Source organism: Aquarana catesbeiana, linkage group LG04, assembly GCF_042186555.1.
Source record: "Aquarana catesbeiana isolate 2022-GZ linkage group LG04, ASM4218655v1, whole genome shotgun sequence".
NCBI lineage: Eukaryota > Metazoa > Chordata > Amphibia > Anura > Ranidae > Aquarana > Aquarana catesbeiana.
Window position 1 is genome coordinate 266,218,415 of NC_133327.1, and position 72,089 is coordinate 266,290,503.

A 72,089-nucleotide genomic window follows, 5' to 3' on the forward strand; every position below is an offset into this window, starting at 1 on the left:
TTCATTTCATGTTTTGATTGTGCAAAGAGGGTGATTTCAGTAAAACTGATTTTGATTGGTCACCTACCCCTACTTATGTACACAACCAGACCATGTTACAACACTAGCTATGAATAAGCACCAACATATGGTGTGAAACGCGTTAGTTATCCAGCTCTGCCTCTGTACCATATGGACTGAATTTTGGATTTTAAATTATCAATAGAAGTGTTGTATCAGTGTGCGGCCGTCCAGGACTCCTCTTTGCTTCTTGTTCCATTGCAGAGCCTGCACCTGGGAGCCTTGATAGGGCGTGTGCTTCAGGGAGCTCTCATCTGGAGCGCCAACATTTATTCTTGTCTTGTTGTTTATTTCCTTAACTTTTCTCTTTCAGGTTGGTTTGGTTTTTGTTGTGGTCAAGGTGGTGCCGTATGGGGTCTGAAATCCCATGTGGTTTGTCCAAGGGACAAGGGCATTTCAACACTACCAGAAAGCACCAAAGCTTTGCTTGTCTGAATGGTCTAGCATTTGGGTGTAACACGGGGGCTGCTGCAGGTATGTCTGACAGCAGATTTTTTTTTTCATGACAGGTTTGCTTTAACAACCATTTAATTGGATCATCGCTACTTTTTCTAATCAATACATGTTTCAAGCAACAAATTAAGTTGTTTTCCAGAATATTATTCATTCGGAAACTTTGCATTTAATGTACAGATAGGCAGTTCAGAAATACAAGAATTATTTGTGGAAAGTGCACATTCCTGTTCTTCTGTATCAAAAAGATGTTACTGAATTAGAGAAGCCAAACCATGCTTGTGTAGAGAATAAGGTAGGGAGAGCTGCAGATATCTTCCATTGTCACATTTTAATCATAGTGCATAAAATACAAATACTATAGCATTCATAGTGCAATGGATTTCAAGTGTACAAATCATGCTTGGTCCTTGAAGTGCAGTTATAAATACTAAGCATACTGTTTCAATGTCCATTTAACTTTTCTCTTTCAATTTGGTTCACCACAGAAACAGGTAATGGGGTAGCATATGATTTAGAATCTTGACAATTAAAAAAGCTTAACTCTTGCCATTTAAAATTTGGTTAGAATTAAAAATTAAATAAAATATTTCTTTGTTTTGTTAGAGTTCAAAGGTCCAGCATCTTCATTGTCTAATTTGCCCTTAGAGACAACTGACAAACATATTATTCACTTGCACTAATCACAGTGTACAAGTGTACCGTGGTGATGTGTAGCCACAGCCTTCCCTTTGAGCTCCTTAAATGAACAAGCAAAATAGATTTACTACCCTTTGTCCAAATTAGATCTTTGTTTTCTTTTTCATGTTATTTGATGTAACATTGAGCTTCTTAAGTCTTTAAGGTGTCCATTGAGAGAGCAATGAGTCCTGGCATTGTACGGTAAAAAGAACTATTTTCCAGACCAACAAGACTGATAAATGATATGGACTTCCCAGCCACACAAACTCGAACCCGAGCTCTATACAAGCCTTTCCCATTTTTTGACCCAAGGTCCACCAGGATCTGAAAGAATGAAGATATAAAGAACCGTTATTTCTGTCAATGTGACCAATATTATATTTGTTTATTTAATGCTTATATTACAAAAGATTGGCAGGACGAAGAAAATATTTTATGTTAAAATAGTATTTGTCTCAGTGTACCTAAACCACATAACCTTCATGTTGTTTTGTACTCTGGAATGAACTATCTTGGAAAAAAACTAAACCAGGTTATCAGGTAACCTCAGAAGGTTTATGACCATGCTTAATACAAACCTAAAGGGGTATAAACAGTTTATTCTTCCACGTGCAATCAATAACAGGCACCTGCAGGTATTTACAGTACATGTGAGTCAGTTTTTCTTCTAGAGCACCTAAACATATGTCTTTTTAAGAGGCGAATACCAGCTTGAACTACGAACTTGGCCCGATGACCTTTCATGCCTCCATAATGCTCCACCAACATGATGTGTGGCTTCACTTAACTAAGGCACCATAGTAGGGACAAGGTTACCGATTTCCTAGCATAATATTTGCACACTAGAGTGTCCTGTTGGAAGGACAACAGCATGTAATATAAAGTACTGCAAACTATATACTGTATGCATTATACTTATCTATGCAACAGGTAGTGCTGTAGTATTATAGTAGTATAGTATGTATTCTATGATATAACAGGATGTATTGTCTATCTATGTTCAATGTACTTGTTTGTTGTTCTCTTCCTGTCTCCATGATGTAAAGATATGTACTGCAATCCTCCATGAAAGAAAAGCATATTGCTGTATACAAGAAGCTTCCAGAGCATAATTTAATACCCTGCTAACAGGTTATGCGTCCCAGGCACCCAGCAGCACCCAGGCACTGGAAAGAGAACTCTGCAACTCAGTGAGTACAGTGAATACTGTATACAAGCTACTGAAAGATGACAAGTGGTTCAGATGTGAAGTTTGCAATAGCAAGCTGAACAATGCGAATTACCAGCTGTGGAAGTTCAAGCTAGAAATGCTTTTTAGCATTGATGACTTGTGGCAAGTGCTGAATACAGACAGATCCACAAACTGAGAGACGGCAGACTGGGACAGGAAGGATAGACAGGCAGAGGCAACCATAAGCTTATTAGTGGAAGATGCTTATTCACATAAGAACAGAGAGAAGAAGATTGAAGTTATCGTCTCAACCAATCTCAGAAAATCTCAGAAATCTTGGAACAATTCAATATGCAAGATGCAAAGGAAGTGAAAACTCCTATGGAACCAGGCTATCAAAAGAGCAATGAACCAGAAAACATGCTACCCAACAATGACATGCTATATGTTGACACTGTAACAAGACCAGACATAGCCGCAACAGTGGGCATACTATGCAGGAAAGTCTCAGCTCCCTGTCAGTGTGACTGGAACACAGTAAAAAGAGTGATACAATACCTTAAAGGAACCATTCAGATGAAATTACGGTTACCAGCAACATCCAATCCAAAACTGGTCGGATATGTGGATGCTGATTGGGCCATTGACTGCACAGACCGCAAATCCACAAGTGGATTTATCTTACAGTATGGAGAAGGAACCATAAGTTGGTTTAGTCAAAAGCAAGTAGCTGCCGCTCTATCTTCAACTGAAGCAGAGTACATTGCAGCAGCATAAGCATGTCAAGAAGCGATATGGATTTGTCAACTTTTTGTGGACATTGGGATAGACATGTCAAAACCAATTCCCATTTTTGAAGACAACCAGGGATGTATAAAGCTTACACAATCAGAAAGGGTCAATCCTAGGACCAAACACATCAACGTCAAGTATCACCTACTGAGGAACAATCAAGAGCAAGGTGTTATTGACATTCAATACTGTCCATCAGAGGAGATGACTGCTGATGCACTCAGCTAGCCTTTGTTGAAGGAACATCATAGTTATTTCCGGAAGAAGCTGAATATAATTTGACAAACCACATGCTGTTGAGAAGGGTGTTGGAAGGACAACAGCATGTAATGTAAAGTACTGTGAACTATATACTGTATGCATTATACTTATCTATGCAGCAGGTGGCGCTGCTGTAATATAGTGTTATAGTATGTATTCTATGATATAATAGGATGTATTATCTGTGTTCAATGCACTTGTTTGTTGTTCTCTTCCTGTCTCCATGATGTAAAGATATGTACTGCAATCCTCCATGAAAGTAAAGTGTATTGCTGTCTACAAGAAGCTTCCAACGCATAATTCAATACCCTGTTAACATGTCCCAGTTTGGGGATTCAGAACACTTTAAAAGAAAATGTATACTATATTCAGACAGAGAGAGGTGCCTGCTATGGCTTCCTTTTAACATATTACAAAATTTAAACCTTAACATGTAAACCATAACACATCTATGAACTGGAGCATCTCACTAAGTGTTAAGAAAAAAGCAGGAGCTGTTTGATGACTTGGGTGATGATGTAATGTCTATGGTGCACTTGTAGACATCACCAATGCAGACTCATTAATAATCAGGCAGGTTAGAAAACCTTGTTCAATTCCTGTTTTCCTTGATAAGCTGGTGTTGGAGGTTTAAGTAATACTCTTTAATCTTTCTCCCTAGCCCTCCATGTTAACAGGTAAGCAAGGATACTTGAGGTGAGTGTGTCCAACTGCAATCTCGTGTATTTGGCTAACCAGAAAGTTGGTTGCTGACCTTGAATGTTGCCAGCACATAGTTGGCACTAGCCTGGAGAAATTGTTGTGGTTGATATGATCTCTCTGAGAGGTATTACTTTATATACCATGCAAGCACCTAAAGTGAAAGAAAAGCCTAACACTAGCTATTCGTAAAAAAAGTTCCCTCCCCCCTCCTCCTACCTATCCTGCATATTTTGTGTAAAAAAAGATCTGTGTACTTTTTTTTTTTAAATCCAGTCCGGTCACATGATCCTGCAGCTCCTGCTTCCCTGTGCAAGGGAGCACTCGATAACAGCTCTGAATTCCAGGAGCCGTGACGTCACCCATAGCCCAACTGTTGCAGGAGCTCACTCCTCTCCCCTCTCTTCTCACTGATACAGGGAAGCTGGAGTTGCAGGATCATGTGTCAGGATTAGAGTGGATTAAAAATTACAAAGTACACAGATGACTGTCACACAGGGTATGCGGGAAGGGAGAGGTAACATTTTAAAAATAGTTAGTGTTAGGCTTTTCTTCCATTTTAAAGTATATGTAAGACCAAAGCTTTTTCTATCAGGGTTTTTTTTATGCCTTTACTTTTAAAATGTCAAGCTGGCTATGAAAAAAAAAAACAGGGATACGAGAAAAAAAAAAAAAATCACATCTTTATGGCATTAAGTCCCACCACTTAAATAAGAAGAATCATAATGAATCATGCTTTATCAGCAAAATTATAATAAAACACTTTGAGGCCTTCATATGTCTAGTGAGGCAATGCCATTTTTCTGATATGACTGTGTGCTACCCATGCATAGACTGTTGCACAATTATTTGTCTTGTGAAGCAATATTTAGCCACCTTTAGTGACCAGAAAATTAATAATAAGTAGGCACTGATTTTCCATTCTCACCTCCTGGAACTTCATTGACAGCTCTCTTTCTGGTACTTGCAAGATCCACTTGTACTTCTCTTTAACAGACTCAACTTCACTAAGTGCTTCTGCCACATGTTGGCAACCTGTGCAGTATTGACATGTCAAGTTTAAGTTAGGCATCTACTAAAGAATGGAATACTGTAAGCACTCTCTAATATACACTACCCATGTGCTGGAAATTAAAAAAGTGAATCAATGAATGATTTGGAAAATTGCAGAAGAACTGCTGATTTGGAAAGGGTTCCTCAAAATACTTGTGTATGTCAAAAAGTACGAACACAGCTAGAATAATAATGCAGCCAATCAACACTAATGATAAACCAGTGTTAGTTGGACACTCACAGATACAGGTAAACTGGTGAATTCTAATCCACAAATGTGTTTACAGTTCACCCATTAACACACAAGTGGCCAATTGCACCTTTACGAAGAACCCTTACTAATTTGTAGTCCTGAGTTTGTTTCTACAAACAAAAACATCCCCTGGGGCCAGGCCCAGGATGATTAAACCCACAGCTGGCTTCAAATTTCCTATTTATTTTGTTAAAGAATAGCAATAACTATTTATTCACACAGAATTAACAATGTATTTACAAGTATGGTGCTCACGACCTGCCGTACAGTACCTTGGAATTCTTTTCTTTCTCCATTGATGCTTGTGAGGTCCCTTTTCTGTAGCTGAGAATGATCAGGAACTACATCTTCTGTTAAAAAAACATGAATCAATATATGATAATGGTTTCCAGGCAAAAGGTCAATGAGCTATTATTGTTATCTAGACAACTCTGCCACATGCTAAAAGGAGATTCACTCATTTTCCCTGCTTGATACTTATACCATAGTCCTGTGTAATCATCTGTTGCTTTATTCCAGAGAACACCTAACAGCGTAAATGTAAATGCACTTCTTGAAGCTTTTGCTATGTAACTTACTCTTTGTCCTACATCACCAATACAATTCATTTTCAGGCAGGTCTGATTCTGATTGATAGTCATCAAAAGATTCTTAGAACAGTACTGACCTTTTTTTTAACAATTTATTTTTAATTTGAGAAAACAAGGTGCCTACTGTGGGTGTGTTTGTGAATAAGTCCCCTACACCATAAGCAAGAGGATCTTAGATCACCAAAATACTGACCAAATTTGACTTGAGTGTTCCTTTTAGGTCACCAAATCTTTCTGTAACAGGTACAACTATGTTCCCAATTTTTATCCTGGGGCTGAGGAAGTACAAAGAGGGCATATATACGATTGATTCCAGTTCTCCTATAGTCCCCTGGATATAATGATCCATTATTATGGATCCCATCTGAAGCCCAATCCTTCTTTTGAATACTAATAACTTTATCTCTGCAAATGTGATGTTACAGCTGTGGAGATGTTACTGAAATTGGGGGTAGCATAAGACAAAAGAATAAGCCAGTTTCTTTTGTGGTGGTTCATTCTTCCTTTTTCATGGATAAAATACCCTTGCATCCTTACTGACTGTGCCTGTGTATGCTGCCCTTTTGCCCTCAAAGTGTAGTAACAAATAGGAACCAAAAAAATAAATATGGTTACTGTACTGTACTGTAAGATTTATTCTAATTGGCTGCTATCCTTATTGTTATACGCACATAGTCATTGCCCTGATTTATTAACTACTTGTTACTGTAGGGGGCGGGGGCGGGGGCCGCTCTGTGCCAGATCAGGTACATGTACGTGATCCAGCATTTCGGGGGTAGGGGGGCAAATGTGCGCCCACTGCCCCGTCTGTGCTGTGATTCATAGTTACATAGTTAGTCTGGTTGAAAAAAGACCAAAGTCCATCAAGTTCAACCAATTAAAGAGGGGGAAAAAAAATTTCCAAAATAAATATATACAATCCTTTACCCACAGTTAATCCAGAGGGAGGCAAAAAACCCCAGCAAAGCATGAACCGATTTGCTCCAGCAGGGGAAAAATTCCTTCCGGATCCCCGAGTGGCAATTGGATATTCCTGGATCAACTTTATCTATAAATGATTTGGTACAGCACAAGCGAGACCCGCTGACTGGCTCAGCGAATCACAGTACAAAATTCGGGGTTTACTAACAACATAAGGCTTTGAACATGGAGTAGAGATGTGACTGTTATTTTTTCCCTGCAAACAGAGGGAAAAATCAGCCACACCTACTAGTAAAAGCAGCACATACTCACACATTACACTTGTTAGTCACACAGTTAACCTTTTATCGCCCCTAGCTGTTAACCCCTTCCCGGCCAATGTAATTAGTACAGTGACAGTGTATATTCAGTTCCCACCCAGTGTCAGGTAGTGTCAGATTTCTTGCTGCACTATCACAGTCCCACTATAAGTCGCTGATCACCGGTATTACTAGTATATAAAAAAAAGAAAAAATCCAGTATAAATACCATCTTTTGTAGCAGCGATCACTTTCATGCAAACCAATTAATTTACACTTACTGGGATTTTTTTTTTTTTTACCAAAGACATGATGCATGCATACATTTTGACCTAAATTTATAAAGACATTTTTTTATTGGATATGTTTTATAACAGAAAGTAAAAAATATTGTTTTTTTTTTTCTGTGTTTTGGCAGTTATGTAAGAAAAAAGAAAAAACCCAGTAGTCATCAAATACTAACAAAAGAAAGCTCTATTTGTGTGGAAAAAAAATGTAAAAATTTAATTTGTGTACAGCGTTGCATGACCGTGCAATTGCCAGTTAAAGTAGCAAAAAAAATGCCCTGGTCATAAAGGGGGTAAAACCTTCTGAAGCTCAAGTGGTTAATTAAGCCTGATAGTTTTTCATTAGCTAAAAGGGGCAAAAAAAATACAGTACCTAGATTTGATGCTGCAGCATCCTGTGATACAGAAAGATCATCTATGAGAACACCTTCACTTCTGAGCTGTGACTTCAGGCTGTGAATGGCTCGCCATCCCTCTTCTTTCAGCTCTTGAACTTCATCATCATTTGTCTGAAATGTCAAGAAAGCACAATTCTACTTGATACTTTTTTAATGTAGTTGTTTCATGACAGAAGCATTGGGCTTGTTAAATGACCTGTGGGCAACACATTGGAAGAATAAAAACTTTTAAAGTGCTGAGTGCTGGTTTTCATCAGCATTTACTTTAGCAACTATATACTTTGAGGCCAACAAAGATAATCCATAGGAAATTCTGTACAGCTTTCTAATACCTGGTGTGAGTATATCATAATATAAACTGTCAGAAAATTACAGAATTTTCAGGTGCTTTCTGATTGTTGTTTCCACAATCTGCATGAATACAGCGGAACCTTGGATTGCGAGTAACGCGGTTAACGAGCATTTCGCAATACGAGCACTATATTTTTAAAGATCGTAACTTGGTTTGCGAGTGTTGTCTCGCAAAACGAGCATGATTCAGGCCAAAGCGGTGTGCAGTACCGCTTTTGGCCTGAGTGGGGGGGGGGGGGGGGGGGGCCGGAGTGGAGCAGAGCCGAAAGGCCCGAGGACACTTTGGCTGACCTCGGCAAATCTCGGGTAGGAAGTCTTTCCGAGGTTTGCCGAAGTCCACCGAAGTGTCCTCTGGCCTTTTTGGACGTTTCCAAGGATCTCCGGGGCCCCCCCCGCCTCTGGCCGCATGCAGTATTGCATCCCATTGAAGTCAATGCAGAACAAATTATTTTCGTTTCCATTGACTTCAATGGGAAAACTTGCTTTGATATGTGAGTACTTTGGATTAAGAGCATACTCCTGGAACAGATTATGCTCCTAATCAGAGGTTCCATGTATTTCCACTTTTACAGCACAATTTGAGAAACCCCCACTATATATTTGTTATGTCTTCCCATTCATATAGCCTACCTAAAATAATTTAAAATATGCATGTCTTATTTACAACTGACAATGAAGCTCTGCCAGCACATTACATACAAAGTTAATTATGGTAAACATACCTACACCCCAGCCCCCTCTTTAAATAGAAGGGAAAAGCTAAATACACTTATTAGCAGCAATGTTTTAATATTATTTCAAAGTTACGCTATATAAATAGGAGCATTTAACAAACATAAAGGAGGAGTTATCCTAATTTGACTGCAAAGTATCTATAGCCAAAGCTTTTTTTTGTTTTGGATAGAGTAAAGAAGGGTTAAAACCCCTGTCAGGTTATTTTTTTTAGTACCTGTAACATGTAACATGTCCTTTAGGACATGTAACAGAAAGTTAGAGGAAATGTCCCAAAGAGGAGGGAATTCTTCTCTTAGACAGTTGTCTCCAGGATAGGTCTCCCTATTGGGAGATTTCCCTTTGTTTTGGGGACAATTCTAAAATTTTGGACTTCCTACCACTTTCTGTTTAGGTAACAATAGACATCAGGACAAACAATAGACATCAGGACAAACAGAGTGGTGAATCTTTCCAGTGGGGACAGAGATGACAGTAAAGACTATCCAAAATGTAAAAAAAGGTTTTGTCTGGAGATACACTTAAAAGCTGAACTGTGGGCTATGAAATATAATGTAAATACAAGTGCCAGGCGTATTTTTAAAGCAGAGCTCCACCCAAAAGGGGAAGCTCCTCTTGTTTGCACCCTCCCCCTCCTCTCCACTGCCACATTTGGCACTTTTTGAAAGGGAACGAGTACCTGGTTTTGACAGATACCTGCTCCCACTTCCGTGTAAGATTGCCGTTAGCGATCTTCGAGTAAGTCGGGCCCCTCCGGTTCTCCGCGCTGCCTTCTGGGACACAGGCAGGTCCCAGAACACAGCGGGATAATTCAAAATGTGCAGCGTGACTCGCCCATGCTAAAGGCTTCACTGCCAGCCAGAGGCATCCTTAGGGGGTGGCTATTGGGGCTACAGCCCCGAGCCTGGAGCCAAATAGCCCCGAGTCTCTTGTCTACTCTTGGTCACTGGTTGCTCTAGCCGCTTAGCGGCTAGCAACCAGTGCCGTCACTGCCCACTGTGCCCACACTGCCCAGCATTCAAAGCAGGGGAGGATTGCACTTCCTCCTCCTCTGTGCTAGTGCCCGTGGGGCCTGGCCTGCGACTTCTGGACTGGAGCGTCCCGCCGCTGGTCCGGTGGCGGTGTGGAGTGCAAAGCAGCAGGGAGGGGGATACCTCGGCAGCCGGGAAGAGCCCAGGAGGGAGGGAGAGAGAGAGAGAGAAGACACCGCCACCCTGAGCAGCATCCCCAGCGCCTGCACTCCTCCAATCTCAGTCCTCCTCTCCCAACTCGCTGTGAGTGGAACAGGAAGAAGGCTCCAGAAGGCCGGAATTACAAAGGGGACTGCCGTGCCACATCGATCCCTGCTCTGCGCTCGGGCGGGCGGCTCTCCTCCTCTCCTCTAGCTGCCTCCCACACCAGCACCACGGCTGAGCTGCTGCTGCAGGACCTGAACACATGAAGTCTATCTCCTCCTGGTCAGGTAGGTCAGTCAGTGTGTGTATGTCAGGTACCAGGTCAGTGTATGTATGTCAGGTAGGTCAGTGTGTGTCAGGTAGATCAGTGTATGTAGGTCAGTGTGTGTCAGGTATGTCAGTGTATGTAGGTCAGTGTATGTAGGTCAGTGTATGTAGGTCAGTGTGTGTCAGGTAGGTCAGTGTATGTCAGGTAGGTCAGTGTATGTAGGTCAGTGTATGTCAGGTATGTCAGTGTATGTAGGTCAGTGTATATCAGGTAGGTCAGTGTATGTCAGGTAGGTCAGTGTATGTAGGTCAGTGTATGTCAGGAAAGGTCAGTGTATGTAGGTCAGTGTATATCAGGTAGGTCAGTGTATGTAGGTCAGTGTATGTCAGGTAGGTCAGTGTGTGTCAGGTAGGTCAGTGTATGTCAGGTAGGTCAGTGTATGTAGGTCAGTGTATATCAGGTAGGTCAGTGTATGTAGGTCAGTGTGTGTCAGGTATGTCAGTGTATGTAGGTCAGTGTATGTCAGGTAGGTCAGTGTATGTAGGTCAGTGTGTGTCAGGTAGGTCAGTGTATGTCAGGTAGGTCAGTGTATGTAGGTCAGTGTATGTCAGGTATGTCAGTGTATGTAGGTCAGTGTATATCAGGTAGGTCAGTGTATGTCAGGTAGGTCAGTGTATGTAGGTCAGTGTATGTCAGGAAAGGTCAGTGTATGTAGGTCAGTGTATATCACGTAGGTCAGTGTATGTAGGTCAGTGTATGTCAGGTAGGTCAGTGTGTGTCAGGTAGGTCAGTGTATGTCAGGTAGGTCAGTGTATGTCAGGTAGGTCAGTGTATATCAGGTAGGTCAGTGTATGTAGGTCAGTGTGTGTCAGGTATGTCAGTGTATGTAGGTCAGTGTATGTCAGGTAGGTCAGTGTATGTAGGTCAGTGTATGTAGGTCAGTGTGTGTCAGGTAGGTCAGTGTATGTCAGGTAGGTCAGTGTATGTAGGTCAGTGTATGTCAGGTATGTCAGTGTATGTAGGTCAGTGTATATCAGGTAGGTCAGTGTATGTCAGGTAGGTCAGTGTATGTAGGTCAGTGTATGTCAGGAAAGGTCAGTGTATGTAGGTCAGTGTATATCAGGTAGGTCAGTGTATGTAGGTCAGTGTATGTCAGGTAGGTCAGTGTGTGTCAGGTAGGTCAGTGTATGTCAGGTAGGTCAGTGTATGTAGGTCAGTGTATATCAGGTAGGTCAGTGTATGTAGGTCAGTGTGTGTCAGGTATTTCAGTGTATGTAGGTCAGTGTATGTCAGTGTGTGTCAGGTAGGTCAGTGTATGTCAGGTAGGTCAGTGTATGTAGGTCAGTGTATATCAGGTAAGTCAGTGTATGTAGGTCAGTGTATGTCAGGTAGGTCAGTGTATGTAGGTCAGTGTATGTCAGGTAGGTCAGTGTATGTAGGTCAGTGTATATCAGGTAGGTCAGTGTATGTAGGTCAGTGTATGTTGGGTAGGTCAGTGTGTGTCGGGTAGGTCAGTGTATGTAGGTCAGTGTGTGTCAGGTAGGTCAGTGTATGTAGGTCAGTGTGTGTCAGGTATGTCAGTGTATGTAGGTCAGTGTGTGTCAGGTATGTCAGTGTATGTAGGTCAGTGTATGTCAGGTAGGTCAGTGTATGTCAGGTAGGTCAGTGTATGTAGGTCAGTGTGTGTCAGGTAGGTCAGTGTATGTCAGGTAGCTCAGTATATGTAGGTCAGTGTGTGTCAGGTAGGTCAGTGTGTGTAGGTCAGTGTATATCAGGTAGGTCAGTGTATGTCAGGTAGGTCAGTGTGTGTAGGTCAGTGTATATCAGGTAGGTCAGTGTATGTATGTCGGGTAGGTCAGTGTGTGTCAGGTAGGTCAGTGTATGTAGGTCAGGTAGGTAGGTCAGTTTAGTGGTCAGCATTGATGGGCACTTGTAAGCCAAGCAGCAACCAGCGTGTGAGCTTACCCCCTGCACACAACCACACAAACCCATCGTCCAGCCAAAAAACCCAGCGCCACTAGAGCCCCCCCCCCCGTGCTGGCCTTGGACTTCGGGCTGAAGCCCCTGGTCTTTTTGCTACCTAGCAACCCCTGCTGCCAGCTTCCCTTAGTGAAGATGTCAGTGCCTGTACCTGAAGCTAATTGAAGAATTGGCTTGGGTGTGGACATCGGTGGATCCCTGGACAGGTAAGTGTCTTTATATTAAAAGCTAGCAGCTACAGTATTTGTAGCTGCTGACATTGTTTTTGCCCAGACTGGAGCTCCTCTTTAAGGTCGGTATACACGGGCCGAATATCGGCTAGTTCAACAGAAACCGGTCAACATTCGGCCCGTGTGTACAGCAGCCTGTCCGACAAAAGTCTGTCCAAGGATCAGTTTTTATTGAACAGGCATGCTGAAAAACCAGCATCTGATCAGCGCTTGCAGCCAATGACTGCAAGTGCTGATCAATGTGTTCTGGTGAAAGGGGCAGCCCCCCTGTCAGATCACAATAGCTGAGCGGGGGAGATCTTTGCACTAACATCACTTCAGTTAGTACAGAGATCTGTCAATTTCTTTTTGTTCACCCCGCTGGGCTGAACAAAAAAAAGAGCCCAGTGTGTACTTGACATTACTTCAACCCTGGCATTTATACATTTCTTCCAAATCTGTGCATTAATCCAGCATGAAGCAACTCCTTTATTTTCCCTGTCCAGGAACTTCCAGTAATAAAGACTGTTCTCTCTCCTTGTATCCTCCCTCTGTATTCTTCTGCAGGTAGCCATTAGGAAATGGAGCCTGCTGAGTCCCTCCCACAGCTCTGCTTTCTGCACAGGATATGTACAGCACAGTGATGATATCACCACTTACCACAATACTACAAGGTAATATCTGCGTAATGCGTTTGGTTACACAAAGTGGACTTCTATCCCTTGTGGCTGTTGGGAATGAGGAATATATTCAAAAGAAAGTTTTCTGCATCTGACAATGCAGCGCTCAGGACCTAAGTGATCTATCACCAGGTTCAAGCATGTGTCACTTGGGAGATATACCTAGTCATATCCAAATAATCGGTTTCAGAAAAAGGGCATAAATTGTGAAGGTATGATGCAACATCAGAGGTAGCCTGCCATGTAAGTTGTGGGTTACTTTCCTCTAGTCTAGACCTGCAAAAGCTAAAACACTAATTTCACCCAAGCATTAGAAACGTGATCTTTTCTTTAAATTATAGTGCCTGTCTTCTTACATCCAGTAGCAGTTGTTCCTCCAGTCCTAGAATGTCTTTGCCCACCAGGTTCTCCTCTAGTGAATTCAAAGGAGCCATACTGTGAAGAACAGAAACCCAATCTTCCAACTCAGGACTCAGATCTGGAAACAGGGATTCAAACACTATGTTCTGTGGTTTTCTGGAAGTATGATGAAGAAAAACAAGATTTATTAGTTAAGTTTGTATTTTAGTCATTGAGACAAATTATAAACCACTTTGAGTAAATAGTTACTATTTCACGATTTCAAGTAATAGTATATAGTTTTAATAAAATGAATGCAGAACAGTTTTAATCTCTGGAGCTATTTTTGTCCTGTCAAGCAGTCTTTGCTTCCAATTACCCATAATACCATTTTACCAATAACATAAAATAACTAATCTAATTACTATAAAACAGCACTTCCATAAGTTCCACCTTGTGACAGACCATCTATTTATGCCCCTATTCTATCATTCTTTTCATTTGACCAGATTCTTACTGTGAACAGCTATTTACACTGTGTTCCATTTTAAAAACCTTTAAAGCATTTGTTTCATTTTTTTTCTTTTTTAAATCAGCACAAGGGATGGTACTTACTTTCGATGGGAAGCATCCATTGTGCATATGGTTGCTGCCTTAGTTGAAATCCAAAGTTTTCTGCCCCCCCCCCCCCCCCCCCCCCCATAACCCCTGCTGGACCTGTCATAGGCACCCATCAAGGGAGCTAATTATCTGATTATGCCCACCCTTTCTGCCCCCCCCCCTTCCCCCAGTCATAGAAGCTGTACTATAGCCTTCATAAATGAAAAGTGCTCAATGAATGGAGGAGGTGAACCATTCAATCATCTGCCTGTCCTTCATTCATAGAACGCATTTTATAAAGGAAGCTATAGTAAACAGTGGCAGCTGCAGCTGGGTCAAAAAAAATTGTGGTTTCAAGGACAACATTAAAAATATATATCATGCATAATCATCATGTATAATATTCCCATCGCACACGTTCCTGGAAATGGCCAAAAATAAACAGGTGCTGTGGTAACTACCAGCTGGAAACTGGTAGCATCATATGTTACCAGTACGTATATCGCCAGCACACTGGGGACCTTTGATACAAAGTCTGAACGTTTATTTAGATGATCACATAAGTAAGGTGCAACATTTTCTGACCACACAGAACCTCTTCTTCAAGCATGTAATATCATCAGTTTATTTTAAGCCTCTTGTAGTATGCTGGCCACACAGGCAAATTTTCAGGAAATTTCAGACACTTTCAATCAGCTTTCAAATTGAAAATTCACAATGCAGATCAATGTCACCAATAGATGCTATCAAAGCTGTGAAACAATTTAAAGTGTAGAGGGTAAGTTACATTGATGCTTTGGTAATTTTTGTAAGCAAAGAGCCTGAGAATTGTCATGTTCATAGAAGCATTAGGACAGGAGCAAAGAAACCCTAGAATTTCCCCAAGTGACTGATCCAGTTAAGGAATTTAAGAACATCAAATTTACTTCATATGTACATATAACTATTACATGTTACCTGTGTGTATCATTTCCAGACTGTGTCTCTGTCCTGTTGTATTCCTGAGAACCGGATTGTACATCCTTATTCATCTCCTCCGTGGCAGAATGCTGCTCTTTTTCAAATAAAAATACAACCATAAGTTTTAATGTATATATATATATATATATATATATATATATATATATATACTGAATATATTATATTATAAATATTTAATAGGTAATATATAATATATAAGCATATGTAATAAAACTGCACACACTATTAGCTTAGTCGTGGTCATAGAGATACAGATGACAAGTGCCACCTACAGTTAGGAAGTTGTAACAAACAGCAAAGCTTTTTCTATCATGTCAGAGATCATTTAATGATTTTTAGAAATCCATGCAAGAGAAGATCAGATTTACCATGGTTAAGTGCAGCTACGCTGACTGTACCCAGTGATTAGGCCATGGATGATTGTGAACCATACCCATAACAAAGCCACTTTTGTAAACTAAAAGTCAATATAATTTGATTCTTGTAATAAGTGCTAGTTCCAGAATAGGTGTGCCACTAATTAGAGATTGCATAGATGCCCTGGAACTAGTACTGGTCCTTGCAGCCCTATGGTAGCCTTCAGCGTAGCACTGAAACCACATGTAAGATTCAATCTGATGGGTTCTAATGATGGCATCCACACTACTATGGTAGGTTGCCCAGTGCAGCAAAGATCTGAATATTGACAACAATAATAGGATAGCATATTGGTTTCCAATAATTAAAGTACAAGTTTTCAAAGAGAACAATGGAGACTGACATTGTTGACTTCCACTCTGAAAGTAATTGTTGCCTGGCTAACTCTTTGGCTTTAAATCCCAACTCTATTTTTTATAGATGGTCCCCTCCAGCCAGTATTGACTACAATACTCACCTGCAATCCTATGCTGTCCCTGCACAAAACCTCTTCTCCACCACAAAATATCTTCAGCCTTCCAAGTTGAATGACTTCCAATATAACGCAGGCCAGAATAATGAGTACAGTGTGAGTGCAGGTGTCATGGACCTGTCCTTCAAAGGGGGCATCACCACAACTTTCATTTGCGGTTTTCTGATGCAGATAGTGGCTCTGACATCATCAAATCAGCGCTGCTCTCTGCATCAGTGAGGATGGCTCAGCCCAGGACCCTGTGGTGTAAAAATGATTGTTCTGTATGTATCTGGAAAATGTAGGTATCAATGAACAAATAGCAAAAAATATACACTAGTGGCTAGGGATGTACTGATACCAGTTTCAAGTACTGACTGATACCAATTACCAATACCTATTTTTAGTGTCATGTGACAGTTTTTTAGGGCTCCTTCACACAATACATGCATGAAAACTAATGGGAAAACCATACAGATTGTACTTGCAGAGACATCAGTTTCATATCAGTTTCACATCAGTTTTCATGTGCGTTTTAGTGAGTTTTTATAGCCTGTTCACATATGTGCAGGCCAGCCGCAGTGCGATTTGATAAAGAGTCCTGTGCGATTTTTAGTCTGGTTCAGGTGTGATTTCAAATCTCATACACTACAATTATCACTGAAATTGCACCTGAACTGATGAACAAAATCGCACCAGACCAGGCTTGAAAACTGCAAACTGGCCGGCACACATATGTGAACCAATTCTGAAGGTATCAGTTTTAGTATCTGAGCATTTGCACGAGTACAAGTACTTGTGCAAATCCTTAGTATCGTATTATACTGGTATTGGTGCAGTGCTACTAGTGGCCATAAGAGAGCAGGGGGTTGGGCTTTAATACTTTCTGAGTTACTAACCCAGAGTGAGTATGCCCATCAGGAACATCAATAAAGTTAAAGGTCATTTTAAGCGAACTTGTTCTGGGTTAGCAACTGAAAGTACTGAAACCAGAAAGTTAACATGACAAACAGGCAACTAGCATTTGACTAGAATGACAAGTCAGCAATAGCAGTGTCCATGTTTCTCATAGAAAAGGTCTCCTTTTAGAAGGACCAGGAGTTGTGAAAGTGGCAGCTGTCTAGTGAGCCACACTCCTTCAATTTACTGTATGTGTTTGCATACTTTGAGCTAGCAGTCAGAGTATTGTCTCCTGTCTACTGCATCAAAGCCAAATGTATTTTAAATTAGAATGTAAACCCCACAACTGAAACTGAATATATTGCAGTATACCAAACTTTAGATGTAATAGCTGTAACAAAGCTCCTAACTGTCCCTGATTTCGAGGGACTGTCCCTGATGTGGGACAGAGTCCCTCTTTCCTCCTTATTTGATTCACATTTTGGTCTGATCTATATAGTTGTATATAAAATATTATTTTTTTGTTATTATATTATTATTAAATAATACTTTTTATCTTTTAAAAAGTGTTTTCCAGTGCTAAACCTTTCATCCAATTTCTAAGTAGCGGCCATTTGTAAATTTCAAAAGCCAGTATAAAGGAATAGTAGTGGTAAAAAACAGCACTTTTGGGTTTAAAGTGGATGTAAACCCAATGTCATCCTTTCTAAACTACTGCCATAGGGGTTATCTATAAGGATATACATGCCTCCTGCATGTATCTTTACCTGTCAAATGTCTCCCCTCTGTCTGTTATGAGACCCGAAAAACTGCATATTCTGTGGGTGGGTCTGTTGTCTGGAGCTCGGTGGGTGGAGTCATGATGTCAGTAGACTCCCCGCCCACCTCTACACTCCCCTTGTCAATATGCATTTTCTCCTGTGTATTTCTTACACTAAACTTCTGCTATGATCTCTAACATCCAGTGAAAAGACAGGAAAGTAATCACATGACTTCAGCATGCCAAATCATGCTGAGGTGTGGAACAGCCAATCCTTGCAGAGCTGCTGAAGAAAGGAGTGGGGGAGGGAATTAAAAAAAACAATGCATGTCTTAGGCTAGTGCACGAGATGTAAATCACCTGTCACTCACAGCAAGGGGGAGGATTTGACAAAGTTTTTCTCTGTTTGTCGAGTTTTATCTCACTGAACAATAAAAGAGGATTGCTCAGAGCTGGATTAACTCTGTGTGGCAAGACTTGGCTTAAATGATAGGAAATCTTATACTCTACATTATGACATAAAAAAAACAATTTCGGGTTTACATCCACTTTAACTAATCATTTTTTTTGTATAATTCTCCTTTAAGGGGGCATGGCAGGGGGTGTGTCCTATGCTTACATACTTTTGCTAATAGGTGTCCCTCATTCCCATATCAAAAAGTTGGGAGGTATGGCTGTAATTGTTTCCTTTTTTAGGTTTTGTTTTCACCTATTTTTCTTGCAAAAAGTACTCTTCCTTTCCCCTTGTGTCTACACTAATTTTTCATTATATCTTTTGAGGGAGACATGGTTTTTCACACAGCCTGGACTTCTAACATGTCTGCCTTTGTTCATCTCCATTACATATTCCATTTTTTGGGAGTTTCAAAATTGTCCATTTTATGTCATTAGATCTGACATTGTTAAAATAACTTAATTTTGTTTATCAGAATGAGGTACCTGGAAGGTCTCTGCGGACTCTAGAAGGGAATATGTCACTGTACATTTCTTTCATGAATTGTGGGATGGTTTGAGTGAAGAATAAAAAGTCCATGTTTTTTCGCAAGGAGTCTTCTGCCTTACGTAACAAATTTAGAAGGATCTGAAGATAGGATCGAAGCTCTAAAATAACGGAAGACAGATGAGTAAAAGACATCACAGTGTGCCGGTAACTTGACATCAGAAAAGGAGCTATCACATGCCTGGCCTAGTAACATTTCTCAGACACTAACTCACTCCAGTTTATTTCAGCAATGGGAACCAGCAGCTGTCCCAAGCCAGTTCTTTTTTTTTATATATATATTTATAGCCTGTCTGTATCTGCAAAGTATTTTAAAATAATAACTTTAACTGTGCCTAAATTATTGATAATGGCTGTAATTTTCAAGTACAATATCTATGCTGACTACAGGATTTCATACTCATAAATTACAGAGAGAATATAATGTAACAATTAACCTCAAAGAAGAACAATCATCGATGTAGGTCCTTACTGTGTCACTCTGCGTGCACCTTGAAAAATCACGTAGGAATTAAAACACAAGGCAAATACTGAAAATATTATATGAATTTAAAAAATCTGAGTCCGTCCTATTTTAAAAGAATTTCTGAATGTTTTACATTTCACAGCCAGTTAGATTAAACCCCTTAGTTATGCTTCTGGGTCCCATAGATGATTTTTAGGAACTACAACCATGCAAAAAATCTAATCAGCATCAAATTTCCAACTCGCTAACAGAATCACCGTCTACACTTTCATATTTTATGTTAAAGGAACAAAAAATAAAAGGTAAAAATGTAAACATATAATCAGCACTGACAATAAACTGAGGAACATTTGTGACTTGCTAGTTAGTGAGCAACAGATAGATACAAATTTTAAAGAGAGATAAAACAAATGGAAAATTGGTTTAAAATGTACTTGCAGCCAAGTCTTTTTTTTTAGATATGAATAGTTAGAACAAACCCTTTTTCTGTGACCCTTTGGGGAGATTTGTGTAAAGAAAACAATTTTTTTCTGGATGCATATAACAATTTTGGAGCTTCTTCCTGGGCCATAACCGAAGAAGTCTTGAAACATCTTACAAATGTGCAAGTTTGGTCACACACAGCACATTTGTAAGATGTTTCAAGACTTCTTAAATTATGGCCCAGGAAGAAGCTCCAAAATTGTTATATGTATCCATGATGATTTCATGATTAGCAGCTCTTGCATCTATGTAAACTTGTATACATGTACACCTTTCCTTCCACTTTTCTGCCTTGTCCTTCCTTTTAGTTCTCTTTAGTATCACCTATTGTATTGGATTAGCCACCAATTTGATCCACGTTCTATATGCAGTATGTATGGTAAATCTGCATACTATAATATACATGCTAGTGATGACTAATTCTTTATGAACCCAGCCACAAGTAACATGCACACAAACACACACATTATATATATATATATATATATATATATATATATATATATATATATATGTATATATATATATATATATATATATTATACGTATACACTGTTCAAATAAAATGCAAGGGACACTTTTTAATCAGAGTATAGCATCAAGTCACCTAAACCCCTGGGATATTGTTCTGGTCTGTTAAGTAGCATAGGGGGTTGTTAATCAGTTTCAGCTGCTTTGGCGTTAATGAAATTAACAACAGGTATTCCTTTCTTCCCTAAATTCTTCATATTGGGCCTCCCTCCTGTCATACTCCCCGGACTAGCCAAAAAGCTGGCAACGCATATACTTACAGCAGCCAGATGTCTAATATCCTTATACTGGAAACGCCGGAATCCTCCTTCATTATCTGATCTGTATACCAGAATTAAGGACGTAGAAATTATGGAATCCATGACAGCCAGACTCACAGATAAAATAGATAGACATACAGCTACATCGGAGCCATGGCACAGGAGGCTGGAACCCCCTCCATGATTCCATGGGACCTTCCCCACCTTGAGCGATGGTACACACTTGGAGCCCTGGAGAGATGAGCCCTAATGTATGGACCCCTTTCTTTTTCTGTTTACCTCTTCCATTGTCTTTCTTTTCTTCTCTCTCCTCTCTCATATTTTCTCTTTGAGAAGAATGGACCAAACAATTTTCATAAGCCAGTCTAGTTTTCTCTGGTCTGATCTCCCCTTTTTCTAGAGAAATTTGTTATGAACACTATGCTTTTATTGTTTCTTTTTTTTTTCCCAAATGTTTGCTGTCTTTGCACATGCAATGTTACTTTCAACAATTGTATTGTATACTTGGAAGCTTAATAAAAATTGTCAATTATAAAAAAAAAAAAAAAAAAAAGAAAAAAAGAAATTAACAACAGGGGCACTAGATGGGCAACAATGAGATGACCTCCAAAACAGGAATGGTTTTATAGGTGGAGGCCACTGACATTTTTCTTCCCTACTCATCTTTTCTGACTGTTTTTCACTAGTTTTGCATTTGGCTAGGGTCAGTGTCTCTACTGGTAGCATGAGGTGACACCTGGGTCCTATAGAGGTTGCACAGGCAGTCCAACTCCTCTAGGATGGCATGTCAATACTTGCCATTGCCAGAAGGTTAGCTGTGTCTCCCAGCACAGTCTCAATAGCATGGAGAGGAGATTCCAGGAGAGAGGCAGTTACTCTAGGAGAGCTGGACAGGGCCGTAGAAGGTAATTAACCCATCAGCAGGACCGGTATCTGCTGCTTTGTGGAAGGAGGAACAGGATGAGCACTGCCAGAGCCCTACAAAATGACCTCCAGAAGGCCACTGATGTGAATGTCTCTGACCAAACACTCAGAATCAGACTTCACGAGGGTGGCCCGGAGGGCCCAACGTCCTCTGTTGGGCCCTGTGCTCACTGCCTGGCACCGTTGAACTCGATTGGCATTTGCCATTGAACACCAGAATTGGCAGGTCCGCTACTGGCACCCTATGCTTTTCACACATGAGAGCAGGTTCACCCTGAGCACGTGACAGACGTGAAAAGGTCTGGAGAAGCCTTGGAGAATGTTATTCTGCCTGTAACATCGTTCAGCATGACCGGTTTGGTGGTAGGTCTGTGATGGTTTGGGGAGGCATATCCATGGAGGGATGCACAGACCTCTACAGGCTAGACAATGGCACCCTGACTGCAATCAGGTATCGGGATGAAATCCTTGGATCCATTGTCAAACCCTATGCTGGTACATTAAGTCCTGGGTTCCTCCTGCTGCACGACAATGTCTGGCCTTATGTGGCCAGAGTATGTAGCCAGTTCCTGGAGGATCAAGGAATTGATACCATTGAATGGCCCCCACGCTTGCTTGACCTAAATCCGATAGAACACCTATACTATGTAACTATGTAACCTCAGGGAAATTATTTATCGGTCTGACGCCGCCATGTCGCACCTCAGTCTGTTCAGGAGCTCAGTGATGCCCTTTTCCAGATCTGGGAGGAAATACCCCAGGATACCTTCCGTTTTCCCATTAGGAGCATGCCCCGATGTCAGGCATGCATACAAGCATGTGGGGGCCATACAAGCTACTGAGTACAATTTTGAGTTGCTGCAATTAAATTTCAGCAAAATGAACTAGCCTGCTGCATCATTTTTTCACTTTTCGCTGTGTCTTTGAATTCAGACCTCTGTAGATGGATCATTTTAATTTCCATCAAACTATGTGGTATCATTTTGTTCCTGACACATTACCCAGTCCATAAATATTCAAAATATCCATCATATTTTTCACCATTGAAATCGGATGTGTTTTCAAAGTGTTCCTTTAATTTTTTTGAGTGTATATAAATATACAGTATACAGTATATTTATAAATACGTAGGATTTTGATTGGGGACTCACCACATCTTCTCTGTTTCTGTCTGCACTTCTCCTCTGCTAGCCGGGTACAAGCCTCAGGGTTGAGAGGGCCTGGACAGGACTGCTTATAAAAAGAGCAGATGGAGTTGATTTCTGACTTTGGATTATTTTGTTGAATATCGCTCAGCGCACGCAATTCAAGACACGATGGCTCAAGAGTGGGGCTTGACTCTGTAGATGAAATAACCCTTTTTAGTAACGGCATGAATCTCTCTCACCTTTACAGTATGTGTGGAAATTTCACAGTATGTGCTGTATCTACACAGAATAGACAAAATACTGTTATATAATATATTCTGTCTTGTATTAATTCAATCAAATATACTATAAAGTGTCAAATTCTGTAGTCGACATTTACCACAAACCAAACTGCTCACTTTTCATTTGGCTTCCAATCCAGTCAATGAAGGCTGTTACTCTAGTGTATACCCCTGGTTTTCCTTTCTCTCCACAGCCATCACCCCAGGAGGTGATTCCATATAATACATATTGGTTAGATGAAGGGTCCTGGCAGGTCAAAGGTCCTCCAGAGTCTCCCTATAGAGGAAATCACCACATTAGATTATTGCTGATTAGCTCATCAAATTAATTGAAGCTCTGAAAAGAAATTGTGCTTTGGCTTTTTGATGGGCTTTCTTGACTAATTAGTTGTCAGATAGCTGTTGTATCAGAGTTTCTTTAGAAATCACTGTGTATCAATAACAAATGCAATTTGTTTGTTCTCTGTTTTTTATTTTCTTAAAATACTCATTGCTCTGGACCAGCTTTCTTATAATAACTATGCTGGACAATGCATGCACAATTTGAGTTGGCACCTGAGTTGGCATTTGAGTTGGTCATAGTCTCAACAAGGAGCATGTGTGACAAACTCTCGATGCAGGTGCACGATTGGCAGACAGTTGTCACCTCATAATAGGAAGTGTCTGAACAAGAACCTTCTTGGCACCACCCACCCAAGTGTTATGTTAATGAAAGCTGTCTTTTTAAAAAGACTGAAAACAACTTTTGAAGTTATATTAACGTGTTAAAACTTATATATAATTTTAGTGACTGGGTTTAGATCTACTTTAAAGTATTACCAGAAATATTTACTACCGAAGATGACCAAACGGGGGCATAGGGTCCTCACAGAGGGATTTAATATCAATGTACAGAAAACTATTCATTTTGGAATATAATTCTGGCCATGTGGCTCGGGCAGCTTCAATAGTAAATATTTCTGATCCCAGTATATCTCATGTGGTCACACATGGTCCATCTTGGTTTGACACTACTGAGAACATCTCGTGATTAGTTCAGATCAGATATTCACACTATATATGTGTAATCGTGGGAGTATCATGACCCTTAGCAGATAAAACAACACCTGAAGAAGCCTAGTGGGCTTCTTGGGTCATGATTGTATATAGTTTTATGATTATAATGTTTAATTACATCTTCTAATAAAATTTGGATTTTTAAAGATACCGTTGTTAATTGACATGTTGCATCTGAAAAGTCCCATGAATTCTTCCTTCACCTTCTCTAAATACTTATGGGATGTGGTGCTGTAACCAAATGATGATTCACCCACATTAATCTTTAGCCCCAAAAAAGTAGATGCTGTCCCTGGATGATACCCTAAAGAATAATTCCAGGCATAGCAATATTATACATAGTTAGACTGGCCCAACTTAGATCAATGTAACTATGTATATACTATACCTGGCCAATGCTCCTGGAAGCTGGAAATCACTAAAGTAGATCCCACTACTCCAGTGATCTCCATTTCCTTCCGAATCCTGTCCTGAGGGGACAGCCTGATACATTCTGAACATAAGATGTCAACCCCTCAGCACATGAGAATGCTCTGCATTTTTTTAATGATTGAAAGCTGTTCTCTTATTGGATAAGGTGGAGAGTGTGATGTCACAACCCACCTCTCTGCCTCGTCCAATCAGAGAACACTTTGCATTCATTCAGCTTCCTGTGTTCAGAAAGTATAGGTACAGCCCCTCGGTGCAGGACTCCAAAGATAGTGGATATTAGTGAAGAAGCGTTGCTTTCCAGAGGCATCAGTCAGATGTGGTATATACATAGTATATATGTATATATCCAAGCTGGACCAAAGTTACTATGTATAATTTAGCCAAACCTCAAATTACTCTCTACTAAAAGGTAATGTGTGCTTTTAAAACATAGAGTATAAATTACTGTGTATTTGATGCAATGAAATAAGAGAATATTTATTACATAAAAGTTTATGAAGCTCTGGTATTAATGCATATGCAGTAGATGAACTTTTCTTTCACTTGTCAAAAAATGGCCACAAATAAGACTGCGAGTGCTACTTAGAACACTTAAGAAAACTGCATAGACAGATTTTATTCAAACAGCACAATGCTTTTTTTTTAATTTTGCAGTTGCTAACTAGTGCTTTCATTTGCATAATTACCCCTAACAAAATTTTCACAGGTAGACAGATCAATCTATCCATGTCACTGTAATAGTTTTGGAAGTCAATCCATTACCTGGCAAGAGTCAATGCCTCCAGTAAGGTAGCCTGCACAGAACATGGTGCTGGTAAACATCTCTTTCCCCAGGGTCCTCATGCAGGACTCCTGACTCATGACTGGTATGCTGGCTTCCATGACAACATCTGAGGGTGGACCATCTGATTGTATAAAAAAACATTAATACATTTTTTTGTATTTTTTTTTTACAAATAAATAGTAATGTTCACTTATACATTTTTACATTTTTGCATTTCTTCATGGAAAGGGAGAATGTAAGGTACATCTATTGAAGAGATGGCAACTTTCTGCATTTGACCTGGGTACCACATCCCTATAAAACAAGCTTTATCCTCTTGCAAGACAATTATATCTCTTGAAAACCTGCTTAATTATTTATATGGGTCAGTGTCACAATTGGTGTAATGTTCAGTATGTATAAATTACTGTTTTATCTAAGCACTGAAGAACTTCCTCTTATCTGCAGTTTTCTCATCATTATACAGTGGCAAAAAAGCATTTTTCCTTCCTCTTTTTCTTATCAATACACATCACCCACATATAAAATACTAGCCCTTTTACACAATTGTTACTGTTCGTGGCATGATAATGTATGGCTAGACTGACCTTCATAAAGAGATCCCCATCCAGCAATGTAGCAGTTTGTGCCAGGAGCAGGGTCCACAGGTGCCGAAGGCAGACACACAGGTATTGCTCTCTCAGACGTTCTCACTTTATTTGTCAGCTCTATCAAGGCTACATCACTGTTAAAGGTCTTCTGGTTAAACTATAATAAGGTATATACAAAATTAGATTTGTCTGGTTTGCCAAAAATGTTCTCAATAGAAAATAAAACAGTGCTTCTCAATCCAAGTATCCTAACAGGGCATGTTTTCTGGAATTTTGCACAGGTCACTAGAATAGTAATTACAATGGGGGAGATTTATTAAAGTCGGAGAGAGCAAAATCTGGTGCAGCTCTGCACAGAAACCAATCAGCTTCCATGTTTTATTGTCGAGGCTTAATTGAACAAGCTGAAGTTAGAAGCTGATGGGCTACCATGCACAGCTGCACCAGATTCTGAGTGCTCCAGTTTTAGTAAATCTGCCCCAATGTGTGTTAAAGTGTATGTATAGCCAAAGGTTTTTAATTTTTCTTCACTTCTGTCCTGGGGACACAACACGAAATGACAGGAAATCTATCCAAATGAGGGTAATCCCTGACTTACACAGTTGTCACCAAAACAATTGTCCCCATTGGACGATTTACCTTCTACCCTTACTATGGTAACAACTCTAAAATGTAGTTCCCTTTTTTCTCAGTGACATTGGTAACCAGGACATATGAACAGGGTCCCCATAAGGGGCACATAAGGCAAAAAGAAAATTGACGGGGGTGTCTAACTCATTACCTCTCCATCCAAAACTAAAAAACATACTGTACTGCCTTGACATTTTAACCCTGAACCAACGCCACACAATAAAACCTTTTGGATTTGCTTGAGGCTTGGAATTGAGAGGTACTTGTCTGAAACCTACTAATTACATTAAATACATCTGTCAATAAAGCATACAATTAACATTCAAATTTAGGCTTGGTTCAGATTGTTCCTGCCAACTGCACTAACATCAGTGCCTTTTGCCATTATCTGTTTTCAGTTTCACGATCTCTCTTGGGCTGCACTATCATTGTACAGTATATGGATAATACACAGGTTTAACTCTAGCCTGTTGAACCGCTGTCTGTGTTTTCAGCTGTCCTTGACCATCTGCTCCAGGTTAAACATAGAAACGCCAGAAATTATTTAGCACTCCATCATTCTTACTAAAGTTCATAGCTTTTCTTTGCATGCAGAAGGGGATTTTTGGGAAACATTCCGATACAAAAGTAAGAACCAAGAACGACCTTCTTAAAGGTGGCCTTCTTCAGTGCAACACATGCTTATTTGATAGAAAAGTGCTTGATCGCTGAGCACTGCACTCATAAATAAGCTATTGCGGTATTTAACGATTGCTTTACAAATAAGGAAACACCTAAGACAATCCAGGTAGCAGCTGCATAGATTGTGATTCCTGTGGTTTTGGGCAAAGTTTGTAGTAGTGTCCCATCTTGTAGGCCAGATCACATTTAAGCCAGAGGGGTAAAATCTATTTTATCATTTCATAACATAGTTCCAACTATGTTTTTATTTGAAGAGACAGTGCTTTTTTAGACAAATCTATCTCTCCATATTTCCTCCACAAGTGCCTCCTTTTATATCTGATGTAGAGATCTTTATTACGACATGTGCTGAATGTACTGCATTATAAATTGTTATATTGCTGCAAATTTTATGATCAGTCTCTAAATGCTTACATTTCAAATGTTACTATATGAAGAAAAAATTGTGCCAATAAAAGCATCAATGTGTTTGATATGAACCTGCCTATTCAGGGAAATGTATCCAGTCCCTTCTATAGCACACCCCTGCCACTACCACCACTCCTTCATCACCTGATGTTTTCTTCCTTGCCTCCAAATTCACTCACCAGAACCAAATCTGCTAGGAGTTGATGTTTCCAGAGCTTACACAGAGCTAATAGTCCTCCCCTCACCCCCACATGACAGTACTCAGGCCTGGAGATTGGCTGCTTAGACAACTAGTGCTGTTTTGTGGGAGGAAGGAAAGAGAGCCACATGCTAACCCATACCCAGAAGTACTATTTCACTTTGCTAAAGCAGGTAAATGGAGTATTAGCAGCACAGGAGGCACACTATTATGCAAACCTGTTACTTTGCCATCTACAGTACAGGTTCATTTTATTTTTGTCATTTGTACACTTTTTTGAATTGTTTGCACCTGTTGGCTCTTTTGGAGATTCCGTAATGCTTTTCTTCATGATTTCCCTTCCCTACCAAAAGTGTAACATGGCCACACCTTTTGCAAATGTGTTTTTGCACAAAAAGACATTCCCCGTTATCATCTCAGAAAGTTGCAAGCTATGCCACTGTCCTTTATTTGTTAAAGTGATTGCATAGCTTAAATTTACTTTTAATAAAAAAAAAAAACAGCATGTTATGCTTACCTGGTACTTACAATGATATTGCACAGAGCGGTCGGACTCCTCCTCTTCTTGGTGCACCATCATAGGAAGCTGCTTCCTATGGGTGCACACATGTGGGCTTGCCCCTGAGGCGTGCTGTGTGCATACACACACAGTGCAGCTTGGCCCCCGTCCTGCCCCCTGCTCCTTTCTCACAGGCTTTGATTGGTAGCAGCAGAAGCCAAAGGCTCCCACTGCTCTCACTGAGTTCTGTGAGGAGAGGAAAAGAGAGCAGTGCTGCTGCACTAGAGCACAACACTGGATCGAGATAGGACCAAGTAAGTTGATCACCCCTGATGTTATTTATACCATGTCAGAGCATTTAAGCACTGATCACTGTATTGGTGCTACCGGTCCCCAAAAAGTGTCACTTAGTGTCAGATTTGTCCGCTGCAATGTCGCAGTCCCGCTAAAGATCTATCCCATTTGTAGACACTATAACTTTTGCGCAAACCAATCAATATACGGTTTATGGGTTTTTATTATACCAAAAATATGTTGCTAAATACATATTGGCCTAAAATGATGAAGAAATTAGATTTTAAAAAAAATTTTATTGGATATGTTTTACGGCAGAAAGTAAAAAATATTGTTTTTTTTTCAAAATTGTTGGCCTTTTTTTGTTTATAGCGCAAAAAATAAAAACTGCAGAGGTGATCAAATACCATCAAAAGAAAGCTCTATTTGTTGGGAAATAAATGGACATACATTTTATTTGGGTACAGTGTCACACGACAGCGCAATTGTCAGTTAAAATAACGCAGTGCCGTATCGCAAAGAATGGCCTGGTCAGGAAGTGGGTAAAACCTTGCGGAGCTGAAGTGGTTAGGTTAAAGAATGGTAAACATTTTTGTAGCTCACATTTAACACACATGCACAGACTGTGCCTGTGTCTTATTGATTGATTTTTTTTTTTTTAATAATACTTTAATTCAGCTTGAATACCTTAGGATGAATTATAATTCTGTTCACTTGGAAGACCATTTTTCCATCTTCCTGCTTGCTGAGATCATATTCTCCAAGAACAGCTGTCCAATGCAATTCATTTACATCCCTAAATTGCACATAGAATATACACACATAAGCATATGACAATGTGATTTTTTTTAGTGTCATAAATAATTTCAGTCATCAGTGTACTTTGAGTAAACTCAACAGCAGTGCAAAGTGCCACAAATAGCAGGGTTCAGCTAATATCCTAATATTGCCTTATACTTATTTAGTATATTTTCTGTTTTGATTTTTTATTCTACTACATTGTCAAGAAATCGCATGACCAAGCCAAAATTAGCTATATTATTGCTCAATAGACTTTACAAGAGCTGCTTTAGGACCCAGCAGTATTTGAAGCTAGGAGAGCTGTCCACTTTGGATCTGATTTGCAAGGTGTGAAATGAGATGAATGCAATGAAGTAGAGTGGAGTAAGCACAAACATCCAATCATGTGCAGGGGAATAACAAAATAAAGAATTAGCTCATGATTGGATGTCTGATTACCTTACTGCGTTTAACACCACTTCTCACCTTAATTAACCAGACCTTTTGTCTTTATGGTACATATTCAAATAGTTATCATGTGGAATAAATAATTGATGCTTCTGAAAGCTTCTATTTCATTTGTCATAGTTTTCAGATGCTTTCTGTATGTGCTCAGATGTACAAATTGTGATAGTACTTAGGTGGAATGTTTTTTATAGGCAAATTGTAAAATAATTCTGCAGTCCTATTAGATAAAAAGCACAGGCATGTAGCTTAGTGATCAAGTAATTCAATTTGGATACAAAAAAAAAGGGAGAATGAATTTCATACCCATTAAAGCAATGTGCAGCTGTAAGGACCCACGCATCTCCTATCAGGACTCCTCCACACATGAGCTCACCATTGAGTCTAATGTTAACCAACCATGGCCAAGACCCTGGTGAGGTAACACTCCCTCCAACTATACGACCTTTGGGACCAGTGCTGTTAATGACAGGTGGTATAGTCCGTCCACAGGTTACTGATAAAGAGAAACAAAAATGGAAAGCTTTAATTATTATCTTATTCTAGCATAATATCAATTCACTAAAGGTTACTGCATGTGATATGAAGGTCACGTGACCCATTTTTTGGAAAAATCGCATGAGATAATAACAGGGTCAATTTATGCCTAAGCCTATTTCTGATATTTCTTGTTAAAATCCATATTTTTTGCTAGAAAATTACTGAGAACCCCCAAACATTATATATATTTTTAGCAGAGACCCTAGAGAATAAAATGGCGATCATTGCAATATTTTATGTCACACGGTATTTGCACAGCGGTCTTTCAAATGCAATTTTTTGGGGAAAAAAAGACACTTTCATGAATTAAAAAAAAAACCTAAACAGTAAAGAAAGACCAATTTTTTTGTATAATGTGAAAGATGATGTTATGGCGAGTAAATAGATACCTAACATGTCATGCTTTGAAATTGCGCACAGTCGTGGAATGGCGACAAACTACGGTACCTAAAAGTCTTCATAGGCGACGCTTTAAAAAAAATGATTGGTTACCAGTTTAGAGTTACAGAGGAGGTCTTTTGCTAGAATTATTGCTCTCACTCTGACAATCGCGACGATACCTCACATGTATGATGTGATCACTGTTTACATTTGCGGGCGCGACTTACTTATGCTTTAAAAAAAAAAAAATCTTGTTTATTTATTTATTTATTTTACATTGTCCCTTTAAAAAAGAAAAAAATTCTAATCACATGTAAACATCCCTTGTAGGTGGTGACAGGTACTCTTTATGGAGGGATCGGGGGTCTAAAAGACCCCCGATCCCTCCTTTGGACTTAAAAGTATTCAGATCGCCAAAATCGCTGTCATTTTAAAAAAATTGCCGCCATTGCCGAGTAAAGCGGAAGTGACGTTGTGATGTCACTTCCTGGATTTTACATCGGAGACCTGATCAGAGCCAAATGATGGCTCGGGTCTCCCAGTGGGACGGGAGGCCCAGGAAGAGCAGCAGAAGGTGGCGGGATAACCGGCGAGTGACTTTTAGACTTTTAGGATAACTGGCGAGCGACTTTTAGACTTTTAGGATAACCGGCGAGCGACTTTTAGACTTTTAGGATAACCGGCGAGCGACTTTTAGCCGCATCAGTTGTTATCACCTAAAAGCCAAGCACTGGCATTAAAAAACGGTACCAGAGTGATGCCTGCAGCTGCATCACCTTGGTTTAACCCCTTCAAGCCATGAATGCATATTTGCATATGGTCGGCGCGAAGGGGTTAAAGTAAAATATCTAATGTGAGGAAAATACCACACATTTGTTAAATAGTGAGATAAATACTGCAAAAAATTAGATAAATCATTATTGAAGTCAATTCACTAAAGAACACACACATTCGTTATTTATCACCTGGTGTTTGCTGGCGGTATTTTAGAAAAGTACAAAATAACAATTAGAGGGACTCTGCACTGGCCAGGAAGTGAAAAGTATACAATGTATCAGCGTGAAAATGTTCTCCTCTGAGCTGAGGAATGTAAATAAATGGCAACATCAGAGAGAGGTTGTTTTGTGAGCAAAAGCACACTAGAATGTTTTTATAGTTTCACAATATTGCTGTCTGCCTTCTAGTGCAGTGTTAGACTTCATTAAAAAAAAAAAAAAAAAATTGTGAAAAAACAATGCCAAAAATAATGCAAAATGTAAGCTCTAAATATCGCAAAACATAAATATTTAACGCATTTGAGAAATACTGCATTTTTTTGTGTGAATTGACTACTTTTGAGATACTGCATGAGTTATTTTAACTCAAAAACTCATTGCGGTATTTATCTCTTAGTAAATTGACCCCATATTGGGGTCGATTTACTAAAACTGGTGCACTCAGAATCTGGTGGAGCTGTGCATGGTAGCCAATTAGCTTCTAGCTTCAGCATGTTCAATTAAGCTTTAGGCTCGGTTCACACTTGTGCGATGCGGGAACCCTGCAAATCCACTGCCGGTTCTTGCATCGCACCCGACTCACACAGCAGTTCACACTGTCCTATGCGAACTGCCGGGAGTGTCAATACGTTGGTATTGACACCCCATTTCAGCTTGCATATCGCACTGCGAACTGACAGTTCGGTCATGAATCGGATCGCATGGGTGGTCCGATTCAGGTGCCGACCAAAAAAAGGGTCCTGTGCGAGTGCGATGCGATACATGCCATACTATCTGTATGGCGGAAATCACATTGCACTGACATCGTATGTGATTTGCACTGCAGTGAGGTGCGAATCACATGCAATCTCGCAGAACGCGCTGGTGTGCGGCAATAAAACCCTGATTGGTTATCATGCACAGCTGCACCAGATTTTGCACTCTCCAGTTTTAGTAAGTAAACCCCATTTAGTCCTTCACATAACGTCAGAATACTTGCTGTTGAAAATGCAGTCAAACATGAAAAATAACATATGTTAAACATATTTTAGCCTAAAAGGGATGAGCTTTTCCTAGGGCAACTGAGCCTCGTCACCTTTTCATTTTCCACAAAAGGGTAGAAAAGGAGATTCATTTATTAATGAAGTAGAGAATGTTCACAATGTAAAATAAATGTTAGCAAATAAGTTTAACACGTGTTCACTTTGAATACCCAATCTTGTACGAGGGAAAGAAAAAAAAAATTGCAAGCATATCATTGGGTTTTAGGAGTGAATGATGGCTTAAATTTTTTACTAAGGCTCGATTCACACCTATGCATGTTGCTTTTGAGCGTTTTTGGAGGTTTTTTTTTCATGCTTGGCACGTTTTTGAGCAGCGTTTTTGTAGCGTTTTTGCGGTGTTTTTGCCGCGATTTGCGTTTTGCGTTTTTTTTTTTTTTTTCATTTTTTTTTACAGTCTTAAAAAAAAATTACAAAAAAAAAAACGGCAAAAACGCACCAAAAACGCATCAAAAACGCTGCAAAAACGCTGCAAAAACGGTGCACTTGCGTTTTTGATGCTTGTCCATTGAAATCCATTACATGCAAAATGCTGCTTTTTGCATGAAAAAAAGTCCCCGACCCTTTCCAAAAACGCAGAGATACAAAAAAGCATTGATGTGAACATGTTCCATAGGAACCCATGTTAAAAAATTCCCATGCATTTCTGCAAAATGCAAAATGCATCAAAAAACGCGCTAGTGTGAATGGAGCCTAACACTTACTTTGCCTTTGAATAGCCTCTACATTTGTTGTATATCAGCCCCAACAATAGGGAGAAACCTTCAAAAGTCATAGGCAGTTCTCCTTTCAATAACACTTAATTATGAGGTCAATATGACATTAGCCAAAATTACAGATCTGATAATTATCAACTCTAAACTATCCTAAGCACCAGTTTTAAAGTTTAAATCTATCTAGATAGATAGATAGATAGATAGATAGATAGATAGATAGACAGATAGACAGATAGACAGATAGATAGATAGACAGATAGATAGATAGATAGATAGATAGATAGATAGATAGATAGATAGATAGATAGATAGATAGATAGATAGATAGATAGATAGATAGATAGATAGATAGATAGATAGATAGATAGATAGATAGATAGATAGATAGATAGATAGACAGTATATACTTTTTTTTCTATTATTCTTTTTATTACTTGTATACAGTTTGTATTCTACAAAAAAACAGGATGAAAAGTATTTTTTACTTCTGAATATAATGCATCCAGAAATGATATGGCAAACTCTATGCATTCCCTATATGAACATTTTAATTCAAGAACCAAATACAATTAGATTGTAGGTTCTCAGAGTCAGGAGCAAGGCCCTCCTAACCCCTTTGTATTGAATTGTATTGTAACTGTACTGTCCCCCTTTAAAGTGCAGCACAAATTGTTGATGCTATTTAAATCCTATATAATAATAATATTAAGTATTTTGTTCTGTATACCAACAGGAAACTGTACCCCCCCCCCTTTGATTTCCTTTGTCAGATTTAGATGCTCAGGAGATTAACTATACTTACATACACTTCCTTCATCTGGTGAGTCACTGAGATAATCCATGTCACTTTCCAATTCTGTATAATAAAATAACAAATAAGATAATAAATAACTTGTAATAGCACCAAAAGCAGTTTGATCAGGAGGAGTATTATCAAAATTTCCTCTTTTTTAAAACAAACATGGGTTTACTGGTGTCCTTGCCATCCCAAAGCACCTTGTCCCCATGTTGACGGGGACAAGGACCTCTTCCCCACAACCCTGGCTGGTGGTTGTGGGAGTCTGCAGGCAGGGGGCTTATCGGAATCTGTAAGCCCTCTTTTTATTTTTTAATAAATGGATTTGTCAAAAACTTGTCTCTTGTGTTTATTACTTTTTGACACTTTTTTGATGAATAGGTAGGAGTACTATGTACCCGATACCCATTCACATGGTTTGGGGTGGGATCTGGGGGTCCCTTTGTCAAGGATTATGATAAGCCCCCCACCTGCAGACCCCCACAACACCACCACTGGCCACGGTAGTGGGGATGAGGCCCTTGTCAACATGGGGACAAGGTGGTTTGGGGAGCACCCGCCCCAAAGCACCCACCTCCCAATGTTGAGGGCATGTGGCCTGTTATGGTTCAGGATGGGGGGGTTGCTCGTTCACCCCCCCCTTTCTTGACCTGCCGGGCTGCATGCCCGGATAAGGGTCTGGTATGGATTCTGAGGGGGACCCCACGCTATTTTTTTTTTTTACATTTTTGTGTGGGGTAACCCACCAAATCCATACCAGTCCTAAAGGATCTGATATGGACTGGGGGGACCCCACGCCATTTTTTCTTTATTTTCTCAATAGCCGGGTGCCGGCAATTGCAACCGTAAGTCATTTTTATTTTTTTTTTCTTTAGAAATGACATTTTTGCTGCAGCATGTTTTATACATGCTACAGATGTGCCACTTTACAGGCACATTAAGGATTAAGCGGCTCTAAAATTTAAAGGAATTTTTCATTTTTATTGTTGCACTTTAAGCATAATTAAAATCACTGCTCCTGAAAAAACTATTGTTTAAAAAAAGAAATGTTATTGATACATGTCCCCCAGGGCAGTACCCAGACCCCCATACCCCTTTTATGGCCAATTACTTGCACATAAGCCTTCAAGATGGGCACATTTTTTATTTTTCCTGTCCCTGTTTGACTCCTATTGACTTCAATAAGGTTCGCTTTTTGGGTTAGAACATTTACCCTGTTCGGGAGTTCTGCTGCGAACCGAAGAGGGGGGTGTTTGGCCCATGTCTACTTAACAACCCCCCTTGCTACTTAACTGACCAGATCAATATCCCAGCAGTTGATCCTATACTCTGATTAAAAAGTGTTCCTTTAATTTTTTTGAGCAATGTATTTAGGATGTAATAATTTGCCCCAAACTAGGCTTCATGTACACGGGACGTTTTTACAATCTCTCTTGAACGATTTAACATGACAGATAGTAACCCACGTTTAAAACGGCCGTTTTGCCGCGTTTACATGCCACGTTTAGCAGCGTTTTGCTGCGTTTGTGTTTAAAAGCGTTTTTTTTTAAATAGCCAAAAATGAAAAACTCCTGTAAACGAAATGAGGCTAAACGTGAGTTATCGGGTTTAGCTGCATTTATAAGCATTTGGCACTTGAAATGTCTGTAAACTCAGCTTCTGAACGCATTTTTTTGTGTTTCAAAAAATGCCTCTAAACTCAACTGCCTAGAAATGACTGTAAACGACCCAGTGTACATGGACAGATAAGATAACAAACTGGAGAGTTTAGGGGCAGTTGAAAAAACTCCCAACTGCTCCTAAACATTTGTTTACCAGCAGCAGTGTACATGAGGCCTAACAATAATCTACCATGCAAAGACTGAGAATGCTTACTTTAACACATTATGGAAAATATATCAAACTTCATATTGAGGTCCAAATGCACGATAGACAAACAATTTGCTTTACAAGTCATTCTTACTGCACTCTTGCAGCTTGAGATGGCAGTGTCCAGCCATAGCCTTGATGCAAGCTTGTGATGTGCTGTTCACCTCTGAGCAGAAGCGCTGATAAAAGCCACACAGTCGGCTCAATGACCAGCTCCTTTCCACTGGATCAGCTTCACTTTCTGCAGTCAGCAGATCCTCACAGGTTGGCTCCATTTCTGCTGCGGTGTCTTTTCCTGTAAGCGGCCAGAGCAAATGTTGTTCGAACATTAAATAAAGCATTTGTACCTTATATCAGCCTTTACTATAAAAAAAGTGGAGACTACCTTTGCTGATCTGACTACCATGCTAAATCTCTTGCATCAATACTTTCAGTCACTTACTCAGAACAAGACTTTCTTGACTTGCATGCTTCTTCTGAATTATGCCTCATACATACGATCGGACATTCCGACAACAAAATCCACGTTTTTTTTCCGACGGATGTTGGCTCAAACTTGTCTTGCATTTACACGGTCACACAAATCTTGTCTGAAATTCCAAACGTCAAGAACACGGTGACGTACAACATGTACGACGAGCCGAGAAAAATGAAGTTCAATAGCCAGTGCGGCTCTTCTGCTTGATTCCGAGCATGTGTGGAACTTTGTGCGTCGGAATTGTGTACACACAATCTGAATTTACGCAAACGGATTTTATTGTCGGAAAATTTGAGAACCAGATCTCAAATTTTGTGCAACAGAAATTCCGATGGAAACTGTCCAATGGAGCCTACACACGGTCGGAATTTCCGACAAAGGCTCCCATCGAACATTTTCTGTCGGAAAATCCGACCGTGTGTACAGGGCATAAGTGTCTCAGAAAGTATTAAGGTCAGAGGGCAGGAACTAGCACCTTCAAAAGGAGGTCAACAATGGTGCATTGGCGCTATATTAACATGTATACATGTGGTTAGCCTATTATCAGGTTGATGAAACCATTCAAAGCAAATGAGCAATAAACGGTGACTTGTTTTTTTGTGACCTCAAAAAAAAAAATGCTGACCAACTAGACCAGAATTTTAAACATGGAGGAACCCTTGAAGTAACTTTCAGGTCTCAGGGAACCCCTGCTATTACTTACTATATTTTCCTTACAGTATGCAAACACAAACAGTGTGCTAAGGTACAATAAAAATGGAAAGAACGAGGAAACTATGTGGTACTAAGGGCTTCTTTATACGCTACAATTATTTTCAGTAATTATGTTTGCCTGAACAGAAACACAGAACATTGTAGTGTTCACTCATATTCATAGTCAGTAAGAAATGTACCCTTACATTGGTGGAAAGAGAAGTCCCCCCCTAAACTGGTGATCAGTGGAGAGGGCCCCTATTACACTGGTGGTTAGTGGAGAAGGTTCCTATTACACTAGTAGTCAGTGGAGAAGGGCACCCCTTACACTGGTGGTCAGTGGAGAAGGGCTCCCCTTACACTGGTGGTCAGTGGAGAAGGGCTCCCATTACACTGGTGGTCAGTGGAGATGGGCCCCAATACACTGATGGTAAGTGGGGTAGGGCACCATTACAGTGGTGATCAGTGGAGAAGGGCCCTATTCCACTGATGGTCAGTGGAGAAGGGCCCTTTTACATCAGTGGTCTAGTGAAGAAATGCCCGCTTACACTGGTGGTCAGAAAAGTGCCCTCCTACACTGGTGGCCAGTGGAGAAGGCCCCCCTTACACTGATTGTTAGTTTGAGAAGGACCCCCTTAGATCTGTGGGAGACGGAACTCATCACAGTGATGGTCAGCGGGAAGAATGCCCACTCTACAGACAGCTAAAATATTTATCCGTATTAGTAGTTAATTATCTGAAAGTCATAAATTGCTCACTGTTGAGGTGACCCCTAGCAACGTCTGGAAGAACCCTAGGGTTCCATGGAACCTTGGTTAAGAAATACTAAATTAGATCATAAAATTACCTCAGAAATATGTATAAACCCAAACATCCTATATGTAGAGAGACAAGAAGCTGCTAATTAACAAATTAAAGCAAACCAAATTAAGTGTGACACTACTTTCTCAAATCAGGTTATATTTTTATATTCACCTTTTGTTTTTGAAATTAGTATTGTTTTATATACACACCCCCTAATAACAGGCATACAAAGCTTGTGTTATTAAGATTTCGCGCTGCTTTATTCAAATATCCTGATGTCAGCATACTATCGCAGTGCACACTACAGAGACAGCTTTGTATTTTATACACATATGAGAACCAAGCCAACCAAGCACTCACTAAGATATGAAGGGAGAAGTGCAATTTACTACATAAATACATACACTATCCTATATAGAACCCAGAACCAGTCCTTTACACAGTTACAGTTACATTTTTATATTTTAACATTTTTGATCATTTTGCTTGTGATCACATTTTTTTGGATCTAATAGACAGGGTTTTTAAAGACAGCCTTCAAATATTATAGGAAGAGAGATTTAAAAAATCAAACATACGTGTGTCTTGGTAGGGCTATGTTCTCATAGTGTATAAAATGACTGTGAACATTCTACCTGAGTAGATTTTGAAGGGGAACTATGAAATGACACCACTAACCTCTACATTGTACGCTGAGGCTGCTACATTCTGGGAAGAGGCAGAGAACGCATCCTCTACACTCCAGTTGACGACGATTGTGCTCATTAACTGCCCCCTCCAGAGCCTGCAGAGCTGTTTTAAGGGCCACTTCCAGAATTAAAGTTCCCTTGTTAGACAGGGCTGTCAAAAAAGAGGGACATTTAGATACTCACCAAACTTTTACTATAGACCAAACAACAGAGTTTGCTGTACATTGCTAAAATCCCACAGTGACATGCCAGTGCCAAATTGATCTGGTTTTATAGAAACATTAACATTTCTGAAAACTAGCAAAATTTTACCCAAAAGATGGAGAAAATAGATTTAAATTTTGATTTCTTCTTAGAAATGAAGCATTGCACATTGTTCTCCATCAAGGAAAAAGTTAGTGATACCGTTTGTTGGCTAAAAAATAGAATTAGTTTAACTTAAAACTTTCTAACCATTAAAATCAAGCATATTATTTCCTCAGTCTGGATGAATTTCAGTACAGTCTATAGTTATAATTACAGTAAACAGTAGATGATCTTTTGAGGAAACATCAAAGAGGAAGAGCTTGTATTCTAGCCAATAATGGTCCAACTACTGCACCTGCTCTGAAGGACTCACCTTGCAGGACACTAGCGGGTAATCTGTATTGCTCCTTACTTATTGGAGCACAGTCAATCTGTTGTAGAGCCAGGCATGACATCACGGACACAGTCCACCACAGGAGCTCCATTGTATACTCCCCAAATTGTTTCGCCGAGGATGGGAGATAAATGGTCCTGTATCTTGTTATTCTTCTGTAATACCAGGCTTCAGATTATTGTTTTTTTCTCCAAAGTACATATGACTCTGGCCCTCTCGTAATCACCACTTTGTCTTTGAATCAGTCTATTATTCTCTCTTATATATTCTCTGCCCCTGCTATTTACTCAGTCTTTCTCTCTTTACCTCTGTCTCTCTACAGGCACTGTTCTGTTTATGTGTTTTCACTCTCTCCTCTGCCTTTGTCTCACTGCACCCTCTTCTGAAGTTGACAGTTGGACAATACGCAGCATGGTTAGTTGCGCTGTATATGTCCAGGACCACAGGAGGGGGTTGTGGGGAGGAAAGGACAGTTCCCAAGCGTTCTGATAAACTGCTCGATTCATTAATGCTTTGACTCAGATGCCAGGACAGGAGGAGGCGGTGGGAGGGAGTCTGTAGACTGGATGGGGTGAGAAAAGAAGGGTTTGTGTTCATTAGCACTAGGGTTGATCTTAAGCCTTGCTACATCATCTCCCGTTATGAACAATTGTTCAGACTGTACTGTAAATGCGCTCACCCATGTAACACTTTGTCTTGAATAACCTCAGAGTACTGCTTTGATTAATGGCTTAGGCAATAACTCAGAAACTTCTTAAACACAATATACTTTTTTTTTAAATGTAAAGTGTCATTCAAACACTAGTATATTTAAAGTCCATCCCATCTATTAGCGCATATATAGGATGTTATTTAAAAAAGATATAATAAATTTGTTTCCTTAAAACTGGAGTATAGCCAAAAATTATTTTTGTACATTTGCATAGTAAAAATAAGTTACCCCTAACAAAGTGTGCCCCATGTTCGGCTACTGCAGTGTTTGTTAGAACTTTTACTTTTGGTTGGCACCAAACGTCCGGCGATGAGACTGCAGTACAGATATGAAAAGGAGATCACTTGCTCAGCATCTCTTCTATTCAGAAAAAGCCTTTCGTTCTTTTCACTGAACGCAAGGTATATGTGATTGGAGGAGAAAGACTGTGATATTCAAGTGACAGGATGACAAGGCAAAGGCGCATTGTGGAGGCTATTGTTTCCCTAAAATAGGGCATGTCTGAACAAGGCATGTTTCATGGCAAAATCACCAGGTATTATTTAACTGAAACTGGAGATTAAAAAAAAAGAAATTTTGATTTTTCAACTTTAAAGAACATGTAAAACCAAGTTTAAAGGACATCTATGGTCACAACATACACTTTCATTTTATAACATCAGCACTGTAATAGCAATACAAAGAATAGTTATTACTGACAATCCAATATAAGTTTACTTAAAAAAATTCTGCCTGCTGGCCATCCTTTTCCACTACTTTCTTTGCAGCTTCTCATTTGCTGTTCACTTTCAATTTCTAAGGACTACATATCCCAAGGTACTACAAGCTGCCATTCCTGTGCTGACTTCGCCTTTTGAAACTCTTAGCACCTCTGTAGTTCAGAAGATAGGCTCTATGAAATGTGTGACACAGCAGTGCCTATCAACAGAGCATAAAGAATACGTCACAGAATTCAGATGAGTAAATGTGTGGGAATCTTTGTCAGGTCACCTTGAGGCTAGGTGACAGATGCACTCTGTAGGAGTCAGAAGTGCACCGCTAGGTAGTGGACCCTAGGACTGACTGCTGCGGATTGAACCCTGGGAGAATCAGGAAGCAGGTCTACTGGATCACTGACACAGATCCCACTGGGAGCTAGCATAGATTCCCCAGGGCGCAGAGTCTAAGAGCCAGCGGGTGTTCACCAGAGCCTTTAGTGGTAAGGATGGACTGCGCTGCAGTCTGGCTCCAGGTTGCGGCCCCTGGGGTCTCACAGCTCACACTCACGGTAGACTACAGGAGAAGAGGAAGGAGGCAGCAGGCTGGAACAACAAGGAAAGTAAGGGACAAGCCAAGGTCGGGGCCACAAGCAGACAAGGACAACAGAGTTCACGCCAAGGTTCAGGGTCACAGGCAAACAGGCATGGTCGGGGACACGCCAAAGGTCAGGGTCACGAGCAGACAGGAATAGTTAAGAACAGGCCAAAGTCAGTAACTGGAATCAGACATAGGAAACACAGCAAGTACACACGAAAGCTAACACACAATGGTTGATCAGCACTGCTGGCTTGCAGTGCACAGGTTATTATAGGGTTCCCTGATAGGACCTGGGGTGGGGCCATGCTTAGAGGAGAGGTTATAAAACCAGTCAGGTGAGAGGCAGCTGGTCTTTAGAGATGAACACATGGAGACAGGTAAGCTGACAGAGAAACTCTATTGCATAACCATGACAATCTTCACAAAGTAGAACTTTAGTAAAAACTTAAAGATAGTGGAGCCCAATCCCCCAGCCCGAAAATTGTTACCTGATAGGGAGAAAGACAAAAATTTACCTAATCAATCATTATTTCAGAGTTTGCAATGAAGATATTTTTCGTTTACCTGTGACATTTAAAGAGCCAATGAGGAGGCAGAGACCCGGGAGAGCAGCGGCTCGCTGGATCAAGATCGAGCTCAGGTGAGTATAAAGGAAGGGGGGGGGCTGAGGGGGCAGCTGCATACTGAAGGTTTTTTGCCTTCATGCATAGAATGCAGGAAGATAAAAGACCTTTAACCTTTAAAATCACTTTAATTTCCCAGGAAGAGTTTGTTCTGTGTTCACAGAGGTCTTGTCCTGGGTGAAGGCACTGCCAACTTTATTAATAAACTCACTCTTCCACTTCCGATTCTCTAATTTACCTACAGGTTTAGCACAATATTCTGTTGGGAAGGGCTATTTGTCATAACCCCCCCCCCCCTCAAAAGAGGGCTACACACTTCTTATCCCAACAGCCAACAACAGGATCAGAACAAGTTTTCTAAGCTGTCTGACGGACTCTCTTCTTTCTACTGACTTTCTTCTGATTTGGACTGCGTATTGTCCTGCAGATATCTAAAAACTATAACAACCATGCCCACGCCAATATGATTCTTTTCTTAGCAGCTATAATTGAAATATCTAAATGGGATTTTGATTCCTATAGTTAAATTACACAGCGCTAGTGTGGTTTCCTAATATACCCAATGCTTTATTACAAATTTCATATCATATATTTCACTAAAGAACCAAAATAAATTAATTGAACCACTTGCCGACCAGCCGCCGTCATTATACTGTGGCTAGTCGTCTCGTTCCCACAAATCGCCGTAGCTGTACATCGGTTCGTTCTACAGCTATAGCAGGTGTACGTGTGCCCACTGCACGGTGCGGGAGCTGATGCGCATGGCTGGCGGCCGCGATGTCCGCCGGCCACCCGCAATCGCTCTACAGTGAGCTAGAATGGGGATCTGTCAATGTAGACAAACAGATCTCCGTTCTGACAGGGAAGTACAGAGTGATCATCTGTTCCTAGTGATCAGGAACAGCGATCTCTCTGTACGCCCAGTCAGTCCCCTCCCCCCCACTGAAATACCTCCCAGGGAACACATTTAACCCCTTAATCACCATTAGTGTTAACCCCTTCCCTCTAGTGTCATTTATATAGTAGTCAGTGCATTTTTATAGCAATGATTGCTGTATAAATGTCACCGGTCCCAAAAAAGGGGCAAATCTGTCCGCCGCAATGTCGCAGTCCCGCTAAAAATGATAATTAAAATGCAATAAATCTATCCCCTATTTTGTAGACGCTATAACTTTTGCGCAAACAACAAGTTCCTGAAGCGCTAGAAACTGTCAGTCATATGTGTGGATATATGTGGACAAAACTGATACCCAGTGCATCTGCCAACCAATGGAGAAATGGGGAACAGAAATCAAAAGACAAAAAAGCAACGCTCTATGGGTAGGAGCCAAAATTATATATATATATATATATATATATATATACACGTATATGAACCATGGACTGGATTCAAAATGAGTTTATTGTAGACAGTTACCCAGCAAATTACAAAAGGCTGTTAGTGCTTGTACAAACTGTACCAGATAATAAAAAGCATATAGCTATGTGACTGTATTAGATTAAAAATGGTATCACCATAATGTCTGGATGAGAAGGGGTTAAATACTTTCAGGAGGCTCGCCGGTCACACGTGGAGAAAGATCATTCCAAAGCGTGAGAGGAACATTATTGTCCCGATGGAAGAAAATGGGGAAATGGATAGCTTCTTACTTCCGACCTGAGGTCAGGTATTGTCAGAATCCAAAGGATTACCGTGTGAGCAGCGAGACACAGGCTGACTGCGATGATGGCTGGAAATGACCTCTATGATCCAACAGCGTGGTGCCAAGCTGTTTGGGGTGTAGTGTGTCTGCCACCACTGGAGGATGGAGCCGGGAAAGCCGAGCGTAGCCACTGGAGCCGGGCATGCGAAATGACGTCAGCGCTATTCCGGAAGCAGGAACCCTGTATGTGGTGTGGTGGACCGCAAGCTGAAAAGGTTGCTGTAGCTTACATGTTTCGCGCGCATGTGCTTTATCCTACCCATAGAGCGCTGCTTTTTTGTGTTTTGCGCAAACCAATCAATTATTGCAATTTTTTTTGCCAAAATTATGTAGAATAATACATATTGGCCTAAACTGATAAAGAAATTAGTTTTTTTAATGGTTTTTTAAAAATTATTTATTATAGCAAAAAGTAAAAAATATAGTTTTTTTTTTTCAAAATTGTCGGTCTTTTTGTTTATAGCGCAAATATCACCAAAAGAAAGCTCTTTTAGAAAAAAAAAGGATGTCAATTTTGTTTGGGTACAGCATCGCACGACCACGCAATTGTCAGCGACGCATTGCCGTATCGCAAAAAATGGCCTGGTCATTAAGGGGGAAAATTTTCCGGTCCTTAAGTTATTACCTTAAAACCCATATATAATAAATTTATAGCTAATAAATATAAATGCAAGGATCCATACAATTCATATGTAATAATTTTGCACCAACTTAATTATCATAAAATATATACAGCATATGTCTGAAAATTGCCCAAAAATTGTAAACAAACTTGCTAGGAGATCAAACCTTCCTTTTAGCTAGACAAAGCCACAGGTTTTTATTGTGCACCCTTACAACCTTCCAGCTGCTAGCCTCCTAATAACCAATGATGTAATCAGTTGAGAAGGAGGATGTTGGGATGCACGGCATCCTTGTTTGCCCCTCCTCTGCCTTTCCCTGTCAGCACTGGGATCACATTAGCTGAGTGATGGAGAAGAGAAACACTGGAATACTAGCCAGGACCAGTGTGCAAGAGTGTATTTGCTTTGGAAGAATAAATCACCTCTAACATCGAGTGTCCTACATGTGTCGATGTTGCTATTAAATACATTTATTTACACCGTGTATGGTCACAAACTCCGACCATACACGATTGAAGTTGAGCCGGTTCAGTAGAGGCCGGCAGAGATTCAATCAATTGATCATCGGTACAACCAGCCTGTCTGATTAATTTTACATTTGATTGCTGCAGGTGGCTACAGCTGTTAGCAGTAATAAATGTGTTCTGCCAGCTGGAAAGCCCCCCCCCCCCTCAGCAGAACACAATAAACTAGTCTCCCAAGTCAGGTCTACTGATGTCCAGTGGCCTTTGGTGTCCAGACAACAGCCAGATTAGTTAAAAAAACAAACATACATATAAAATGACAGTAAGCTTGACCCAACTGCTTTTACTGGATCAGATGATCACCATGTTTACATGAGATCAGTGAGATATCTGCTGGAGTGACAGTAAGTGCAGCACCATAAGTGAAGATTGAAGAGTTAAGCAGCCCATAGATAACTTGATTCTTTCCTTCCACCTCTGGATATCAGTAGACCCAACTTGGGAGACTAGTTTACTGACCTGGTTGGAAAATTGTGGGCAGATTATTCTGTGCTGTGATCTCCTACAAAGAGAAATCTAGGCTCATGAAAATCCATCAATAAAAATGTTTTGTTTGGGAGTCAAAAACACCTGAGATGATAATTGCCTGATGTCCAACTCATAGCATGTTTCTGGCCAATGTTCTCACTTTCATCATCTACAACAATTGTCTATACCTAGTATATTTCAGAATTGGGTAGATAAATCCCTTACTGGTTATCTAAGAAACTTAAAAACTTGACTTTCTATCCAGAAGGGTTAGAAATATGGGAAATACCATTGGTGACTTGTGTTCAAAGGTTCAGGATAGTGGTCTGTCATTCTGTACCTAGCTTCTCTACCTAGTGAGTTAATGACCTGGAATAAGTAGATATTATAGAAATTCAGACTTTTCAGGTTATGCATTAAGGTCAAAAAACACGAGGGTTTACAACCCCTTTAATACAAGAAAGGACTTGCTCGGTTTGGAAACTGCAGCTTGACATTGCATGTTTTTATTGAGCTTATGATCTACCAAAACCCCCAGATCCTTCTCCATAGGCACGAATGCCGGGGCCGAGTCTGGCATTCATGCCTATGGACGCAAATGCTGGACTCGGGAGCGTGCCCGCAAGGTAACCCCCTGGGAGACCGCTTCTCCTAGGGGATTATCTGATGTGAGGAGGAGCCACAAGTGGAGGTAAGTATGATATGTTTGTTATTTTAAAAAAATAAAACACAAAGCTTTACAACCACTTTAAGAGAGGTATGGACTCCAGAGAGAGAGATATCATTTTTCCCCAAATATGTTTTTGTGTATTGTAATAGGCCTTGACCAGGTTTTTTGGGCTGGAGCACCCCTCCCCCTCCTCATTACCTCTTATTTAGTGGCCCCCAGTGCATAGGATGTATCCCCTTCAGTTCTCCCATATAGAGGAGTTTAGCTCCCATGGTTGAGACAAAGGATCTTCCATTCTATTACTAGAGTAGGACCCACTAATTCGGGGTACTTTGTCGCAGTAAGTGGGCTTAGCACTATATGACCATATAGTGTGACCAAACCCCCGTATTTTTTGAATATGTTCAGGTGTTTTTAACTAGCCCTGCAGGAAATGTCATTCTTGAATGTGTGCGCTGTAAAATATTTTGTACTGTTTGTAGGTCTTATAGCACCACCATCTTGAATTTAAACGCATTGTAGGGTGTGCCCCCCAAATATGTTTTTGTATATTGTAATAGACCTTGACCAGGTTTTTTGGGCTGGAGCACCCCTCCCCCTCCTCATTACCTCTTATTTAGTGGCCACCAGTGCATAGGATGTATCCCCTTCAGTTCTCCCACATAGAGGAGTTTAGCTCCCATGGTTGAGACAAAGGATCTTCCATTCTATTACTAGAGTAGGACCCACTAATTCGGGGTACTTTGTCGCAGTAAGTGGGCTTAGCACTATATGACCATATAGTGTGACCAAACCCCCGTATTTTTTGAATATGTTCAGGTGTTTTTAACTAGCCTTGCTGGAAATGTCATTCTTGTATGTGTGCGCTGTAAAATATTTAACACTAAAGAAATGACACTTTGCTACAATGTAAAGTAGTGAGTGTACAGCTTGTATAACAGTGTAAATGTGCTGTCCCCTCAAAATAACTCAACACCCAGCCATTAATGTCTAAACCGTTGGCAACAAAAGTGAGTACACCTCTAAGTGAAAATGTCCAAATTGGGCCCAATTAGCCATTTTCCCTCCCCGGTGTCATGTGACTCGTTATGGTTACAAGGTACCAGGTGTGAATGGGGAGCAGGTCTGTTAAATTTGTTGTTATCGCTCTCACTCTCTCATACTGATCACTAGAAGTTCAACATGGCACCTCATGGCAAAGAACTCTCTGAGGAGCTGAAAAAAAGAATTGTTGCTCTACATAAAGATAGCCTAGGCTATAAGAAGATTGCCAAGACCCTGAAACTGAGCTGCAGCATTGTGGCCAAGACCATACAGCGGTTTAACAGGACAGGTTCCACTCAGCACAGACCTCGCCATGGTCGACCAAAGCAGTTGAGTGCACCTGCTCAGCGTCATATCCAGAGGTTGTCTTTGGGAAATAGACGTATGAGTGCTGCCAGCATTGCTGCAGATGTTGAAGGGGTGGGGGTCCAGCCTGTCAGTGCTCAGACCATACGCAGCACACTGCATCAAATTGGTCTGCATGGCTGTCGTCCCAGAAGGAAGCCTCTTCTAAAGATGATGCACAAGAAAGCCCGCAAACAGTTTGCTGAAGACAAGCAGACTAAGGACACGGATTACTGGAACCATGTCCTGTGGTCTGATGAGACCAAGATAAACTTTTTTGGTTCAGATGGTGTCAAGTGTATGTGGCGGCAACCAGGTGAGGAGTACAAAGACAAGTATGCCTTGCCTACAGTCAAGCATGGTGGTGGAAGTAAACAAAAAGAAGGGGGGCTTAATGAGCTACACCTCCGTACAAAGGTGTGGGTTGAAATTACTTCCAGTTAAACCAAAACTGGGACACCCGTCTACATTCAATTAAGAACTGTTGACTTCTCTAGACTATAAGCAGCATATAAAAAAGGAGGAAAAACTCCTCAAGAGACTCATCAAAAAAGAGTAAGTGAGTTTAAGAAAAAGTACAAATTGCTTTATTACATAATCATACATAAAACCACAATTACCTTTACCATATCATAGTAAAAATTGACAATGTTGTCAGTAACAGACTTACAACCACCCTGCTCAAGCCTTATAGGGCGTACACACGGTCGGACTTTGTTCGGACATTCCGACAACAAAATCCTAGGATTTTTTCAGACGGATGTTGGCTTAAACTTGTTTTGTCTACACACGGTCGCACAAAGTTGTCGGAAAATCCGATCGTTCTAAACGCGGTGACGTAAAACACGTACGTCGGGACTATAAACGGGGCAGTAGCCAATAGCTTTCATCTCTTTATTTATTCTGAGCATGCGTGGCACTTTGTCCGTCGGATTTGTGTACACACGATCGGAATTTCCGACAACGGATTTTGTTGTCGGAAAATTTTATCTCCTGCTCTCCAACTTTGTGTGTCGGAAAATCCGATGGAAAATGTCCGATGGAGCCCACACACGGTCGGAATTTCCGACAACACGCTCCGATCGGACATTTTCCATCGGAAAATCCGACCGTGTGTACGGGGCATTAATGCTCACACACACTACCACACATCAGGTATCCAATAAAGAAAAATCGCTGATAGATGAAAAATAAACAGCCAGTCCCAGGTTAAGTTTGGCACTAGGACTGTGAACCTGTCAGTATAGTGATAACACAGTCCAGGAATCGGAGATGTAGTTATTCAGCAACTTAGAGGATGTGTGTGTGAAAAAGAAGGGACATAGCTTGGTACTGAAGCAGGTAAAAGTTACTTGGTTAGATCCTCGGTCAGATTTCAATGCAGATCACATTGAAGGCAGCAAATGCAGTTCAAAATAGATGGAAAGTCAAGCTGGTACATATCAAAGCAGACAGGCAGTGGATTTCCGCAGATGGAAGTAATGTGTTACCGGGAGATGGGGTGGTGTTGGATTTAAACAGGTACAGGTAGATAGTCCAATAAATCTCATCAGTCCACGATAATACCCAAAGATCCACTGGTTAACTTCGGGATACTCACTTTTGTTGCCAGTGGTTTAGACATTAATGGCTGTGTGTTGAGTTATTTTAAAGGGGACGTCAAATGTACACTGTTATACAAGCTGTACACTCACTACTTTACATTGTAGCAAAGTGTCATTTCTTCAGTGTTGTCACATGAAAAGATAGAAGAAAATAAGTACAAAAATGTGAGGGGTGTACTCACTTTTGTGAGATACTGTATATATATATATATATATATATATATATATATATATATATATATATATATATATATCTCACAGTCCTCCAATTGGGGTTTCTGAAGCAGCTAGCAGGGACAGGAAATACCTGTCTATAACCAACGAAGAACAAAACAAAACAGCTATATATAAATACAGACAGTAAAAGGCAGCAGATCTCTAATTCCTTTAAAAACAAACCAGCAAATGCTGCATATGACTTCCTTGCTTCAAGCACTTAGGCTAGGTTCAAACAAGCCCATTCTTTGATAGTTAAGTTTTCAAGAAGTGATCCCGCTGCCTCCTGAATGCCTGGGTTTTTTTGTTTTTTTTCTGCTTTGCAACTAGTGTTCTGCAACTGCAAGCCAACTGTTGACTTGAATGGCTGCCTCTCAAATTGACACGGTGTGTTAAATTTGCCCTGGAAACAACTCAAAGCATAGCAGCCTTGGCTTGTAAACAGCTGCCTCTGGCTGTATTTGTGGACCTTAGCTGGGTGGTCGGGGGCAGTATAATCACAGGTCAACCACCTGTTTTTACTGCCTCTGATGTCCATGTAAAAGGTCTTACTGTGGCAGATATAAATGTCTTTCACGTTCCCTTCTAGATTTTTCTTCATTTGTTCTACATATAGAGAATACACAACTGGAGTCACAACATGCACTTTCGTTCATGAACACGAACATTTTAATAGCAATACAAACAATAATTATCACCTACAATCCAGCATACGCCTATATGAAAAATGACCTTTCACGTGCTGCCTGTCTGCTGGTCATCAGAAGACAGGCTCTGTGAAATGTGTGACACAGCAGTGCCTAACAACAGGGCATAGTGAATACATGTCCCAGAATTAAAGGACATAAATACGTGGGGTTATTCACAAAGTAAGTTTACAAACGTCAAGATCTTTCAAATTAATAGGAATAGGCAGTGGCGATGCATCCATAAGGGCGCACGGGTGCCGTCACCCTCTCTCCAGCCACCCCTCTAGCACCAATAGATAGATTCATGCATTGCATGAATCTATCCATGGCCGCCGCTGCCACCCCCTATTCAGGCGTCTGGCCCCTTTTCGGGCACCGGGCGCCTGAATTACAGTGGCAGGGTTTTTTTTTTAGGCACCTGATTAGAGCCATAGGTTCTAATAGGCGTCAAAAAAGGTGACCTGCGAGCGCCATGCTGGGCGCTTGCAGGTCACTCAACTGTGTTAGAAAAGCAAATGAAAATTCGCTTCCCTAACACTAAACTGCCTCTCCGCCAATCAGGTGCTCAGATCTGTTACCCATCACCTGATTGGCTGAAACGACAAGTGCTGTGATTGGACACTTATCAGGCGTCCAATCATAGCAGAGAACGGGAAGAGAGGACAGGAAAAAGCAGTGAGGAGCTGTCTCACTGCCACCGAGACAGGGTAAGTGCAGATGGCGGGCGGTGGGCACACTGGCAGCATTTGATATGGCATAGTGGCTGTGTTTGATGGGGCACAGTGGGAGCATTTGATGGGGCACAGTGAGGCTGCATTTGATGGGCACAGTGGCTGCATAAGATGGGCACAGTAGCTGTATTTGATGGGGCACAGTGGCAGCATTTGATGGCACAGTGGCTGCATTTGATGGGCACAGTGGCTGCGTTTGATGGGCACAGTGGCTGCGTTTGATGGGCACAGTGGCTGCGTTTGATGGCACAGTGGCGGCAATTGATGGGCACAGAGGCTGCGTTTGATGGTAGAGTGGAGGCAATTGATGGGTACAGTGGCTGTGTTTGATGGCACAGTGGCAGCAATTGATGGGCACAGTGGCTGCGTTTGATGGCACAGTGGCGGCAATTGATGGGCACAGTAGCAGCAATTGATGGGCACAGTGGCTGCATTTGATGGCACAGTGACTGCATTTGATGGCACAGTGGCAGCAATTGATGGGCACAGTGGCTGCGTTTGATGGCACAGTGGACGGCAATTGATGGGCACAGTGGCTGTGTTTGATGGCACAGTGAGGCTGCAATTGATGAGTTTTTTCAGAATTTTTCAGTTTGTTTGCGCCCCCCCCCCCCATAAAAAAAATTTTGAGCACCAGCCGCCACTGGGAATAGGATAGTAATAATCAAAATACAATATGGAAATGAATATACTGATTTTACATTTTGACCATAAATACGCTTTAATGGAAATCTTTCCACTGGTGTACAAGACATATACAATGCAACTGGTTATTTTAAGATTGACTCATAACTGAAACACCACTTTTGGAAGGACTGATTTTAATTAGGAAAATAAAATAACATAAAAGTGCGTCACAGAATATACGTTATAAACGGCTCAATTGTTTGGCAGTGAATAGTTAACTTACGGGAAAACAAAGGTTAATTATGTTAGGATACTGAGTCCAAATGGTATGATCCTAGGGAGAACCTGGCTGTCAATAGCTGAGTTTGTGAAAGGGAAGAGGAAGAGAAACAAGGAAAATCGGGAAGGGGGTCATGAGTGTTCAGCGTTGTCTGAATGAGAGCATTGTAGTCGGCAGCAGAGCGAGCGGCTCTATCAAAGCTGTGCCCTTCTGATCAGAGAAGAGCCGCTGCTCTTGATCATTTTCACGCTTTCATCCTCGCCAATGAAATGTTGTCGCTTCAGATCCTTTTGGTCCACAAGCCGGAGCTTCTAAAACAAAAATAAAAACAGATAGATGAAGATGTATAGATGATAAAAATTAAGGACAGGAACAGAAGAACATCAGGGGAAAAACTGCTCCCTGGCAAGGCATGAAAGGAGAAGTTAACACAATGCAACTCTTGAGATAAACGGAATACAGAAATATCTCACAGTTGTTCACATCAATCAAAAATGATCCATTCATAAGCAGCATGTACTGCTCCAGGCTCCGCTAAGGGTGCAAATGCATGTTTCACCCTCTAATATATATTAGTCTTTTTTAAACTGTATGTAAACCCAAACACTAAAATTCCATATAAGCTTTAACATACACTATTTTGTCAAAAGTATTGTGACGTCTGCCTTTACACACACATGAACTTTAATGGCATCCCAGTCTTAGTCCGTAGGGTTCAATATTGACTTGGCCCAGTCTTTGCAGCTATAACAGCTTCAACTCTTCTGGGAAGGGTGTCCACAAGGTTTAGAAGTGTGTCTATGGGAATGCTTGATCAGTCTTCCAGAAGTGCATTTGTGAGGTCAGGCACTGATGTGAATGAGAAGGCCTGGCTCATATTCTCCGCTCTAATTCATCTCAAAGGTGTTCTGTCGGGTTGAGGTCAGGACCCTGTGCAGACCAGTCAAGTTCCCCCATCCATGTCTTTATGGACCTTCCTTTGTGCACTGGTCCAAATCATTTGGTGGAGGGGGGATTAGGGTGTGGGGTTGTTTTTTAGGGGTTGGGCTTGGCCCCTTAGTTCCAGTGAAGGGAACTCTTAAGGCATCAGCATACCAGTGCATTTTGAACAATTTCATGCTCCCAACTTTGTGGGAACAGTTTGGGGATGGCCCTTTCCTATTCCAACATGACTGCGCACCAGTGCACAAAGCAAGGTCCATAAGTATATGGATGAGCGAGTTTGGGGTGGAGGAACTTGACTGGCCTGCACAGAGTCCTGACCTCAACCCAATAGAACACCTTTGGGATGAATTATAGTGGAGACTGCAAGCCAGGCTTTCTTGTCCAACATCAGTGCCTGACCTAACAAATGCGCCTCTGGAAGAATGGTCAAACGTTACCATAGACACACTCCTAAACTTTGTGGACAGTCTTCCCAGAAGAGTTAAAGCTGTTATAGCTGCAAAGGGTGGGTCAACTCAATATTGAACCCTACGGACTAAGACTGGGATGCCATTAAAGTTCATGTGCGTGTAAAGGCAGACGTCCCAATACTTTTGCCAATATAGTGTATTTTAAAAGTAATTTTCAATCTGCATAGTTTAATTAACCACTGACCGCCGTATGTAGATTTATGTCCTGTCAGCAAGTGATTACATCAAGTACATGGCTGCAGCCATGAGCTTGGTGTCATTCTTTACAGCCGGTGATCAACTATTTAGTAAAAGTGATTCAGGCATCTCTACAGCCATCTGATCACTTTTCCAATAATGAGTAGGGCTGCATCCCCTCTCGTTGCCACACTCAGTGGTTCCTGGCAGTCAGGGAAGCAGCTAATCAAGCATGACCTATGCTTGGTTAGCTGCTTTGGAGGGCAAGCAAGATATTGGGGGTCTAATAGACCTCTGATATCTCCATAAAAAAAATCACATAGGGGGCCTATTACATAAAAAAAAAAAAAAATGTACTAAAATACATTTTAATAAAATAAATAATAAAAAAAAAATATTTTAAAAGAGTGTTCAGGCATTTCCTGTTCTAGAGTGGCAAAACTCTGCCCCCAACTGTCTCCCAACTGTGCTGCTGCCTTGTCATCACTCTGGAACACATGCTCCTGATGGAGACCAGAAGTGGCTTTTTCAACATGCACTACCCAGACATGGCCCACTATTGTCAACATAAGGACACTCGCTCTGAGAAATGCCATACAGTCATCACTGGAGTGCATGTAGACAGTGCAAAGGTTCAGCAGTATTGAGATGCTCTTTTGGTCCTACTTCAACTGTGGGTCACGGGAGTGCATTTATTTCTGCAATCCTGTGACCTGTTTTCAGCTGTCAGCGGGATAACCTCACTCAGCCGGTCCACATTCTGGATGGATCCCAACTTTAATGTTGGGATCCACCCAGATGACTGGACCAGAAGCTGGCTCAGCCTTTCAGCAAGCTGCTGGAAGGCTCAGCCAGCTCCTCCTGCCCCCTGCACAGCCTGGTGCTGGAGAGGCAGAGCAGAGAGCCAGTGATTGACAGTCACCAGTATTCTGCAGGCTGAGGACTGAGAACTGAGCAATCAGTGATGTTTGATCGCTCAGTTCTTGGTCACAGAGGTGGCAAGGGACAGATGTAATGTCATACCAATGTTGCACCCACCTAGGTGCGTATAACTGTTTGTTTTTTCAATTTCCAAACTTCTCTTTAAAATAAAAAATAAAGCTAATTTATTTTATGTTTCTAATTCAAATCCTTTTTGCAAATTATTCCTTTCCTTACATTTTAGCAGTCTTTTCCTGATACCACTGTCTTATGGTCTTTACATTAAAGAATGTGATTTGTTGACATATTTTAAGCTAAATATAGATGACGATGAAGATTTATATTACACGGAAAGCTAGCTTGAAGCAGACTAAATGTCAAACCACTTACTGCTAGAATGAAAAAGATATGGTCATACTAAGCATTTGGGTTGTGAAAGTACCAGTGTCATCGGTGGTTGGGATAGGCTTCAATGGTACTGAGGCTGCACCATCCCTCTGACAGCAGGTCATCAGATATTCTGCAAAGCTTGGAGTGACAAGTTAGTCTGGGAACACCTCCAGTAAATATTTGATTCTCTGTCCAGATAAAAGGAAATCTGGTCTGGCCCCATGATCTCCATTTGAGCCAGCCAAAGGATAATAGGACATTATGGGATTTTAGTCACTGAATGATTAAAGAAAACCTATGAGCACAATACACTCAAAGTAACACTAAACTCTGCTTAAAAAAAAAATGTCTATTCAAGTATTCTGAATGCAACAAGTACATTCTATTGCACTCAACATCCTCTAAATCTCCTAATTCCTTTTATCACTGCAGTGATTTGACTTACTGTCAGTGGCGGCCTGTCTATTAGAGGAGCACGGACGCTGCCACCCTATCCATGCGTCCGGCCCTCTAATCTATATGCAGTGTGCCAGACACATGGATTCCAATGGGGGCTTTTTTTATTTTTTTTTTATTTTTAAAGCACCTGATTAGAGCCTGAGGCTCTAATAGGCTTCAAAAAAGGGTGGGCACTGTGCCCCAAGCCTACGCAGTTGTGTGACAATAGTGAATGAATATTCGCTATTGTCACACTGATTCTCCTCCTGGCCAATCAGGAAGTGGGTCCTGAGACCTGTTTCCTGATTGGCCGAAAGCAGAAGCGATCCTATTGGCCTAGGAGGAGGATGTTAGTGGATGGCTTCATTTGTACTCCATGGTCCCCCTGTAAGAAGGAATGTAGTCACCCTCTCTTGCATGCTCCTGAGATGGACTAGTGACTGTGGACTATGGACTCAAAGGGGGAGTTACTAAAATTGGTGCACACAAAATCTGCTGCAGCTGTGCATAGTAACCAATTAGCTTCTACCTTCAGCTTGTTCAATTAGGCTTTGACAATAAGCCTGGGTTCACACGGGTTTGAAATTGTGCGAGTTCAGCAGAAGTCAAAAACATCTGTGTGGGTTCCTGCACAGATGTCTATTGAAATCGCCCCGAAGTCGCCAAAAGTAGCGCAGGATCTACTTAGGGAAGCTGCAAAATTAGCGTCACCAGTTTTAGTAAATCCCCCCAATAGTGGCTATGAACTATGGACTCGTGGACAACATTAAAGGGAGGCAGAAAAACAAAGTAAGAATATATTTAATCAAAAATAGATTACATTGTCATTAAATTGATATTAAAGGCTATTTTTTTTTTAAATTAACAAACATGTCCTACTTACCTGCTCTGTGCAATGGTTTTGCACAGAGCAACCATAATCCTCCCCTTCTTATGCACTGTTTACCATGAATGGAGGAATCAACTTTAGGTATACCCAGGGCTTTTTTTCAGCGGGAATGCGGGGGAACGCAGTTCCGGCACCTGCAGCACTGAATGTATGTAATAGCATGGGGTGTGGGGTATGCTGGAGGGTCTATTAATGTTGGCTTCTGGGGGATCTATTGTCACTGGTGGGGATCTGATTTTGTGTGAGGGTCTATTTTTGCTGATGGGGAATCTATTGTTGCTGGGGGGTCTTATGTTGCTGGAAGGGATCTACTGTTGAGGGAGAGGTCTATTTTTACTGGCTGCTGGAGGATCTATTGATGCTGGCTGCTGGGAGATCTGTTGTTGCTGCTGGGGGGGTCTAATGTTGCTTAGGTGGATATTTTGTTACTGGGTGTAATATTTTGTTGTGGGTAGTTCACTGTTGCTGCAGGGAATCTATTGTTGTTTGGGATCTGTTGCTGGGATTCTATTGTTGCTGACTGCAGGGAATCTATTTTACTGCTTTTCTTTTCATCATCAACATTTTCCATTCAAATTCAATTGATTTAGCACCACAAAATGATATTTGGCTCTGTATTCTCTAAATGAGGCGGTACTGGTAGGTGGGTAGGGGGTGGAATCAAGGGACGGTGGTCAGAGGTGGGTAGGGGGGAGAGACAAGGGGTGACTCAGATGGGGGGAGTTCCTGTAATTATTCTCCGAGAAAAAAATCCCTGAGTCTACCAAAGCTATGGGGTTGATTTACTAAATACGGAGAGTGCAAAATCTGGTGCAGCTGTGCATAGAAACCAATCAGCTTCCAGGTTTTTTTTTGTCAAAGCCTAAAGCCTCATATACACGATCGGATTTTCAAATGGGAATTGTGTGATGACAGGCTGTTGGCGGAAAATCTGACCGTGTGTATGCTCCATCGCACAATTTTTGTCGGATTTTCCGCCAACAAATGTTGGATGGAGAATTAACATTCGTGACGTGGAAAATTATGAAATCTCCAATTGCAGCGCACATTCTGTTCTTCTTTAATGGAATAATAATGAAGCTGCTTTGCTGGTGATACTGATGGAGTTATTGCAAACAAATTTTTAAAGGCTTTTTTTTCTAGTGATATCAAGGATAATATTATTATGTTTTTTTTTATTATTATTTGGGCAAGTTACCACAACACCATTATCCCATAGTTTTTAAGATTAAAGATACAACTATGTTGGTGTCCCTTGCTAATTTTACTTTGTATTTTTTTTTTTAATGTAACTGCCTACTCCCAAACTGTCATTTGAAGTAAAATACATAGCCAAGTATTATTCTACACAATTTTTTTATTGTGCATTAAAAAAAAGAAAACAAATAAAATTAGACATGCTATCTGCCAATAGAACTTCACCAAAAAGTGCATTCTATGCATCCAAAAATATAGAAAATATACCAAATCAAATCATTATTCAACCAAAAAATAATGTCAAAGCAATAACTCCAAGGCCAATAATAGATAACATGTTATCTCCTCCGCTTCTGCAACATGTCTGGTTGATGAACGGCCGTTCAGGAACGAACTTAAAAGCACGAAATGAAAAGAATGAATGAACCACCTAACAACTGTACATTTATCTTCTCAATCAGCACATCACCCACAGTTATTACCTCTTGTATCTCTTGACCTTCCCTCTTAGATTGTAAGCTCCAAGGAGCAGGGCCCTCTGATTCCTACTGTATCAAAGTGTATTGTATTTGTACTGTCTACCCTCAAGTTGTAAAGCGCTACGTAAACTGTTGGCGCTATATAAATACTGTATAATAATAATAATAATAACACTCACCAAACTTCTACTAACACGAAATTAGCAGAAGGAGCCCAAAGGGTGGCGCTAAAGAGCTGAAAAACCACGTAGTACGTCAGTATGTTTGTGATTGTTGGCCAACAATTGTGTGGCCTTCGGACAAAAGTCCACAATTTTGTTGGCCAACAATCTGATCATGTGTGCATGGCTTAACTGAACAAGCTGAAGTTAGAAGCTGATTGTCTACCGTGCACAGCTGCACCAGATTTTGTTCTCTTCCATTTTAGTAAATAAACCCCAATGCATTATGAGGACCCAACTACACTATCCAATCAATTTGTATCCAATAAGGCAGGTGCACTACATACTGGTAGGGCCGTCTTTAAGGCAGGGCAAAAGGGGCAGCTGCCCTGGGCCCTATCATTGTTGTGGGGCCCAAAGCAGCTGCCTCATACTTGCCAACTATCCCAGTTTAAATTCCCTTGTCCCTTGAAGTTTTAGTCCCGTGCTGTGTCCTGATATCTCAGGGTGAAGTGCTGCTACTAATGCTGCCCAGCTCTGTCCTATTGCTTTGTACAAATGACTCACCTGCAGACCCTGTGTTTACATGTAAATAACCGGCAATCATATGTAAATAGCGGCGGCATTCATGTAAATAGCTGCATCCGGCAGCATAGATATGTAAATAAAGGTGGCATTCATATGTATATCATGCTCCCTGCAGTGAGGAGATGATGTGCTTTAACCTCTAGCAACCAATCAGTGAGCAGTATTACTGTACAGTAATCTCTAGCAACCAAACATGCAGAAATCATATGCTGTTACCTCTAGCAACTAATCAGTGAGCCGTAATGTGTGCTGTAACCTCTAGGAACCAGTCAGTAAGCGGTAATGATATACTGTAAGCTCTGGCAACCAATCGCAATCACTGCCTGATCTGATACAGTAAACTGATTTTAAGTCTAGCTGCTATTTATTGTATGTCTCAGAGCAGGTGGAGAGAGAAATTGTATGGGGAGGGGGGCCCCAAAAAAACGTTTGCCCAGGGTCCAATCAATGTTAAAGATGACCCCGCATACTGGTTGGTAGAGCTAAAGAACAATCAGACTGTATGGTGTTTAGTTAGCTTAATTCTCCTTCTACATGTACCTAATGTACTGTAATGACTTTCTAGCTGTACAATGCATGTTGCATATGCTTGACTGCCACAATCAACAAATAAGAAAACCACAGAGAGGACAGCTCCATGAAAAAGAGATGCTGGGGTGTATGCCAGGCCCTATCCCTGCGCTGTAATAGGGCGAGATCAAACTGCGCTAAAGGGAAAGGTCTAGACATCTGACTGAAGGCCCTAGGAAAGGAAGGAGGGGGGAGGTGGGAGAGACAGCAGGGATGGCGTCCTGCATTTACATAGTGCTACAATGACAGGCGGTGTCATAACCTTCCCAAACACTTGTTACACACACATGTACACTTGTCAAAGTCTTGGAACTGTAACTCAATATCCCCACCATGAGGTTGAAGTTGGTAATACGATGCATTTTCAAAAAAAAAAAAGTGGACCATCTGAAATGTCTTCATTTTGTTATTGTTGCTTAAAGTGGAATCTAGTAAGCCTTTATAAATTTCAATCAACCTACATGCCAAGATTGTGTAATTTGACTTTCAGGCAAAGCAACAGTTTTAGAGCAGTCCTTGAATGACCGTAATCTTGGGCAAATTCACTAAAGGCTAACTGACACGAATGGCTAGGGGGTGGTAAAAGAAGACGGCTGAGCTGCGGATTTAGCACCTCCTAATTATTGTAGCGCCAAAAGTAATTGAACAGCAATGAAATGTGAATACTGTGTTATAAATGGACTTTATTTCATTGTGCTGTCCATTTATAACACAGTATTCACATTTCATTGCTGTTCATTTACTTTTGGCGCTACACACTTTTTCCTTAAGATTATTTCTAAGTTCGGAATATTACTTATCTGTGTCAGCTGCCGCCCCACCACAGCGTATAGATACATATTTTTTATTTCCATACCTCCTAATTATTGCCCACCTGAACACTGACAAGCAGGTACACATGCTGTGGCTGCAATACTGTACTTTGCAGCTGCCACAAAAATTCAATAGCATGTCACATTTGGCAGGCATTGTCACCGTCAAATGTGACCCATGTAAACAGTGATGCAGTGTTTAAATCAGGCTGTGAAGAAATGTCCTCACTGTCAGTGATCTGCGTTCAGATCACTCTTCAGAGGGCACCACATGTGTGAATAAGCCCTGATGGTTATCACATGCAATATTTGTGTTTTTTTTGTTGTTTTTTTGGAAATATCATATGAGATCATAAAAGAGCCAATACATTAAAGTGAACTATGAAATTGGCAACATCTCTGTAAAAAAAACCCCAAAAATTATGAAATTGGTTGTAAATACCAGAAACTTGGTAAATTTGTGATGGAAATACTGCAAAGAAAGTGAAATAAATCAATTCACTACAAAAAGAAAAAAACATTCATTCTGTATCTTTTTTATAGGCAGTCGATATTTTAGGAATGTACAAAATAACAATGAGGTGAACTCTGCACTGGCCAGTAAGTTAAAAGAAAACAATGTATTAGCGTGGAACTGTTCTGCCCTGAGCTCAGGATTGTAAATAATTTGTAACATTTCACTAGAGAGAAATCATTCTGTGAATGAAGGCAGTTGTATGTCCAGGGGATAGTAAAAGCGCGTGGCTGAGCTGCGGTTTTGCTGCTCTTGACTGTGACCGCCCAACTAAACAAATACACGCAGGCCACTGCAAAAACAATACCACTGTTGCATTTGGCAGGCAGTACCATCGCCAAATATGACCCGTTAAAGGGACAGCTTTGCAACCGCCCCTGCTTTTTATAAGGGCCACAAGGGCCGCCACACAATCTCCCTCTGGTGCAGTGTTATGGCAGCTTCACGCTGCTTTGCCTCAACACAGTGTACTGGCGGTTTGGGTGCGTGTTAGCTGCGCTTCTATTGTGTCCCACAATTTCGGGGGTGCTGTTAAATCGTCCTAGCCTGTGAATTAGAAATATTATTATATTGTGATAAAACAATATTGCAAAAAAATGGAAACTTAAATGCTTAAAGAGGGACCTTGCTTTGGAAAAAAAATTAACTGTCAGCAGCTACAAATACTGTAGCTACTGACTTTTAATAAACATGCACTTACAAGTCCAGGGATCCAGCGCTGTCCTCACCTGGGCCGGTTCTTTGCCGGTTTTGGGTCCCAGGTGCCACCATCTTGGATGTGGGAAGCTGGATGTGACTTCCTGTTGCTTCACAGATGGCTTCCCACAAGTAGCGCTATGCATGCACACTGGTCTTGCAGCCTCCTGGGACCTGTGATGTATTCCCAGGAGGCTGTGGGCAGGGGTAGGGGTGCAAACCAGAGTGGAGCAGGTACCTGTCCGAAAAAGGTACCCACTACAAGCCAAAAAAATGAAACAACCAGTTGTGGTGGTAAAGGAGGGGGGAGGAAAAGCAGAACTTCTCTTTTTAGGTGAAGTTCCACTTTAAAGTGGTACTCTGCTCAACCCCCCCTGCTTTTTTTCCCACTTACCTGTCGTTACTGTATTTAGTGTGCCAGGACTGTGTACTTACTCACCTGCACAGTGAATCCAGCTTTGTCCCTCCTGTGCCACAATCTTGGTTGGTCTTCTTCAGCTGGCTACCTCCTCCAGGTGTAGGCAGACAGCATTGATGACATACCCCTGGCTGCTCTGTGTGCTGATCCTGCAGCCTACTCAGAGTTTTGATGTAAGTATCCCAGGAGGCTGAAGGACCAGGCACACATCAAACTGGCCTTTTGGCGGTATTCAGAAACCACTGGGTTTTTATTTTTTACTATAGCCATCTTTGGTGGCTTGTTATACTTTAACCACTTGCCGACCAATGCACGCCGATTTACGTCGGCACAATGGCAGTGGTGGGCAAATGAGCGTACCTGTATGTTCCCTTTAATTGGTGGGGCTAGCGGGCGCGCCCGCCGTGTACATAGGGTTGCCACCTGTCCAGGATTCACCCGGACAGTTCGGGTTTGGAATCATGTGTCCGGATTTCAGACTGCTTGAAACCCGGACACTTTATTTAGCCTGGACTATGGCTTCCCAGCAGGGTTGCTGGCTGCAGTTGTCTAACTTTAGGGTGTCTGTTACACTCTTTTACACTGCCCGAAGCCCGCACTAACAACCCCCCCAAACACACACACAGATGGGAGAGGAGAGAGGGCTCGACCTGCACTTCTTCCTCCCGCCCCCTACCCCTCTGTGTCTGCCCACACTCCAATCCCCAGTGCTGTGCCTCAGAAAAGGAAAGTTGGGGCCGGAAATTTGAACTCCAGCAGCCTCAGATACATCTGGATGAGAGGTGCCAAGGGGTGAGTGAGCGCACCATCCATCCCTGTCTGTGACTGAAGTATCCACCTGCTCTCTCCCACATCTGAATAAGTACACTAAGGCAAATCGCTCTTTTTTTGTTTATAGCGTAAAAAATAAAAACCGCAGAGGTGATCAAACACCACCAAAAGAAAGCTCTATTTGTGGGAAAAAAAGGACGTCAAGTTTATTTGGGTGCAACGTAGCATGACCGCGCAATTGCCAGTTAAATCGACGCAGTGCTGAATCGCAAAAAGTGCTCTGGTCAGGCAGGGGGTAAAATCTTCCGGGGGTAAAGCGGTTAAAGTAACAATCAATATTTTAAAATCTGCAGCTTTTATTAAAATATGTGCTGATCCTGCCATGCAGGTCCTTGTTCAGGCATTTCCTGATATAAATTCACAATGCTAGGTCCTCATATTCCATTTCAACACACCTTGCATAGGCATGGTCCACTATTGTCACCATTGGGAAGTCTGCCATGAGAAAGCCTTAGGTCCTTGGAGAGCATGCATGTAGACAGGAAGTGGTTGCAAAGAAGCTACAGGTGTTTGGCAGCGCTGAGATGCATCAAACAATCAAAAAGGTACATATTATAGTAACTATTTTGTTTATTTTTTTTAAGACAATTGATTTTTATGTACAGTGCTTTAGCAAACTAAATGTAATTTAAGTGGAATTCAATAAAAAGGGAGACTCTTCTGACCTACAGCAAATCTTTCATGGAGAAGATTTTAAAACATTCATTAGGTGAATAAAATATAAAATAAAATGTCTAAAAGCGATCAAAACATGCTATCAGAGGATTCATAATGCCCTGTTCTTATACCTACGTCCTGTGCATTTTATTAAACTGGAAAACGCAATAAAACAGCAACTGACTGGCATCAGTAGGACAGTGCTCACCTCCAGTTTTCTGAGTGCATGTGACATGCGGTGTCTCTGGAACACTGCTGACTTGTCTTCAATTAGCACTAATGAAAGCTGTCCAGTGAAACAGCCTTTAACTAGGTCAGCAGCATAGTGACAAAATCCAAAGTCACGTTTGTCTTGTAGTTGTCTATTCCAATAAAGACAAAATTCACTTCTAGGAGGATATATAATCATTTGTGGGTGCTTCCGAAAATATTTGTGTCCATTTTCACCTTACCCTCTTGGTGGTAATCCCTAGTGTGGCTTGGGGTTAAATTTCAGTACCATTAGCGGTAACCCCGAGCCACACTCGGGATTGCATTGCAGAATCCTGGTACAACATACTTGACTTGTCTCCAGGATCCTGCGATTTCCCCCCGCTGTGTCCTCCGCTGGATCCTCCGCCCGATGCTCTGTGTTCCGGAATCCGTTCCCTGTGAGTGCCACGATGCATGCGGGCGGAGCCCGGTGGCAAATTCAAATAGTACAAAAAAACATAACACATACAGTACACTGTAATCTTACAGATTACATTACTGTATCAAATCATTTCACATCCCTTTTGTCCGGTGGCCGCCCGTCCATAGGGGGCGCACGCGCGCCCCGCCCCCCCCAGCAGTAAAAAAATAAATAAATAAAATAAATAAAAAAAATCCTTCAAGTGCACTTTGTTCGGACGCCAGACACTATGGGAAGCGTCACGTCAATCCAATCACGAGATTGCAGATGAGGCACTTCATTTTTACCTGCTATGTGGTGCATTCCATCACGCCAAACAACTTTCTGCTTTGGTTTTCGAGTTAAGACCTTACTTCCGGTTTCCCTGTGCCAGGGGGAAACCGGAAGTGACATCAGAAGCTCCGTGGAACGCACAGCCTGAGCAGAGCTGGTAAGTAAGGCTGCAAAATAGGTGAACTGCGAGCGCCATACTGTTCTTTCTGCCTGGAAACTTGAGAACGTCCATGGCAACAAAATAGTGTCCCTTTACATCAAAAGTGGTTTTAGACCAGCTAGAAAACAGCGATAGTAAATTAGAACACTTGCAGAATTGAGCGATAGTGAATCGTGGGCAAATTCATTTTATTATTATTATAATATTATGTTTTATAATTATTCATAGTTATTTATTATATTATAATTTATGATTTTGTGTTTCAAACTTTATCATACCCGGGATGTCTACTAGACTTTTATTCTGACAGATTTAGGTGAGTTATTTCTAAGAATTACAGGCCTACAATATAAACCGCCAAATTTCTATGCAAAACAATGTACCGCTTTGAGATTCAAAAATCTGCCATAATCATACCACCAGGAAGGCTACAGTGCTTGTAAAGGCAGAAGGTTTTTAGCTTACTGCATTCTATGCAATAAGGTAGAAAACTTTCTGCAAGCAGCTTTCCCTGCAGACCCCCCCTGAATACATACCTAAGCCTGATCTCGATCCATCAATGTACACGAGAGCAGAGTCTTTCTCAGCATTCTCACTCCTCATTGGCTCCCATTGTCAATCAGAACCAGTGATGAGGGAGTTGGGGGCAGGGCCGAGCCCTGCTCTGTGTGTCTTAAGGACACACAGAGTGGGGCTTGGGAGCGAGCATGCACAAGTCCCCCCATAGCAAGTGACTTACTATGGGGGCACTCAGTGGGTGGGGGGAGGAGCCAGGAGTGCCAGTGAGAGAGCCAAGATAGGACTGGTTAGCTATAAGATTTGAAGAGGAGTCCACCTTGCATTCTCTGTAACTTTCACCTTAGAAGGGTGGGTTCTGTGTGCTGCCATGGGATGCGTCAGGAAAGGAAAATTACGGAAGGTATGTATACAATTTTCCGTTTTCCTGACGCATCATGGCAGCACACACATTGGGAAATAACTCGCTAAATGGGTGGGTGCTTTCAAAAGATTTTTATTTGCTCAAGTACAGGGTATAGAAGAATTAGATTGAATGATTGATCTCCCAAACTCAACCGTAGTTAATTGAGCCGGGTCTATTCTGTAGTGTAAAATGAAAGTGTTTCTGGAAGACCAAGTTGCTGCCTTGCAAATGGTTTCTGAGGACACTCTACAGTATGCTGCCCAGGAGGTCGCTACCGCTCTAGTCGAGTGGGCTTTTAATCCGTCTGGTATTGGGAGTAACTGAATTTGGTACGCTCTTTTGATGGTTCTCACTAACCAAGACGCTATTGTTCTCGAGGAAGCTGCCTGGCCTTTTCTTGGGCCATGCGGTATGACTAGAAGGTTGTCAGTCTTTCTGAATTGTTTGGTAGCTTCTAAGTAGGTGGAGATCACCGTTTTAACGTCTAACGGATGTGGATTCCCTTTACTGGTAAGGAAAACTGGGAGATTGATCTCTGAGATGAAGTGAACGGTAGACGCTACCTTAGGTATAAATTGATCTCATGGTCTGAGGATGACTCTATCCGGGTAGAAGACCAGATGTGGTTCTTTGATTAGTAGCGCCTGTAACTCTGAGACTCTTTTGGCAGATGTTATTGCTATCAGGAAAGATAATTTAAATGTTAGATCCCATAAGGATATTGATTCCAGAGGGAAGAAGGGTTCTCTAGACAGAGCTTCTAGTACAATCGATAGGTCCCAGGTCGGAAAGGTTGGTTTTCTTGGTGGCCTTATTTTCAGGCATGCTTTCTGGAATTGGATTATGAGCGGATCCAGGGCCCATTTGGTTCCCGTCATTGCGGACAGTGCAGATACCTGGACTTTGAGAGTGCTTGAAGCTAGTCCCTTCTCCAGTCCTAGTTGTAGAAATTCTAGGATTTGAGAGACTGAAGGAGAGAGTGGGCTCCAAGACTGCTGTTGTGAAAATTCTGTAAATTTTTTCCAGATTTTGCTATACGTGTTGTTTGTTGTCCCTTTCCTTGCCCGTTGGAGTGTATTCACTACTCTAAGTGAGCATCCTTGGTCTAGTAGCCTCTCCCTTTCAACCTCCAGGCTGTTAGGTGTAGTCGATCCGGTGCTGGGTGAAGGAATGGGCCTTGTGAGAGCAGATCTGGGGTTACTGGGAGCGGAAACGGCTCTTCTGTGTTTAGTTGCAGGATGGTTGCAAACCATGGCCTTCTCGGCCAGAACGGCAATACCGCTATGACTATGGACATCGATCTCCTCAGTCTGGCCAGAAATCTGGCTATTAGGGGAACCGGAGGAAAGACATATCCCAAGTGGAAACTCCATGGGTGATGGAGACAGTCGATCCCTGCCGCCGTTGGATAGGTGGCTCTCGATAGGAACCGAGGGCATTTGTTGTTCTGTGGAGTTGCTGCCAAATCCATATCGGGGATTCCCCATTTGCGAGTGAGCAGAGCGAATACTTGAGGGTTGAGAGACCACTCATTGTTTGATATAAATATTTGGCTCAGGTCGTCTGCGAGTTGGTTCTGTACTGCCGGGACGTAGATTGCCTTTAACCACTTGACGACCGCCTCACGCCGATGTACGTCGGCAAAGTGGCACGGACAGGCAAAATCACGTACAGGGTACGTGATTTGCCTTCCGCGGGTGGGGGGTCCGATCGGACCCCCCCCCGGTGCCCGAGGCGGTCGTCTTTTGTCCAGCGGCGATCGGTGATGAGGGGGAGACCATCCGTTCGTGGCCCCCCCCTCGCGATCGCCGCCGGCCAATGAAAACACTCCTTTGCTGCTGTATGCTAAACAGCAGCAAAGGAAGTGATGTCATCTCCCCTCGGGTCGGTATTTTCCGTTCCGGCCCGAGGAGAGAAGACATCTATGAGAGTGCACCAACACACACACACACAGTAGAACATGCCAGGCACACTAAACACCCCGATCCCCCCCCCGATCGCCCCCCGATCCCCCCCCAATCACCCCCCCCCCCCTGTCACAAACTGACACCAGCAGTTTTTTTTTTTTTTTCTGATTACTGCATAGTGTCAGTTTGTGACAGTTACAGTGTTGGGACAGTGAGTATTACCCCCCTTTAGGTCTAGGGTACCCCCCTAACCCCCCCTAATAAAGTTTTAACCCCTTGATCACCCCCTGTCACCAGTGTCACTAAGCGATCATTTTTCTGATCGCTGTATTAGTGTCGCTGGTGACGCTAGTTAGTGAGGTAAATATTTAGGTTCGCCGTCAGCGTTTTATAGCGTCAGGGACCCCCATATACTACCTAATAAATGTTTTAACCCCTTGATTGCCCCCTAGTTAACCCTTTCACCACTGATCACCGTATAACCGTTACGGATGACGCTGGTTAGTTCGTTTATTTTTTATAGTGTCAGGGCACCCGCCGTTTATTACCAAATAAAGGTTTAGCCCCCTGATCGCTCGGCGGTGATATGCGTCGCCCCAGGCAGCGTCAGATTAGCGCCAGTACCGCTAACACCCACGCATGCAGCATACGCCTCCCTTAGTGGTATAGTATCTGATCGGATCAATATCTGATCCGATCAGATCTATACTAGCGTCCCCAGCAGTTTAGGGTTCCCAAAAACGCAGTGTTAGCGGGATCAGCCCAGATACCCGCTAGCACCTGCGTTTTGTGCCTCCGCCCAGCCCACCCAAGTGCAGTATCGATCGATCACTGTCACTTACAAAACACTAAACGCATAACTGCAGCGTTCCCAGAGTCAGGCCTGATCCCTGCGATCGCTAACAGTTTTTTTGGTAGCATTTTGGTGAACTGGCAAGCACCAGCCCCAGGCGTCAGGTTAGCGCCAGTACCGCTAACACCCACGCACGCAGCATACGCCTCCCTTAGTGGTATAGTATCTGAACGGATCAATATCTGATCCGATCAGATCTATACTAGCGTCCCCAGCAGTTTAGGGTTCCCAAAAACGCAGTGTTAGCGGAATCAGCCCAGATACCTGCTAGCACCTGCGTTTTGCCCCTCCGCCCGGCCCAGCCCAGCCCACCCAAGTGCAGTATCGATCGATCACTGACACTTACAAAACACTAAACGCATAACTGCAGCGTTCGCAGAGTCAGGCCTGATCCCTGCGATCGCTAACAGTTTTTTTTGTAGCGTTTTGGTGAACTGGCAAGCACCAGCCCCAGGCAGCGTCAGATTAGCGCCAGTACCGCTAACACCCACGCACGCACCGTACACCTCCCTTAGTGGTATAGTATCTGATCGCATCAATATCTGATCCGATCAGATCTATACTAGCGTCACCAGCAGTTTAGGGTTCCCAAAAACGCAGTGTTAGCGGGATCAGCCCAGATACCTGCTAGCACCTGCGTTTTGCCCCTCCGCCCGGCCCGGCCCAGCCCACCCAAGTGCAGTATCGATCGATCACTGACACTTACAAAACACTAAACGCATAACTGCAGCGTTCGCAGAGTCAGGCCTGATCCCTGCGATCGCTAACGTTTTTTGGTAGCGTTTTGGTGAACTGGCAAGCGCCAGCGGCCTAGTACACCCCGGTCGTAGTCAAACCAGCACTGCAGTAACACTTGGTGACGTGGCGAGTCCCATAAGTGCAGTTCAAGCTGGTGAAGTGGCAAGTACAAGTAGTGTCCCGCTGCCACCAAAAAGACAAACACAGGCCCATCGTGCCCATAGTGCCCTTCCTGCTGCATTCGCCAATCCTAATTGGGAACCCACCGCTTCTGCAGCGCCCGTACTTCCCCCATTCACATCCCCAACCAAATGCAGTCGGCTGCATGAGAGGCATTTTTATGTCCTCCCGAGTACCCCTACCCAACGAACCCCCCAAAAAAGATGTCGTGTCTGCAGCAAGCGCGGATATAGGCGTGACACCCGCTATTATTGTCCCTCCTGTCCTGACAATCCTGGTCTTTGCATTGGTGAATGTTTTGAACGCTACCATACACTAGTTGAGTACAGCATTGCACAGACTAGGCACACTTTCACAGGGTCTCCCAAGATGCCATCGCATTTTGAGAGACCCGAACCTGGAACCGGTTACCGTTATAAAAGTTAGTTACAAAAAAAGTGTAAAAAAAAAAAAAAATATGAAATAAAAAAAAATAGTTGTTGTTTTATTGTTCTCTCTCTCTCTATTCTCTCTCTCTATTGTTCTGCTCTTTTTTACTGTATTCTATTCTGCAATGTTTTATTGTTATTGTTATTGTTATTATGTTTTATCATGTTTGTTTTTCAGGTGTGTAATTATTTACACTTTACTGTGCTTTATTGTTAACCATTGTTAACCATTTTTTTGTCTTCAGGTACGCCATTCACGACTTTGAGTGGTTATACCAGAATGATGCCTGCAGGTTTAGGTATCATCTTGGTATCATTCTTTTCAGCCAGCGGTCGGCTTTCATGTAAAAGCAATCCTAGCGGCTAATTAGCCTCTAGACTGCTTTTACAAGCCGTGGGAGGGAATGCCCCCCCCCCCCACCGTCTTCCGTGTTTTTCTCTGGCTCTCCTGTCTCAACAGGGAACCTGAGAATGCAGCCGGTGATTCAGCCAGCTGACCATAGAGCTGATCAGAGACCAGAGTGGCTCCAAACATCTCTATGGCCTAAGAAACCGGAAGCTACGAGTATTTCATGACTTAGATTTCGCCGGATGTAAATAGCGCCATTGGGAAATTGGGGAAGCATTTTATCACACCGATCTTGGTGTGGTCAGATGCTTTGAGGGCAGAGGAGAGATCTAGGGTCTAATAGACCACAATTTTTTCAAAAAAGAGTACCTGTCACTACCTATTGCTATCATAGGGGATATTTACATTCCCCGAGATAACAATAAAAATGATTAAAAAAAAAAATATGAAAGGAACAGTTTAAAAGTAAGATTAAAAAAGCAAAAAAATAATAAAGAAAAAAAAAAAAAAAAAAAAAACACCCCTGTCGCCCCCTGCTCTCGCGCTAAGGCGAACGCAAGCGGCGGTCTGTCGTCAAACATAAACAGCAATTGCACCATGCATGTGAGGTATCACCGCGAAGGCCAGATCGAGTGCAGTAATTTTTCCAGTAGACCTCCTCTGTAAATCTAAAGTGGTAACCTGTAAAGGCTTTTGAAGGCTTTTAAACATGTATTTATTTTGTTGCCACTGCACGTTTGTGCGCAATTTTAAAGCATGTCATGTTTGGTATCCATGTACTCGGCCTAAGATCATCTTTTTTATTTCATCAAACATTTGGGCAATATAGCGTGTTTTAGTGCATTAAAATTAAAAAAAGTGTGTTTTTTCCCCAAAAAATGCGTTTGAAAAATCGCTGCGCAATTACTGTGTGAAAAAAAAAAATGAAACACCCACCATTTTAATCTGTAGGGCATTTGCTTTAAAAAAATATATAATGTTTGGGGGTTCAAAGTAATTTTTTTGCAAAAAAAAAAAACTTTTTCATGTAAACAATAAGTGTCAGAAAGGGCTTTGTCTTCAAGTGGTTAGAAGAGTGGGTGATGTGTGACATAAGCTTCTAAATGTTGTGCATAAAATGCCAGGACAGTTCAAAACCCCCCCAAATGACCCCATTTTGGAAAGTAGACACCCCAAGCTATTTGCTGAGAGGCATGTCGAGTCCATGGAATATTTTATATTGCGACACAAGTTGCGGGAAAGAGACAAATTTTTTTTTTTTTTTTTTTTTTTTTGCACAAAGTTGTCACTAAATGATATATTGCTCAAACATGCCATGGAAATATGTGAAATTACACCCCAAAATACATTCTGCTGCTTCTCCTGAGTACGGGGATACCACATGTGTGAGACTTTTTGGGAGCCTAGCCGCGTACGGGACCCCGAAAACCAAGCACCGCCTTCAGGCTTTCTAAGGGCGTGAATTTTTGATTTCACTCTTCACTGCCTATCACAGTTTCGGAGGCCATGGAATGCCCAGGTGGCACAAAACCCCCCCAAATGACCCCATTTTGGAAAGTAGACACCCCAAGCTATTTGCTGAGAGGTATAGTGAGTATTTTGCAGACCTCACTTTTTGTCACAAAGTTTTGAAAATTGAAAAAAGAAAAAAAAAATGTTTTTTCTTGTCTTTCTTCATTTTCAAAAACAAATGAGAGCTGCAAAATACTCACCATGCCTTTCAGCAAATAGCTTGGGGTGTCTACTTTCCAAAATGGGGTCATTTGGGGGGGTTTTGTGCCACCTGGGCATTCCATGGCCTCCGAAACTGTGATAGGCAGTAAAGAGTGAAATCAAAATTTTTCACCCTTAGAAATCCTGAAGGCAGTGATTGGTTTTCGGGGTCCAGTACGCGGCTAGGCTCCCAAAAAGTCCCACACATGTGGTATCCCCATACTCAGGAGAAGCAGCTAAATGTATTTTGGGGTGCAATTCCACATATGCCCATGGCCTGTGTGAGCAATATATCATTTAGTGACAACTTTATGAAAAAAAAAAAAAAAAAAAAAGTGTCACTTTCCCGCAACTTGTGTCAAAATATAAAATATTCCATGGACTCAATATGCCTCTCAGCAAATAGCTTGGGGTGTCTACTTTCCAAAATGGGGTCATTTTGGGGGGTTTTGTGCCACCTGGGCATTCCATGGCCTCCGAAACTGTGATAGGCAGTGAAGAGTGAAAGCAAAAATTTACACCCTTAGAAATCCTGAAGGCGGTGATTGGTTTTCGGGGCCCCGTACGCGGCTAGGCTCCCAAAAAGTCCCACACATGTGGTATCCCCATACTCAGGAGAAGCAGCTAAATGTATTTTGGGGTGCAATTCCACATAGGCCCATGGCCTGTGTGAGCAATATATCATTTAGTGACGACTTTTTGTAAATATTTTTTTTTTTTTTGTCATTTTTCAATCACTTGGGACAAAAAAAATAAATATTCAATGGGTTCAACATGCCTCTCAGCAATTTCCTTGGGGTGTCTACTTTCCAAAATGGGGTCATTTGGGGGGGTTTTGTACTGCCCTGCCATTTTAGCACCTCAAGAAATGACATAGGCAGTCATAAACTAAAAGCTGTGTAAATTCCAGAAAATGTACCCTAGTTTGTAGACGCTATAACTTTTGCGCAAACCAATAAATATACGCTTATTGACATTTTTTTTACCAAAGACATGTGGCCGAATACATTTTGGCCTAAATGTATGACTAAAATTTAGTTTATTGGATTTTTTTTATAACAAAAAGTAGAAAATATCATTTTTTTTCAAAATTTTCGGTCTTTTTCCGTTTATAGCGCAAAAAATAAAAACCGCAGAGGTGATCAAATACCATCAAAAGAAAGCTCTATTTGTGGGAAGAAAAGGACGCAAATTTCGTTTGGGTACAGCATTGCATGACCGCGCAATTAGCAGTTAAAGCGACGCAGTGCCAAATTGGAAAAAGACCTCTGG

The 72,089-nt window shown here is 41.5% G+C and overlaps 1 protein-coding gene across 1 annotated transcript; it reads right to left on the reverse strand.

Annotated features, from left to right (window-relative positions):
- Positions 1–754: 754 nt before the first annotated feature.
- PRSS56 (serine protease 56) lies at positions 755–39,817 on the reverse strand. Its single transcript, XM_073629110.1, has 17 exons — positions 39,293–39,817; positions 38,663–38,824; positions 36,104–36,304; positions 34,147–34,200; positions 29,979–30,168; positions 29,115–29,223; positions 25,714–25,873; positions 25,105–25,247; positions 22,972–23,131; positions 22,577–22,765; positions 18,701–18,862; positions 15,210–15,306; positions 13,670–13,829; positions 7,894–8,029; positions 5,696–5,773; positions 5,046–5,152; positions 755–1,518 (listed from the first exon to the last, which is right to left on the reverse strand). The coding sequence occupies exons 1-17, from the start codon at positions 39,402–39,404 to the stop codon at positions 1,345–1,347; spliced, it is 2,394 nt and encodes a 797-aa protein (XP_073485211.1). The 5' UTR covers positions 39,405–39,817; the 3' UTR covers positions 755–1,344.
- Positions 39,818–72,089: the final 32,272 nt, after the last annotated feature.

Excerpts from the sequence above, each read along its gene's own strand:
- PRSS56 (XM_073629110.1), bottom strand. The coding sequence starts at position 39,404 with ATGGAGCTCCTGTGGTGGACTGTGTCCGTGATGTCATGCCTGGCTCTA. Across the intron at positions 34,201-36,103 it reads TCTCAAGCTGCAAGAGTGCA|AATTGGAAAGTGACATGGAT; the intron begins GTAAGAATGACT and ends TTTATTATACAG. Across the intron at positions 30,169-34,146 it reads ACCAGATGAAGGAAGTGTAT|TAACCTGTGGACGGACTATA; the intron begins GTAAGTATAGTT and ends TCTCTTTATCAG.